The sequence below is a fragment of the Argopecten irradians genome, chromosome 2 (genome assembly GCF_041381155.1).
Source record: "Argopecten irradians isolate NY chromosome 2, Ai_NY, whole genome shotgun sequence".
In the NCBI taxonomy this organism is placed as follows: domain Eukaryota; kingdom Metazoa; phylum Mollusca; class Bivalvia; order Pectinida; family Pectinidae; genus Argopecten; species Argopecten irradians.
In genome coordinates, this window is record NC_091135.1 from 50871555 (window position 1) to 50943643 (window position 72089).

Consider the following 72089-nt stretch of genomic DNA (forward strand, 5'->3'; position numbering starts at 1 on the left):
GGGGCCAAATAGGGGAAATAGAGGTAAATCCTTTAAATCGCTACTTGTCCTAAAGTTCTGCATAGATTGAAACCAAAATTAGCCACAAACATCCTTGGGGGAAGGGGAACAAAACTTGTATAAATTTTGGCTCTGATCCCCCAGGGGCCGGAGGGGCGGGGCCCGATAGGGGAACTAGAGGTAAATCCTTAAAATCGCAACTAGTCATAGAGTTCTAAATGGAATGTAACCAAATTTGGCCACAAACATCCTAGGGGGGAAGGGGAACAGAACTTGTATAAATTTTGGCTCAGATCCCCAAGGGGCAGGAGGGGCGGGGCCCAATAAGGGAAATAGAGGTAAATCCTTTAAATCGCTTCTAGTCATAGAGTTCTGAATGGAATGTAACTAAATTTGGCCACAAACATCCTTGGGGGAAGGGGAACGGAACTTGTATAAATTTTGGCTCTGGTCCCCCGTGGGGAGTAGGGGCGGGGCCCAATAGGGGAAATAGAGGTAAATCCTTTAAATCGCTACTAGTCATAGAGTTCTACATGAATTGTAACCAAATTTGGCCACAAACATCCTTTTTGGAATCGGAACAGAACTTGTATAAATTTTGGCTCTGACCCCCGGGGGCAGGAGGGGTGGGGCCCAATAGGGGAAATAGAGGTAAATTCTTTAAATCGCTACTTGTCCAAGAGTTCTGCATGGATTGTAACCAAAATTAGCCACAAACATCCTTGGGGGAAGAGGAACATAACTTGTATAAATTTTGGCTCTGATCCCCCAGGCGCAGGAGGGGCGGGGCCCAATAGGGGAAATACAGGTAAATCCTTTAAATCGCTACTAGTCATAGAGTTCTGCACGTATTGTAACCAAATTTGGCCACAAACATCCTTGGGGAAGGGAAACAGAACTTGTATAAATTTTGGCTCTGACCCCCACGGGACAGGAGGGGCGAGGCCCAATAAAGGAAATAGAGGTAAATCCTTTAATTCGCTACTAGTCATAGATTTCTGCATGGAATGTAAACAAATTTGGCCACAAACATCCTTGGGGGAAGGAGAACAGAACTTGTATAAATTTTGGCTCTGGCCCCCCGGGGGCAGGACGGGTGGGGCCCAATAGGGGAAATAGAGGTAAATCCTATAAATCACTACTAGTCATAGAGTTTTGCTTGGATTGTAAACAAATTTGGCCATAAACATCCTTGGGGGAATGAGAACAGAACTTTGGCTCTGACCCCCTGGGGGCAGGAGGGGTGGGGCCCAATAGGGGACTTAGAGGTTGATATTAAAATTTCTTCAGAAAAGAAACAATGAACCTGTATTCAGAACATTACTTGGCATTACAAACCAGGTGAGCGATACAGGCTCTCTGGGCCTCTTGTTTGCAGTTTTCCAATAATTTTATGCTTATATATGCATTTGCATATTATTCTTGTCTAAAACAAACAAAACTACCATTCTTAATATCTACCGTACCGCTCACAAGACATCAAATTTTGAACATGCCGTTTAAATTCCCTTCAGAAAGACCTTTATATGTATTATGTAAAAAAGAATGCCTCGATAAAAACTTGATATTTTTTGGCGATTTTAACACCATATACTTTTGTACATCGCGAAGTTAATCATACCATGGAATCTTTGTTTGAACATATGTTCAGTTCAGATAAATTCTTCTCTGAGACTTGATGGTACTACCAAATAATTTCCTGATGTTTTGCTTGCTACTGGTTCTTTCCTTAAGAGTTTCCCATTTTCATCTAGAACATATAGCTCTCTGTTAGTCCAGTAACATTTAACGGTACGATTTGTGCTATATAGATCTCCTTTACCTACCCCCTTCCCCGTTTTCAAAAATTCAAGGAGAATAGAGAGGTTTTTTATCCTTTTTTGATTCTCCTTTATTTCTTGTGTACCGTAATAACTGCGTACCCAGGACACAAATGGTGGCATTTGCATGGTCTGCGGATGTCAAAATGTGTATTCCTGTAGAGACTTGTATGCTGAACCCCTCGTCTCTGTCATCTACCGTTGCCACTTTCTGTCACGTGGAAGATTGCTAAATGACACCGCTTCGTTCACATTATGTATGAACAGACGTCATTTTTCGTGTGCACATACGCAATATGTGCAACCACCACATGAAAATGTTGATGGACCCCGGCCATGCTTATACTGGTCACATTGGTGCTTCGAAAAAAAAACATTTGCATTTTGGTAATCCTTACCCCGTCGATGCGTTATGATAAGATCATTTTTACTTAGCTACCACAGTCTCCCAAAACACGCACCTCTCTCAACATACACGCAACACACCGCATAAATGGGAGACCGTCCTTACATGACCATAGCTGTTAATAGGACGTTAATTAATCAAACAAACAAACAAACAAACTCTTCAAGCCAACGAGCCAGTTGTCCCTGCGGATTTTTTTTTTAAATTTAGTAGCCAAACTAAACTGTTGTAGTCAGTCCTGACTGTAAATATCCGTCCTAGTAGATAACGACGAAAGTGCCGAACACATCGAACTACCGCTAAAAGTTCTTTGCGTGTGCTGAAATGACGCCGCTGTTCGGGGGTAAGAGCTTAGCTAGCATATGACACAGTTCTTTCATGGTCACCCTGAACATGACTAAGTTCACATCCATATGAATGAGTCATGACCAGTTGGTGTGGTAAACACAGGTGGCAAGGTAAACAATGGCTTTAGCTGAAAACATGCTCCCTGATGTTAGTCTTCCCACTAAAACCATTATTTCCAGTCAACTGATATAGTGGGAAAGCGTTAGAATTGTACCTGCTGCCCCTATTGCATGATCGTAAAAGGCGACTAAATTTAGGATCTTATCTTTTCTATTCTTCCTAACTGACTTTATTCTTCCTAATGCCTCCCTTGGCACCGCCTCACTTTTGGCCTTGAGTTGAGCGTTCGCCCCTGTGAGGAAGGCTCTGGGTTCTGTCCCCTGGCCGAGACACACCAAAGTCTATAAAAGTGGTAGTTTCTGCTCCTGCTTAGCGCTCAGCATACAGGGAGTGGGACGACTGGTTCGCCCGTTGTCAGTATAATGTGACCGGGTGGGGTGTGTTGCTTGGTGTCTTCGGCGGCATGCTTCAGTGATATAGCACTATAAAAAGGGCAAAAGTTCCACTATACAAGAAGACACAACATGAATATACCGCAGTCTCCCGAAACACGCACCTCGTACAACATACACGCAACACACCACATACATGGGAGGCCGTCCTTACATGACCATAGCTGTTAATAGGACGTTAATTAATCAAACAAACAAATGATATAGTGGGAAAGCTATGTTTGCATACTCTGGAATGAATGAACGATGGTATTCGTAGTTCTACCTCATTGATGTTGGCGTTTTACAATCTTGATCGTAAAAGGCGACTAAATTTGGGATCTTATAATATGACTTTATGTTTCCTAATGCCTCCCTTGGTACCGCATCACTTACGGCCTTGAGTTGAGCGTTCACCCCTGTGAGGAAGGCTCTGGGTTTATGTCCCCTGGCCGAGACAGAAAACGTGGAGTGGGACGACTTGTTCCCACGTTGTCAGTATAATGTGACCGGGTGGGGTATGTTGTTTGGTGTCTTCGGCGGCATGCTTTAAGTGATATAGCACTATAAAAATGGCAACAGTTCCACTATACAAGAAGACACTACACGAATATACCGCAGTCTCGCAATACATCGCATACATGGGAGGCCGTCCTTTAACGACCCTAGCTGTTTATAGGACATTAATTGAATAAAAAAAACCAACAATGAAATTAACAATAACACTTATTCCAAAATTAAATATAATTTGTTTTTACAATTAATTAATAGAGAAATAAAAGTGCAAACATTAAACAATTTAAGTAATAAACGACTACGAAATTAAACACTTGCAATACTAGACCGGATTAGCGTCCACAAACCACACATCACGCCGAACAGCACAACATTAATAATCGATAATGAAACATATATAACAGAATTTTCCGCGGGAAAATAAAGCTGACACCGCTAAATAAACAAATTGCAAATATAATACTATATAACAGTACAATAAACTACAACTTAATATTTGAAAACAGCAGTTTCCTAAACAAATTACTGACAATCAATGTATTAAGCTAACAGTTAACTTTCTACACAAGAAAACTATCACTTAAAACATCAGTTAGGCTAACAAGTCACGTAACAATAAACCATAAGTTCAAAGATGGCGTGACCCTCTCCACGATACTCAAAACACATATAACACGCCAAAACCCCTGAAATTTCTGCCCAATTTAAAAAAAATGACTCTCACGAACAAGTCGAATATGCTCGTGACGCCATTTTGTAGTATATTTTGGTGATGACCGGTAGAAAATTATTAAAAACGTTCCTTGTATGAAATTATGTCTGTTTTTATTCTGTGCCCATGTTACATCTCTTATAGTGCATGTTTAGACTCTAATTTCTGCACTTATTGGAGATATCTCCCTTTCCGCACACATTCACAATATATCAATACTACCTTTAATTCTTCTTCCTCACGTGACCCTGCAGGTAGGGCGTTAGAATTGTACCTGCTGCCCCTATTGCATGATCGTAAAAGGCGACTAAATTTAGGATCTTATCTTTTCTCTTCTTCCTAACTGACTTTATCTTTCCTAATGCCTCCCTTGGCACCGCCTCACTTTTGGCCTTGAGTTGAGCGTTCGCCCCTGTGAGGAAGGCTCTGGGTTCTGTCCCCTGGCCGAGACACACCAAAGTCTATAAAAGTGGTAGTTTCTGCTCCTGCTTAGCGTTTAGCATACAGGGAGTGGGACGACTGGTTCGCCCGTTGTCAGTATAATGTGACCGGGTGGGGTGTGTTGCTTGGTGTCTTCGGCGGCATGCTTCAGTGATATAGCACTATAAAAAGGGCAACAGTTCCACTATACAAGAAGACACAACACGAACATACCGCAGTCTCCCAGTACACTCACCTCGCACAACATACACACAACACACCGCATACATGGGAGGCCGTCCTTACATGACCATAGCTGTTAATAGGACGTTAATTAATAAAACAAACAAAAAGGAAGGCTCTAGGTTCTTGTCCCCTGGCCGAGACACCATACTTTTTAAAAGTGGTAGTTTCTACTCCTGCTTAGCGCTCAGCATAAAGGGAGCGGGATGAGTGATTCACCCGCTGTCAGTGTAATGTTTGTTGATTAGTGTCTTCAGCATTTTGCCTCAGTGATATAGCACTATAAAAAGGGCAGGAGTTCCCTTATCCAAGACGACACAATACGAATATACTGCAGTCTCCCAAAACACACACCCGCACTTCATATACACACTAAATTGGCACCGCATCACTTTCGGCCTTGAGATGAGATTTCGCCCCTGTGAGGAAGGCTTTGTGTTCTGTCCCCTGGCCGAGACACACCAAAAATTCTCACATATTAATACGACAGTCAAGTTCTGCTTACGTTTCCCAGTTCTGACCATTGAAATAAAGAAAAGTTAAAGCATTGAAAGCGAGGCTGCGTGGAAATGTAACCACGGACATAGTCAGTCGGGAGGACCTTTTAAGATTCCTATACTATAAATTAATTTCTACGTACGCAGACAGATTTTGACGAGAAAGTTTATTTTTCTATTCCATAAGAAATTATACAGGATACATTCACACCATTTTTACCGACTTTAGCCATCCTTGCCCGACTGTTCACTTTAATGAAACAAACAAGCAAATGTAACATTTGTTGTACCACCTTTAAAGGAAATTTAAATTAGTCTATCAGTGTTCCAGCTAGGATTTGAAAAGGGCAGGGCGCTGGGCAAAAAAGGGCATTTTTTTTCGCGACATAAAACTTTTAGGCATTTTATATACGACATACAACTAATATCAGAAACAACTGTATAATATGTATATTATTGCATCATAATCATCAATGATTCTAATATCATTACCTATATTATGGCATCAAGTAGACTTTGGGAGCGTTTTGTAAATTCTCTAAAATGTCTGAGACATAGAAAGAAAATGTTGACTGTTTTGATAATGATTTGTTTAATTTTTTATTTGGATTAACATGTACAGGATGCCACAATATCTGCTTTAATTATTTCAGTTCTGTATTTGTCTTTGTACTCTCTACTGATTCCTTAAGTCTTACTTCAAGAAACATCTTCCATATATTTGTCTTTGCAATGTGTGTTGTCATTTACAAAGTCCACTCAGTCTCGCATCAAGTAACATTTACCAAATAAGTATTATAAATTGCCACAATTTGTCTTTAAGTGATCATGTGTTTACCATTTTGTTTCAAAATTTAGTTCTATCCATGAGCTTGAATGGATTTACAGAATGAAAAGAGAAGAAACAAAATTCTTTCAATTAAATTAAATTTATTTAACAACAAGTAAATGTTGAAAACAATGTATCCACATATACAGCTCCCTGTAATCTCACCATGCACTCAGTAGACATACCTACACATCTCTCAGACATTACAAGTTATCAATTAAAACAAACACACTTTCATCCATGATATCAAGAAGTTAATAAATTAAAATTAAAAAATATATATATATAAACTGTAACAAAGTTTCATGTCCAAATTAAGTAGTTGACAACAATTGTAATTGACTTCAAAAAAGTTCGTTGATAAAATTATGTGTATATATAACCTAGGAAATGTGACACACAATAAAATAAGGCTGGTTGTGAGGTGTTCTTAAATCATAAGTGAAGCTAGCGCTGGACATCAGGAGTACTAGTCCTCAGCATCAGATTTGTCATCTATGGAGTAGAAGGAAGCTCTACAAATTAAAAAGAAAACAAAAATATTAAACAATTGGACCGTTATTCAAGTTTTATTCTCAATGTTAATTATTTGAAATCGCATGTCTCTGACGCGAATTAACGTTTAAGATGGGCCTACTGGTCATGAAATAAATATTTTATACGCAATGAACGAAAAATACAGCTTATAGTAATACTTTTTGATCAAATTCAGTTTGAATAAATGTATAGGATTAAATGAGGAACTCGATGACTGAGATAACTCCGTGTATTTTGATGATTTGTGCCTGGATTTAACGAAGCCATGCCTCACGGCTCGCACTGCCAAAAAATGTATAATTACACAATAAAGTACGCAAGATATCAATTCCAAAGTGTTATCGGTGGCATAGAATAATAATTGCCAATTCAAAATCGCGCTTCTTGATCGATAAAGCTTCTTATTTTGTGAATTTATTTACTTTTTGCACATCAAAGAAAATGCTACGCCGATTTTGAAGCAATCGAGGCAAAAATTTATCAAAATACATGACGAAAATCGCATATAACTACATACCTGAACATCCCCAAAAGATCGTGACATTTCTTTGCCGATTTGTTGAGTTCCTTGCGAGAAAAAAAAATGTAAATTTGTTTATTGTGAGTCGGAAGTTGAAGACATCAATGATGTGCGCGAGCAAACAGGAAGCAGGAAGTTGTGTTAGCTAGACTTGCTAAGTCCCGAATTTGAGCCGACGATATCGGGACAGTATGGCGAAATCGAAAAAGGGACAGGGCGATGGGAAAAGGGGCAGTGCGCTGGGAATTAAGGGCAGGGCGCCGCGCCCTGCTAACCCGACCTAGCTGGAACACTAACTATGATTCGGATACCAAGTATTGATAATTGATTATTATGTATTTGTGTATTATAGAAATAATATGCACGTATAACAATTTTATTTGTCACGTACTGAAAATTTACTTTTTAATTAATAACAGGAATTTCCATGTCTGGAATGAGATATGGACGAAACGACCAGACCTTCAATCATCAGAATTGGATGGTTGGCAAGTTATAGACGCAACACCACAGGAGCTGAGTGGCGGTGCGTTAAGAGCAGACCTTTACTTGAGCTTTGATTTTATAATTATCTGAGGTTACAGGAGTATGTACATAATGTGTTTGATGAGGCAAATATTATCAATCAACAAAGATTGTCTGGATGACCATGTGTTTGCGTGGTACATGTGTATTAGTTTACATTATATTATGATACCCCCGCAACGAAGTTTAGGCGGTATAATGGAATCGGGTTGTTAACTACATAGAGTTCTCTGATGTCTCCTTTTAATACACATGTAGTTATCAAAGGCCTAATCAGCCTGAGCGGTAGAAATATTTTTGTCAGGCAAGTTCCTCCTAAACTATAGGACAGATTTTGGTAAAATTTGATACATAGAACCCTTACATAAAGGGATGTTGCGTAAACTATAAAGGGTTCTGCAAATCCCCTATTAATGGTGTTATTAGTATCTGAAAGGCCTATTTAACCCTGGCAGGGGATTTATCTGCCACCAAAGTGGCAGTTCTAGATATTAAAACAATTTAAACAAAATATTCAAATAACGTTGGATAAAGACAAGGTTGTACACCTTTGCTTAGGAACACAATTATTATTCCTAGCCTTAGCCTAGGAATAATGGTAATATTTTATTGTAGTTTATCCGTTCTATTTTGTTTAGATGTATGACATTGCTGCTTTTTGACACCAGCAAGACAAATGTTTGTGATATTCCATACATGTTATAATATATAAACATTTGCCGCTCCTTGTAGGTGTATATCAGTGTGGACCATGTCCAGTCAAGGCTGTCAAACATGGTTTGATATATCTACCCCACGATACCGTATTTGTCTTCGGAGAGGTCAACTGTGATGTCATATATTTCGAGCAGAGAGGCCAGCACACATTTAAGCGGATGAGGACAGAGAGAGACAGGTATATGTAGGATTTATTTGTATTACAGTCAATCTGATTAAAATACAGATCCTTATTATCACTACGTTTGATAAGAGGATCTGAGAAAATTCCATTAGGGGTCATGTCCAGGTGACCTTTGGAAATGACCAATCAAATTGCTACTTGCAAAATTTTGACAGTGAATTTCTGAGGACGAAATAATTTGAAAAAGCTGTCAGACTTATTTTGGTTTACGTAGTCATCTCGCCTAAAGAGCACAACAAAGCTAATTGTATATGTATTCTGGGACGAAGTATCGTTTTCAATTGATGTGACAAGTGAAGAAAATGTATCTGATATGAAGACCACGTGGTATAAAGGTCATCTGGACGTGACCCCCTATGGGATATTGTCAGATTCTTTATTTAACGTAGTGATAATAAGGATCTGTATTTTAATCAGATTGTATTACAGTTTGATTAATTTTAATGTCCACAACATATTCAAACATTTTCTTATCACTAATGTAGAGGTCTAAAGACCTGATATTTGGCGGTCACATGCTTGGTTGACTGGCTACCAAGTTCGTTCAAATTAAATGCTACAGGCGTCAAATAATTTAAAGCCTTTAAACAATACCTTGTCAAGAACAATTCGATACTACAGGAACGTAACAGACATAAGACTTTATTTGTTAAAAATGCTTTTTGAACTATCAGAAAATGTAGTGAAATCTTAACCTTTAAAGTATTTAATTCTACTTCTAAAACATATTTTCTCTTGTTTAAATAGACAAAAGAGGTTTGAATCATTGAAGTCATATATTCTAGAACAATACACAACTGAAAACAAAAATAGTTCGTTAGATAAGACTTCACATTCTTTGTTTTTAGTGAATCCGCTTTGCGCATACTCCAATTGAGCACACAAAATTGGAAGTCACTGTCTTTAACATATTTAATATAATTAAAGTGGGGAGATCTTGAACTGAAATATGATGAAAACTGGATATGCTGAATATTTAGAATTCAATGAAAGATCGCCGAAACCCTGTGGAGGAAATTCTACTAACAAAATATCGTTTAATCCAAAACTTTTTGCAAATCCGGAGGATTTATGCAGGTGTCTAATTGAATCTTATAAACTTTACACAAAAAACAGACCAGTTGAAATGAACACTGCCTAATCCCCTTTCTATCTTGCTGTTAATCAAAACGAGAACGGAAAAAAGTGGTTAAAACAGACTTTTGGGTTATAGAGTTGAATCAACGAAGATCATGTAAACATTGTGAACAATTTTGCAGTTGCGTTTATGGATCAGGTGCGTGAAATGTGTTACTTTGACAAAATGTCCCAAAAACATCTTAACGGGAGTGGGACGACTGGTTCGTCCGTTGTCAGTATGATGTGACCGGGTGGGATGTGTTGCTTGGTGTCTTCGGCAGCATGCGTCAGTGATATAGCACTATAAAAAGGGCAACAGTTCCACTATACAAGAAGAGGGGAAACAGGCAGCGGACTTTACAAGATATTACTAATACGTTTAATGAATATAGATGCGATAGATTGTCAAGACGAAGTTTGCAGAGAAAACTTCACGCGGAAGGATTTCATAGAAGAATTAAGAAGAAAATTCGTATTAGGAAAGAAAATGTTAAAAAACGCGTATCGTGGTGCAATGAAAACAAAAACAAAACTATAGATGATTATTGGAGTAGAGTGATATTTTCTGACGAATGTAAGGTGGAAATTGGAAATAATCACCGTGTTTATATTTGGAGAAAAGCTGGAGAGGAATGGCGTCCGCCATGTTTGAACACGCCAGCTGTCACATCCCTAAGTTTAATGATACGGGGATGCATTACTTTTTATGGTTTTGGAACAATTTGTGTTATTAATGGTAATATGAACGTACATTTTCGTAAATGACATATGATAATCAAACATTGTAACATTGGCATTTTCCCAAGACACTTATATACATAGTAGATTTATGTGCTTTTAAAACGAGTTCGAGAAAATTATGAAATAATTCGCGAGATTTTCAGATGGATGCTATTACATACTTAGTGGGGTTTTTCTTACAAAAAACAGCAATAAGATGCTGGAATTAAAAGTCATGGATTAAAAATTAAAAATTACATATATATTACTTCCAAATAACATGTTATTTTTATTCACATTATAAAAAGTTATGTTGATTGTCATCTTCGATTCTGATCTGATATTTAAAGTTTAGAAAGCAAAAGAAAAGTTCCCTTTTTCAATTGTCAGACATAGATCAATCTTCAAGCGCAAAGATCCTTGTGGGATCTCTTGTTTATCTACTTCATTTACGTCCAAGTTTGGTTTGGTATTGGAATTACAGTACTTGTTTGTCCTGATGTGCAAATTGAAACATCATTGATAATGTTTAAAGTTTGACATTGATGACAAAACAATTCCGAATTGTCGACAAATGACTTATCTCCCATTAGGTTTGAGATTATCTGTAAACACCGGACCATAAATTATAGTAGTTTTATCATTCTGGTCTACAGAAAATATATTAAAGCCATCGTTTTCACAATAATGACATTTTATGAGGTTTATCATACATTGAAGACTTACAGATTTGTAATTACATGTATATAGACACTTGCTTCTATTTGATGTATGCTGTACTACAGGCTATATATCTGTTATGTCTCAGCAACTTCATTTCTACAGAACATAGTTTCTGCCTGGAATTCCTGGTTTTTGGGAAAATCTTTAAAACTTGTATTTGCATCAACTTTAGTAATGCATAACCCAGATTACACAAAAAATGGTAAATATGTCTTGCGCAACAGAAACAGGAAAAGGAATTGAAATTGGGTCAAACGCTTCAAATATCGATTTCTTTCAATTATGTTCGCTAAATTTCTACGTTACGATAGTAGTTTTAGTCATATTATGCATCTGTGAAATCCTCCCGATTATTTTTTTTTAATTTACTCTTCCATGCTTAATAGAATTTAATAAGAAATAAGACATAGTTCTGCAACGTCCTGTGAAAAATGGACCATACCTGTTGTCTGTATATTGTATGTGCTTATGAAACACAGACGCTTGGTGCTAACATGCAAAAAAGGTTTATTGTTTTATACACTGTTAGTTTGAACAGAGAACACATCTGATAGGCATGGATAGACAAATGCGTAATAACATTTATATTCACAACGACAAAGCTAGCAGCACCTTACAACGTAAATTTGCATTTCCAAATCAGAACTACTCTTCTGATCTAAACATATTATGTTCATAATATGTACTGGATACGCAATGTGACAACTGTATTGAAAAGGAGTGCCCTGCAGGTAGGGCGTTTAAATTGTACCTGCTGGCCCTATTGCATGATCGTAAAAAGCGACTAAATTAAGGATATTATCCTTTCTCTTCTTCCTAACGGACTTTATGTTTCCTATTGCATCCCTTGGCACCGCCTCACTTTTGGCCTTGAGTTGAGCGTTCGCCCCTGTTCAACCGGAAGGCACTGGGTTCTGTTCCCTGGTCGAGACACACTAAAGTCGATAAAAGTGGTAGTTTCCGCTCCTGCATAGCGCTTAGCAAACAGGAAGTGGGACGACTGGTTCGCCCGTTGTCAGTATAATGTGACCGGGTGGAGTGTGTTGCTTGGTGCCTTCGGCGGCATGCATCAGTGATATAGCACTATAAAAAGGGCAACAGTTCCACTTTTCAAGAAGACACAACACGAACATACCGCAGTCTCCCAAAACACGCTCATCGCTCTTCACATACGCTACACACTGCATACATGGAAGGTCGTCCTTACATGACCCTGGCTGTTAACAGGACGTAAAAATATTCAAACAAAAGTATTAAAAAGGAAAAATAGAATGTAAAGGCTGCTACAAAATAATATAACATTCTGCAATTTTTTTAATAGATAATTTACTATATAGAAACACATATTAGATTCGTTACTAATAATTAAGTATTACCCTTTCAGTGTGGGGAAGAACATCAGTACAAAAAAGCCAGATGGGCTAGGCCTGACCCAGGACAAAATACAGCAGTGGCTACAAAGACTCGACGTTACCCCTCTCTACAAAAGTAAAGAAAGTACGTATGTTATGTTATTTTCATGTTTGTTCCTGTAATGATGAAAAAGACTTCGTTAAAGTTGCATGCAGAAATTACAGTACAAGAAACGCTAACTGTGAATATTTTTCCGAATGCAGTTTATCGATATGTGTCAGTCAGAAGATAACATAATTGCAATATATATATTCGTTTTTGGCAAAACAAGGGAGAAACACATTAAACATTGTTTAAAAACCAACAGAAATCGTTCGCTTAAAATAGTTCCTTTTTTTAAAATCCACATGCAATACTGATGTTAATTTTCCAGTCATCGGTATCGTTTGATGCAAAATACTGTAAAAGAATCATAAGCTGATAACTTACCAGCAACTTACACTTCTTTTACCTAGAATCTGCAGACGAACGATTGGCTGTCGCGAGAGCTATGCGATATGCTGGTAATGAGATTGAGGAGGAAGCCCAGGTATCCATTAAGTTATTTTAATTTAATGATATGTTATCAACATGATTGCCGAAATATGCAACTCTATAATGTATAACATACCGCAATTTATCGTATCATTAGAGATCACAATTTGGAATTATGGTACTTGTCTTTTCTGTCATTAACAAAATGCATTTATATGCTTCGTGAGTGGTTCTTAAAGTGTGTCTAAGAATACTGCAGAAACACCCAGAATGAACAATTAAATTAATATATATATATATATCTTATCCCTTTTTTAGGAAATTGACATTACGATTCGTCCAAAGAAGGCAGAGACCGAAATGTATCTTGGTGCAGACATTCCATTTGTCGTTTATGTGAAAAATGTATGCGAGGACAAGACAAATAAACTGAGAATCTCAAGACTCACTGTCAATCTGAGCAGCATCAACTACACAGGTCACAAGCGAAATCGTGTAATGAAAAAGGAATTCTCAGAGTTTGCCCTAAACCCTGACGAAGGTAAAACTGATATATATGTATTAGTATTGTTACTATTATCCTGATGTTTTAAGCATTAAACTATCTTCCTATGGAATGTATGGGCTATATAGATGCCAGAGCTAGTGCATTATAATATGATTGTTTGCAAAGCTCTGAAATCTATGACGACCGTCGGTTACATAGGAAATAGTATAAATTAGACAAGGAAAACCGTTTATCAAAGACGATATACTCCAAAAGATGGAACAGCAATTTTGGCGGTGTTCAGTTGACGTGATCATATCAACAGTGATGTCATAATGGTCACGATTTTTGGGTGATTTATACCGTCACAATCTTCACTTTGGGTTTGTTAGTTTAAACAGTAGAAGTGACATGTCGGGCATTATTCTCAGAAATCACGGTGCCGGCTGCTGCTATGCTATACTTAAAATTAACTAGACTCGGGTTAAAAAATAACAATCTTTTTTATTTTGGAAAACGTTTCAGGCCATGACAGTAACGGTTTCCAGAGAAAGTTTGATCATGTGACATGTGCAGCTTTAGTTGGTAACCGATCACGTGATAGTATTTAAAATATTGGTGTTTGTTGCGACGGATACCAATGCCTATCTGCCTTCTTTGAAAAAAACAAGAGGCCCGTGGGCCTTAACGATGACACGAGTTCGTTTAGAATGAACCAACATATAAACACTAAAACACTGGCCCTTGAAGTCGGCCAGTGATTTTATAAATTTGACTTTTATAATCTATGAAAATTATTTGCTTCCATCAAACCTGTGAACCTGTTTTTGAGAATTTTAAGTCATTTTTACCCTGTTTGGCCCCGCCTCTCTGGTCCCCCAGGGGGTCAGCGAGGACTGATATGGATGTTAAAATACTACATCTAAAGCTAATAATTCTAATCAAGTTTGAGTCATTTCCTATGAAAATTGAAAAAATAATGTTCATAAATGTATTTTTCAAATATAAACTAAGTAAAATTGACCCCCTCCCTAGGGGGATACTTTTGTCCCCAGGTTCATATTATTCATAATTTTTGTAAAGGATCTTAAGACCTTTCCATTTATGAGGAGTATTTGATTCGACCATTTCCAGAATTTTAGAAGAAGATTTTGAAGTTTTAACCTATTTGACCCCGCCCCTAAGGCTCCTGGTCATGGAATATTTGTTAATCATTTCAATTGCCATCTTATACTGATAATTCTGACAATATTTGACTCACTTTCTATTACAAATGGCCACATAATGCTCAAAAATGTGTTTTCCCTATATAAACTATAGTAAACTTAACTCCCTCGAGAGACCCCAGGGTCATATAATTCGCATGTTTTGTTAAGGACCTTTAGACCTTTTTATCTATGAAGAGTGTTTGATTCCACCACAAAAAAAAATTTAGGGGGGATGCATGTCGGACCCTAGCCCATGGCCTGTACGTGTAAATTCTTTCTAACGAATATAACTTGGTATGATATATGAACGTAACAAGAGCCCAAATCGGTTTTATCGCTCAACAGTCTAATAACAAGCTAACAACTTGGACGCTCTTGATTTGAATTTACATTTCTACAGAAGGATTTTAAAGAATATACTACATTTCCCAAATTTGGCACCGTCCATAAGGCCTAAGGCCCATGGGATACCAGACTCACGTTTTCACAAAATTGTTTCCCCTCCACTCACGGAAGCTTTAGACCAAATTAGAACAAAATCATTTCATTCCTATAGATTAAACCTATAAGGATTTTAAAGTTTTTGCTATATTCCCCTTTTGGTCCGCACCGCAGGCCCAACATTTATACAATATTTGTTCCCCCTTAAACAAAGAATTTTCTGAAAAAATATGGTTGAAGTCAACCTTAAATGTTGAGATATGTATGTTTTTAATCTAGGCCACTCGTGTTACATTTCAATCTCATTAGAGTATTGTGCCAGATACACGGAACAACACATCTACACCAGTTTTTATACTTTATGATGAAGTAGCCGTCCGCCTATCTAATCAATTATAGTGAAGAACAAGTATTAGCGTATCTAAAAGCTAAGGAGTTTAACATTAAGCATTACTTAAGAGTTATACGTACTTTTAGGAAAGTTTTGTTCAGCCAATGTTTCGTTGTTGCCAATACTAATATTTCCGCATATTTCATATATGTCATCAAAACTTGTTAAAAAAAATATTTCGATCTCTTTGCGTCAGTTATGTCCCTCTTCCAAACGATGTGTAGTTTCGAGGTAATTTTATGTAATAGCCGACGATGATGTCAAAAATTCGGTGCTATTTTAGATGTTTCACTTGCAAAAAGTCGTCAAAAATCATCAAAAGGAACTTCATCATACAAAATAGCAAATAAGTGAATGAATTTAACATATTAAGATGAAGGAACAACTCATTTTTGTATAGCATAACCTCAGTATAATCCATATTCTTATACACAGAATCCCTTCAGAATTTCAATTTTTAACACATATCCTTGGTTGTAATAGTAAGTTCCCTGCTGTTGATGTTTCAGTTGGTGTCCATGTAATATGTCACTCACTGCTATCATTTGCCTCTCACATGTGCGTTTATATGACCTGACAGCATTAACACGATCTCCCGTTTTTTGTGTCGCCTGCAACGCAAAGACGACATTAAGGTATCATTAAAAAAAGACGTCGTAGGCGCCCAGTAAACGATTTTCGTGCGATTTTTATTATTCAATCATTTATAGTCCGATTTCAACCAAATTTAGTATATTACTTTATATCATATGATCTTGGAAGAGTTCGAAAATTGTCAAAATCCGTCAATATTTGCAAGAGTTACGGGACTTTAAAATTGTTTAAACAGATAAATCCATGGTTTGTGCTTGATAAATAGTTATTGTTCAATTTCAACCAAATTTTGTAAAATGCTTCATATCAATGAGATCTCGGATGAGTTCAATAATGGGCTAAAAACGTTAAAACATGGTTTCCGCTCGATAACTTTAGTAGTTATATATAGTCCAATTTCAACCAAATTTGGTGAGTTGCTTTATATCAATATCTTAGATGGGATCGATACTGGTGAATTTCATCAATATTTGCAAGAGTTATAGGACTTCACCTAATTATTAACACTATTTTCAACAGTTACTATAAATAACTATTTGTGTAATGCCGTAACCATGGAAACATTGCTGTAAATATTATATGTTTGTACCAGGTTCGTTTCCGGAGCATAACTCTAAAACCAGCAGAAATATTTCCACGAAACTTCATAGACACATTGGTCTTATGGTCTAGTAGTGCCTTTTGCTATTTTAAGGTTTTCACTTTTTGCACGTTTTCCGTAACCATGGAAACATTGCTGAAAATATCATATTTTTGTACCAGGTTCGTTTCTGCAGCATAACTGGAAAACCAGTTGAGATATATGCACGGAACTCCATAGGCACATTAGTCTTATGGTCTAGTAGTGCCTTTTGCTACTTTAAGATTTACACTTTTTGTACTTTTTTCTGTAACCATGGAAACATTGCTGAAAATGGCAGATTTTTGTGTAAGAATCGTTTCCGGAGCACAACTCTAAAACCAGCAGAAATATTTCCATGAAACTTCATAGACACATTGATCTTATGGTCTAGTAGTGCCTTTTGCTATTTTTAGGTTTTCACTTTTTGCACTTTTTCCGTAACCATGGAAACATTGCTGAAAATATCATACTTTTGTACCAGGTTCGTTTCCGCAGCATAACTGGTAAACCAGTTGAGATATATGCACGGAACTCCATAGGCACATTAGTCTTATGGTCTAGTAGTGCCTTTTGCTACTTTGAGATTTACACTTTTTGTACTTTTTTTCTGGAACCATGGAAACATTGCTGAAAATGGCAGATTTTTGTGTAAGAATCGTTTCCGGAGCACAACTCTAAAACCAGCAGAGATATTTCCATGAAACTTCATAGACTCATTGTTCTTATGGTCTAGTAGTGCCTTTTGCTATTTTTAGGTTTTCACTTTTTGTGTTTTTTTCTGTAACCATAGAAACATTGCTGAAAATATCATATTTTTGTAGCAGGTTCATTTCCGGAGCATAACTCTAAAACCAGCAGAGATATTTCCACGAAACTTCAAAGACACATTCTTTTTATGGTCTTATTTTTAGGTTTTCATTTTTTGCACTTTTTCCGTTACCATGGAAACATTGCTGAAAATATCATGGTAAATGGTAAATGTCGCTTTGCAAAACCCCACCCATCTTTGTGTATATATTCTAATATAAATGTCAAGGCTGTATACCTGATTCAACAATTGCAGCCCCGCTTTACTTGAATTATAAAAAAAACTGCAGGTAGGGCGTTAGAATTGTACTTGCTGCCCCTATTGCATGATCGTAAAAGGCGACTAAATTTAGGATCTTATCTTTTCTCTTCTTCCTAACTGACTTTATCTTTCCTAATGCCTACATTGGCACCGCCTCACTTTTGGCCTCGAGTTGAGCGTTCGCCCCTGTGAGGAAGGCTCTGGGTTCTGTCCCCTGGCCGAGACACACCAAAGTCTATAAAAGTGGTAGTTTCTGCTCCTGCTTAGCGTTCAGCATACAGGGAGTGGGACGACTGGTTCGCCCGTTGTCAGTATAATGTGACCGGGTGGGGTGTGTTGCTTGGTGTCTTCGGCGGCATGCTTCAGTGATATAGCACTATAAAATGGCAACAGTTCCACTATACAAGAAGACACAACACGAACATACCGCAGTCTCCCAGTCCACTCACCTCGCACAACATACACGCAACACACCGCATACATGGGAGGCCGTCCTTACAAGACCATAGCTGTTAATAGGACTTTAATAAATCAAACAAACAAACAAACAAAACATTACTTGAATTATACTCTATGTTTCTTTAGCTCAACTTCCTTTTTCCTGGTTTTTTTCATACACATAGGTCTCCACCATCAAACTTACTTCAGCTTTGATATCTCCATTGGCGGGGGATCTGAATGACTATGTCCTTGTTGTATATGTAACTAAGTGTTCGTCCAATCCAGCATTATACATGCGTGTAGCTGCAGTGGTCCGTAGGGAGTGATTCGTATAATGTCCCTGGAATCCAGCCTTTTCACATAATTTCGAAACTGTTTGAATTGCAATACCATACTTCTCGCGGCTCTTTCTTTGGTCGTAAGTTAAGTGCATCTATACTGTCACGAAGTCTAAAATCAAAACAATGTTCAATGTCGTGTTAGAAAGGAATTAAATGGGGTTTTTTCTTGAAATTATAATCCAGGTTCATTGCAGTTTATGTACTAGAAACTGAAATATTACATCAATTATAGTAAGATCTTAATCGTATTAAGCAAGGGAGATACATTTAATACATAAATACCTAAGACTTATGAATTTTCATAAATATGTACTGGACATTTTTCTGGATGGATGGTGTTCTCATAGGCTCTGGTAGTTTTAGCACTTGATTTCTTATGTTGTATCCCACCAGCATTGGTCTTGGAGATATCCTCAGTGTAAAATACTTTCAAAATACTTTTTCCCATTCGAATCTACTCTTACTGTAATCTGACCCTGCTGTCCAATGCGTAGATATTTGTGCTCTTGTCCAGCTCTGAGAGCAAAAGCAAAGTTGAGCCCAAGGACAAACACTAGATTATCTAAAAGTTTTTTCGGAGTGTCAGTCCTAGCACTCCTATTTCCAACATAATATTTTCTTGGTTTTCTGTTATGATTTCCGCTTTTCTTACGTTTAATCACAGACCTTGCCTTGCCAGTAATTTCATTTTTGCGTCTAAAATCTGTCTCATCCCTACAAATACTTTGCCATCAAGGAAATTTATTAGGCGTTTTTTTTGTTTTTTCCCCTTAGGTGTTGTTGCAAAGTAATAACTAGTTCATAAAGTGTATTAGGTCTATATTCAATACCAATTTTGATAGATAGATAGATATATAGAAGATTTCCAACTACAAATAGTTCCTCTTCACCGGACTCAAAGTATTAGTTATCAATTATATCTTATTCAAGTTAAATGGCCCTGCAGGTAGGGCGTTAGAATTGTACCTGCTGCCCCTATTGCATGATCGTAAAAGGCGACTAAATTTAGGATCTTATCTTTTCTCTTCTTCCTAACTGACTTTATCTTTCCTAATGCCTCCCTTGGCACCGCCTCACTTTTGGCCTTGAGTTGAGCGTTCGCCCCTGTGAGGAAGGCTCTGGGTTCTGTCCCCTGGCCGAGACACACCAAAGTCTATAAAAGTGGTAGTTTCTGCTCCTGCTTAGCGTTCAGCATACAGGGAGTGGGAAGGACGTTAATAAATCAAACAAACAAACAAATATTCAAGTTAAATATGATATCTTGATGATTCCACTTTTTTCAGTCTATTTTTAAAACAGTAAATGTTAGGAGTCGATACAACTTCCTCGGCAAGACTGTTCCATAGCTTAATTGTTTTCATAGTAAAAATGTTCTCGAATGTTCTTGAAATATCCTTGTGTTCCCTCTTTTACTATTTCCTGTCGCAACATTATCCACAATTTTAAAACTGAGCATGTCTCTTCATCATAAATTCCGTTTGTTATTTTATATAACTTAATCATATCCCCTAAAATTCTTCGGTACGATAGTGTTTGGAGGTTTACAATTTTGAGTCTTTCTGTGTATGGTAATTTTTTCAATCCTTGAAGGCTTGAAGTTGCTCTTCGCTGTACCGCTTCGAGTCTATGTCCTTGATCTTGTATGGAGCCTTGCATAGTCTAGTTGTGATCTCACCAGACTTTTGTACAGCGGGATGTATAATTTTGTATTCATCAAATTAAAAGTTCTCCGTAATATTCCGAAAATCTGAATGGCCTTCTTATTCTTTTCACTTATATAAGAATCAAAAGTTAGATCGGAGTAAATAAATACACCTATATGGTTTCTATGTCCGTACGTGCAAGGTCGTCACAAAGAAGTTCATAGAATCTTGATGTTACGGCTATGCGACGTTTTTTGCCTATGTGCATGAGCTTACATTTTTCAGGATGCAAACGAAGCAGCCATGTATCACTCAAAGTCCCCATTTTTATTAGGTCCTCCTGTAATGTATTTTCGTCGCTGTTTTTTTATGATTTTTAATATATTGGTATCATTTTACTATTTCTGGGAGGTCATTAACGAAAATTACAAAACGTAGTGAACCGAGGACTGAACCTTGTGGAATACCTGATGACACATCTGTCCATTTGGATTTCGTTTCAATTATAGAAAACAGTTGTTTTCTTCCTTTTAAGAAACTTGTTATCCACAATGTTATTTGGTTAAAAAATTGGTCTGCTCGAATTTTGTTGATAACACGCCTGTGTGGTACAGTGTCAAATGCCTTCTGGTAAACTATATATATACTATCCACTTCGAAAACCTTGATCTATATCCTTCGTCCATTTATCCAAAACTTCGAAGAGTTGTAATGGAGTAGATCTTCCCGATATAAAGCCGTATTGTTGTGGTGAGAATAGATTATTTGAACGCATGTATTTGTTGACATGTTCACGTATAATTGTTTCCATTACTTTGCATACGACTGATGTCAGACTGACAGGTCGATAGTTCCCCGCCGCGCTTTAATCTCCTTTTTTGTAGAAAGCACATACCCGAGCCTGTTTCCATTGGGTAGGGATACTGCCATTGTTCAGGGTTTGATTGAAAAATATTTTAAAGTGGTGTGTCTATAGAGGACGTTGTTTTCTTCATGAATTCTGGATGCATTTTGTCTAACCCCGGAGATTCATTTGTTTTCAGTTTTTTAAGAACTTTAATTACAGTTTCACTTGTTATCATGAGATTTGGCATATCGTTGATGACGTGTTTTTTTGCCAGTGTAGGCAGAAGTGTTTGTTTCTCACATCAGCTACGAAAAATTCCAAGGCCTTGGAGACTCATTGGACATATCCAGTATGTTTCCTTTGAAATTTGCACATCTTTGTTTACAGAAACTGCATTTTCTCTTTCTGTTTTTCAGATTGCGAATACGTTTAGGGCCCATCTTATAGTCCCTCTTTCATCAAGTTGTGCAAATATGAATCGTGCAAATATGAATCCTTTACGGGCTTTGAAGTCTTCATTTTCCTCCCCTTCTTACGTAGCTTTCAGCATTTACTCTTCTTTATCACTCGTATCAGAGAAAATATGATTATACATTGAAATGGAAATTAGGCGTTGTGTTTTCCTATAAAACACCACTCTTTTCCTGCTTGGTACTCAGCAAAGGTGTAGTGGGGCGTATTTTTATTTGACCAGATGGGGTGTTTTGTTTGGTGAAATGCTTCAGTCAGATAGCAGTATTAAAAGGATAAAAGACGAACATTCACATAAACAACATGTTTCATACAGGGGGCGACTCTTTTAATGTCCCTAGTTGTTTTAAACCAACATTCCTATCCGAAAAGCCATTTCTCATACATGAATAAGTAATTAAATAACATGCATCTTGCTAAATATTTTTATAGTTTCCAGAAAGATCTTCCCGATAATTGGCTATTATTGCATAAATATATTTACGATGATAATGCTATTTTCAGAGAGAAGCTTCGATGTGGTAGTTCCGTGGAGTGACTACAAAGATAAACGTAAGGATTCGAGTGATGTTAGCATCAGTGCGGTAGCTACCTGTCTTAAATCAGGAAACACCTTCATGGAAAATGCAGTCATCACTCTCCGTAACCCGGAAATTCTGGAGATTAAAGTGAAACAGGTACGCATGTTCTTGATAACATCGGTCCTCTGATAACATTTAAGTTCTTGTCCTATTTAATGGCTGACAAAAATGACACTTTTCGCATCTTAATGTTGTCGGTCGGAGAATTGTTTTCTGAGCCTTATACATGACACCGCCCTTCATGATATTGAAGAGCAGCCTCCCATTAGTGCAGTACCGCCATGAGTTAGGGTCACCTAAGCCAAACACTCAATTGACATATACTTGTTACCATATGTCGTACGTCGGTACACAATTAGGATTTCCACTTTTTTTTAAATTTAGGAATCGGCTTAAACGAATTCCTTTTTTGTCGGATCTCTTTCAGTTTTGGACAGTCCTTCACTTGGTGTGCTTGCGAACGACGTCCATGAGAGTATCCTCCCCTTGTTTTGAAACGCCTTTGCCCATGGTACTGCTGAGGAGGCTGATAATGGCCAGCATTATATCCAACAATAGGATATATGTTGTATTGGGGGTTGGTCCTGCAGGTACAGCGTTAAAATTGTACCTGCCGCCCCTATTGCATGATCGTAATGCGAGGTAAAAAGATGCTCTTGGTTATGTCCCCTGGCCGAGACACACCGGCGTCTATAAACGTGGTAGTTTCTGTTCCTGCTAAACGCAAAGAGGGGAGGTTACTGGTTTTTCCTCTGCAGAAACTTGTTTTTTTTTTTTTTTATTAATTAACGTCATATAAACAGCTATGGTCATGTAAGGACGGCCTCCCATGTATGCGGTGTATTGCATGTATGTTGTGCGAGGTGAGTGTATTGGGAGACTGCGGTTTGTTGGTGTTGTGTCTTCTTGTATCGTGGCACTGTTGCCCTTTTTATAGCGCCACATCACTGAAGCATGCTGCCGAAACCAAGCAACACTCTTAGTAAGTCCTTCGCTTTAGTGCATTTAGTAATCGCCTTCGAAACTTCCTCTGCCGTACTTCCACTCATGACTGAGAGACACAAATTTGTTATGTCCTAGTTCTCCCCTTGTTGATTTGATGTAGGAGCTCCTCGTAAAATCACTCTCATCAACAATGGGACCCAGTCACTCCATTGATATACTTTGAGGGCTGAGATATTTGATGTAGCATTATTAGTCGTATTCTGCTTCTTTCTGGGTCCTACTAGATCCCCGACATCTGACTCTGATTCAAAGGCATATTCAGTAAACGTGCGTAATATAGTTTTTTAATGTCATTTGACCCAAAGGGTCAGGATGACCTATTGTCATCATGCACCGTCAGTCGTCGTGCGCCGTCCGCCGTGCGAAAACTTTTCATTCAACAACTTCTTCTCGATTATTGAATAGCACAGGGTACTGATATTTGGCCTGTAGCATACTGGGATGAAGGGGTAGAAAGTTTGTTCAAATGAATGACCTTGACCTTCATTTAATGTCAAAGGGGTCAAAAAGACTAAAAAATTTAAACGACTTCTTCTCAAGAACCAGAAGGCCTAGGGTACCCATATTGGGCCTGCAGCATGCTGGGATAAAGAGCTACCAAGTTTTTTTTCAAATGAATGACCTTGATCTTCATTTAAGTTCACATGGTTCAAATAGGCTGAAATCCTTTAAACAACTTCTTGTGAATAACCAAGAGGCATACTGACCTGATTTTAGGTCCCTGACATGCTGGGATGAAGGGCTATCAAGTTTGTTCAAATGAATGACCTTGATCTTCATTCAAGGTCACAGGGGTCAAAAAGGCTAAAAAAATTAAACGACTTCTTATCAAGAACCAGAAGGCCCACGATACTGATATTAACCCTGTAGTATGCTTGGATGAAGGGCTATCAAGTTTGTTAAAATGAATGACCTTGATCTGTATTTTAGGTCACAGGGGTCAAATAGGCTAAAATCTTTAAACAACTTCTTCGAAAGAACCCAATCTGATTAAAATACAGATCCTTGTTATCACTACTTTTGATAAGAGGATCTGAGAAAATTCCATTAGGGGTCATGTCCAGGTGACCTTTGGAAGTGACCAATCAAATTGCTACTTGCAAAATTTTGACAGTGAATTTCTGGGGACGAAATAATTTGAAAAAGCTGTCAGACTTATTTTGGTTTGCGTAGTCATCTCGCCTGAAGAGCACAATAAAGCTAATTGTATATCTATTCTGTATGTGACAAGTGAAGAAAATGTATCTGATATGAAGACCACGTGGTATAAAGGTCATCTGGACGTGACCCCCTATGGGATATTGTCAGATCCTTTATTTAACGTAGTGATAATAAGGATATGTATTTTAATCAGATTGTAAAGAACCGAAAGACACAGTATATCCATATTGGGCCTGCAGCATGCTGGGATAAAGGGCTACCAAGTTTGTTCAAATGAATGACCTTGACCTTCATTCAAGGTCACATGGGTCAGAAAGGCTGCTACCAAGTTTATTCAAATGAATGACATTGACTTTCATTTAAAGTCACCGTGGTCAAATAGGCTGAAATCCTTTAAACAACTTCTTGTGAACAATTAAAAGTATACCATGACAACCCCTCCCATGAAGGTAGACAATTCGCGTCTATCTGTTATATAATGCGCACCATTTAACTTCAAGCCCCCGGCAGGCTCTACAGATAGGGCGTTAGAATTGTACCTGCTGCCCCTATTGCATGATCCTTAAATGCGTCTAAGTTTAGGATCTTATATTTTCTGTTCCTGTTAACTGACTTTATCTTCCCTAATGCCTCCCTTGGCACTGCCTCACTTTTAGCCTTGAGTGAGGAAAGCTCTGGGATCTGTCCCCTGGCCGAGACATACCAAAGTCTATAAAAGTGGTAGTTTCTCCTCCTGCTTAGCGCTCAGCATACAGGGAGTAGGACGACTGGTTCGCCAGTAGACAGTGTAATGTGACCAGGTGGGGTGTGTTGCTTGGTGTTTCCGGCGGCATGCTTCAGTGATATACCACTATGAAAAGGGCAACAGATCCACAATACAAGAAGACACAACATGCATATATTGCAGTCTCCAAAAACTACGTGCACGTACAAGTTTGGAGTCGTAACCTCTCTATTGTGAATTAATTGACGAGTAGAATTAATTAAACATAACAAAGCCATCTTTAATAAAACATAATGTAATAAGATTAAATTAAATTCAACACAAAACATCTGTCATCTCCCAAAAGATTGACTTTCACCACATGACACATTGCATATAAGAGAGACCGTCATTTGGTGACATTAGCTGTTTATTAATATGGACATTAAACTGAATCGCCAAACGACCAACCAAATTGTTTGTTACCAATACCATTATTTGTAATATGAATAATAAAATCCTGTAATGGAATTATCAAGATAAATGCTAGTAATTATTATCCCCCGCCCAACGAAGTTGGCGGGGGATATACAAATGGGTTCCGTCCGTCCGTCCGTACGAATGGTTTCCGGAGCATAACTCTAAAACCACGAAACTTCATACACACATTGGTCTTATGGTCTAGTAGTGCCTTTTGCTATTTTAAGGTTTTCACTTTTTGTACTTTTTTTCTGTAACCATGGAAACATTGCTGAAAATGGCAGATTTTTGTGTAAGAATCGTTTCCGGAGCACAACTCTAAAACCAGCAGAAATATTTCCATGAAACTTCATAGACACATTGTTCTTATGGTCTAGTAGTGCCTTTTGCTATTTTTAGGTTTTCATTTTTTGCACTTTTTCCGTAACCATGGAAACATTGCTGAAAATATCATATTGTTGTTCCAGCTTTGTTTCCGCAGCATAACTGGAAAACCGGTGGATATATATGCACGGAACTCCATAGGCACATTAGTCTTATGGTCTAGTAGTGCCTTTTGCTATTTTTAGGTTTTCATTTTTTGTATTTTTTCCGTAACCATGGAAACATTGCTGAAAATATCATATTTTTGTACCAGGCTCGTTTCCGGAGCATAACTCTAAAACCAGAAGAGATATTTCCACGAAACTTCATAGATACATTGGTCTTATGGTCTAGTAGTGCTTTTTGCTACTTTAAGGTTTTCACTTTTTGCACTTTTTCCGTTACCATGGAAACATTGCTGAAAATATCATATTTTTGTACCAGGTTCGTTTCCGCAGCATAACTGGAAAACCAGTTGAGATATATGAACGGAACTCCATAGGCACATTAGTCTTATGGTCTAGTAGTGCCTTTTGCTACTTTAAGATTTTCACTTTTTGTACTTTTTTCTGGAACCATGGAAACATTGCTGAAAATGGCAGATTTTTGTGTAAGAATCGTTTCCGGAGCACAACTCTAAAACCAGCAGAGATATTTCCATGAAACTTCATAGACTCATTTTTCTTATGGTCTAGTAGTGCCTTTTGCTATTTTTAGGTTTTCACTTTTTGTATTTTTTCCGTAACCATGGAAACATTGCTGAAAATATCATATTTTTGTACCAGGTTCGTTTCCGGAGCATTACTCTAAAACCAGAAGAGATATTTCCACATAACTTCATAGATACATTGGTCTTATGGTCTAGTAGTGCCTTTTGCTACTTTTAAGGTTTTCACCTTTTGTACTTTTTTCTGTAACCATGGAAACATTGCTGAAAATATCATATTTTTGTACCAGGTTCATTTCCGTAGCATAACTCTAAAACCAGCAGAGATATTTCCACGAAACTTCATAGACACATTCTTTTTATGGTCTAGTAGTACCTTTTGCTATTTTTAGGTTTTCATTTTTTGCACTTTTTCCGTTACCATGGAAACATTGCTGAAAATATCATGGTAAATGGTAAAATTACTTTGCAAAACTCCACCCATCTTTGTGTATATAGTCTTATATAAATGTCAAGGCTGTATACCTGATTCAACAATTGCAGCCCCGCTCTACTTGAATTACACTTCATCATTCTTTAGCTCAACTTCCTTTTTCCTTGGGTTTTTTTCATACACATAAGTCTCCACAATCAAACTTACTTCAGCTTTGATATCTCCATTGGCGGGGGATCTGAATGACTATGTCCTTTTTAATAGATGTGATTGCTTATGTGTCGCCAATTAAATATGTGCATTTATTCCGATATTACAGGGCATCACAAAATGCAAGGTTGATGAAGACGTTGAACTGTCAATATCTATGAAAAATGTCATGCCAATGCAAATAGGTGGTATCGTTGTCAAGTTTGACACTGAATGTTTCGAGGACCCGGACGATATCAAAATCGGGTTAGTATCGATAAAAATGCATCTTCACGATATAAATAACGTAACGATCATCACATGATCATTTAAATTCCTATTTTAAAGATGAACACCTGATAAATGCGGTGTTTTTTTCCAAATCAAAATCAGAAACAGGCGAATTAGTAATTTGTGTCTGGTACAAAGTACTTACTTTAAATCATTACTATCAATAAAAACTTTGAGCTTCTTGTTTTACTTAAAGATACAAATATCAAAAATTATTAATTGCATCCCGAAAACATCGCATGGTACTATGACCTATATGGAATGGTTTATTTTATATGTATTTATGTGTTAATTAGACACATATATGCGCAATTGAACATCCCGTTGCGTCCCGACACAACATCCATGGCACTAAGCCCTATATGGAATGCAGTACTGATTGCGCATACACCAAAAAAAGCATAAATGAATTATTTCAAGTGTACTTTTGTATTAATTAGACACATAAATACACGATAAAACAAGTTATTATTCAAAGGATGAATATTTCATGGAACCATATTTTTGACTTTTGTCCTTGTTTATGCTCTGTCGGCGATGGGTCATCTTTAAAGAGACAATAATATGAGGTTTATTCTGTTAAAACACCACGAAGCAAAATGTGGCATCAGTGTATTGTTCTATATTTCTTATGAACCATATAAACATAATATTGAAAAACATCTACGACAATGTAAAGGATTTTAATTGAAAAAGATTCAATTCCAAACCTTATATCAATATTAATATTATTCAGCAAGTACAATATGCACGATGTACACATACTCGAATGAAATACATTACCACCGATGACTTAGGAAATTTTTTTAGATAAGAGCATGCATACTTATAGGTCATAATGCCACATATCACAGTACATTCCATCTAACCTCACTTTCATTACAACTGGTTTGTTTCCGATATATGCACAAATTTTGATATACTCTCTGACTGAATTATCCCTTTAACAATTATAAAACATTCGTTAGATCTTCTCGTTAGATATCAAATACAAAATAAGTTGCGTTTTGTGTTATTTCAGGACAATTGGAATAGACGAGTCGTTCGAGAGAACACTGAAACTGAAGGCCCTGAGAAAAGGAAACGGACAGATCATTGTTTGCGTAGATTCAAACAATATGCCGGATATGACAGATGTCGTCGATATCGAAGTTGACGACAAGTAGACATGCTCCAAGTGATGCATTGTTATCCAGTGGTTGTAAAAATCACATGACTTATTTTATCACGCACCATTCCGACACTAGTTTTACCGTTTTGCTTTGATATGATCAACAATAAACTGTGCCACATTATGTAAGGAAATCTTTATATTGTATTCAAAATATGTTATAGGACTGTATTCATTTAAATTATAAAGCGATGTGTAATTTAGATGGTGCAATGTAAAGTATTGAAGATGAAAAGACACTAACTGAAGATGAAAAGACACTAACTGAACGAGAAAAATTGTGAATATATAAATATATAGCGTACATTGCATTATGACTGCATGTGGCGAATATCAACCCGAGGTATGGCATACTTAAACATTAAAGTATGACGTTTAGAAAGCTTACCAGAAATGATATGGTTTTCCGTTTTATATGTTAATGTTAGATTCCGTCGTGCTGTAGCATGGTTAAGGGATTATCTAAGCTTCTCAGTTTCACCGTGTCGCGCAGTGTACTTTTTAATATAAAGATAAATGTATATCTAGAATTGTGTCCAATGTTTATTGCTGCTGTCCAAAGATTGACGTACAATAGACTTGACCCTATGATATCAAGATTTTTTGAGCTTCGCTTGACCAGTAAAAACTGGATTTATAATTTATTATTATTTTATTTTGCCAAAGACAAATGAAACCTAAGGAATGAATTATTTGTCTTATATTATCAAAGTTACAAAAAACATTGTTGTCTTTGATATCATATATGAACATTCGAAATTAAATCTTTTTACTCTGAAGTGCGATAACGGCTTAAAACAGGTAAGTTATGTGCACATGTGTTATTTCGTAATTGGAAGCATAATGTTTAACGTCTTTTGAAGAAGAAAATATTATTAAGCCGATTATAAGTTGTATGCAGCTCTCGCTACATTACAATCATTATAACAGCTATAGTATATCTGCTTTATGTAAAACAAGTATTTTATTAATACAAAACTGATTACATATTATCAATAAAAATAAAAATCCATTTATTACACATTTACTCATAATAAAATAACAGTTTTCATTACATTGTGACAGCAATCAACAATGAATATTTAGATATCTAGATCAAATACAGCAACGGTTCACAAAAATAGATAAAATAACTACAGACACAGACCGAAACCATAAGTCACTTAAAACCGAAAAGTGCAACGAAAGACAGAGAGAAATCCTCAAAAGCCAACAGTAACAGGACGCCATTTAAATGCCTTTCATAAACTATGTCCCTGCGTTTGAATTTCATTTCGTCTTAGACAAATATGTTTGAACCTGTTTTTCATCTCACACATACGGTATCTCGTATTTGTATAAAAAAAAGCCATGGAAAGCGTTGCCAGCTACACCTATTACACTTTTCATTGATATATATCGTCCACACAGAACTAATGGTGTGTTATACTTTGAAGATATAGCTGAGGAGCGACAGAATTAGCGTGGTTTCTGCTACACTATAGACAATAGACAATTTTTATTAAACCAATCAAGTCCCCGCACACAAGAGCATTGAAATATACATTTATATTCGATGTGTTTACATTTGTTATAATTTGCGGGTTTTTTTGCACAAGCATACTAAGTTTTTTATTTTAGCAGTATACTATCTCTTCATTCAATTATTTAGTGTTTTAATACTCAGAATATTTCAAGCATACTAAGTTTTTTATTTGAGCAGTATACTAACCATGTAGTATTTTATAACTAATAAACCGGGATGTAGACCCTTGTACTATTTTTGTCTTCAATAAAATTTAGCTTAAATGGAAACTGTGTTTAATTATCAATCTGTATGGTGTTATGTATGACACTAAATACATGTAGTTATGAGATAAGGGAGATAACTCCTATAGCTTTTTTTTATCAATACATCCTATAAAGGTCATATCATTAATCTAGGTTATAGAACTTTCTAGAATATAATCATGTATAAACAAATATGTTTGTAAACATGTTGATTTTAAGTAGAGATCTAGAATGATCTATTTCCAGAAAGTTATGTGTGTTTATTTGTTTACTGTTTTTAGTTAGATATTTCTAGAAGTAGAAGGTTCTCCAATATTCTTGAATTAGGGTTAAGCTATATATACTCCAACTGTCCAAAGCTAATCAGAATTGTAATGAGACCTGTAATAAGACATATCAAGAATTGTACAGCGCCATATAAGATTCTATTGGGAGAGCTATTGTGACTTTATCTGTGGATTATTACAACACTTTGTGTGGATTTATTCATATTGCCTGGAACTTTACAAATCATCGGTGGACATTCAATTTCCTTGTGGATTTGTGATTATTGTTAATTTGAAACCTGGAAGGATCAAGGATTATACCAGGACATTCGCATACAGATAAGTAACACTTTAAATCATCGTATTACTCTTGTACCACCACCAATTACATATTGTAAACCATCTCTGTATAATATTGTATATATAATTAAATTGTGTTTTGAATTTAGCTGCTGGTTTCTCCTTTCTGTTATTCGTTATTGTAACAATGGATATGTATTGGAGTTAAACATCTGTGTAAAATTTGAAATGAAAAGTACATGATCAGTGTCTTAGATATCAGCTGCACAGGTGTTTTCCCTAAGCGTAGTGAACCGTAGAAGAATAAAACAAAGCCTTCTCGTTACAAGACAAGATATTATAAAATCATAGAAACAGTGCATTATGAATTCGTTATATCCTGTAATAGTAGTTCAACAGCCAACTCTAAAATAAAAACATTTTTATTTTTGTCAAGTAAGTTAATGTCTCAAATAAAGATTTGATTGAAACATTCATCCATGTCAATTACAAGACTTTACGTCTTTGTATACGTTTGTTAGTAACAGCATTGCTAGTTGACCACGTATTTGGCCCTTATTGGAACATGGAATACAAAAAACCCAAAGACCAAATCAAATGTCACGGATATTTGTATGATTTAAGTATCATGACTTGTTCATTTTGTTTTAGAAAATAACAGAACATTGGGAACAAATATATACACAATATTATTCACTGTATTTACTACATTAAAAAGAAACAAGAAATCGTTTAAATAGCTATAGCCAATTATCATTTCCATACCATACACTGTTTTAAACAGCTAAGATAGCGTTAGCGGTATTCAGAAGGATTAATCTTTCAATATTTACCGACTTTTGTAAAGCTCCTTTTCGTAAAGTTATTCAATAATTAAATTTAAATATTAATTTTTGTCATGTACACGTGTAAGATAGCTATGAAGTGTGAGCTATGTGAGCGACCAAAACTAGTTCATCGTCTGAAGCCACGTTTAGACCGTGAAACACTGTAATAATACAGAAAAATGCATCATGAAAATCCCTGCAAATATATCAAGTAATGATTATAATAAAAAGAACAGGTTATTGCCCTGATTATCGCTTGTTTATCTGTCGAACTGTCAATAGCGTTAGTCAGCAGATGCACACGCATCAACCGGAGAATGGTCCAACAAGCAGCTACCTTAATAAAACCGCTTTGCTCATCCATTAGCGTCCTTTTAAGATAATGCGGTGGTGGGTTTTGTTTCGAATTCTTATGAATCAAAGATAACCATTTGACGCAAATTGTTATTTAACATGAATTTCAGTGTTATGACCGTACACACGACAAACTACAGAAATATTTTCCAAATTGATAATATGACAGGTATGGATATTCATGTAAAGTGAAATAATTGCCTTTAAAACAAGCTAGCTTTGTCTTATTAGAGCAAGGGACAAATGGAAATAACTTGATTACCCTTATAGCATAAAAGGACAAATAGCCAAGAAGGATAGCGTCTAGGTGACGCAAATATTTTATGCCGGCATAAGGTTAGAAATATTTCCTATAGACATAATCATCACAATCGGCATGGAAAGATAGAAGAATCCTCTAAGAACCAGCGCGGGGGATCAAGGAAAGTGTCCTAGATTGCCAGCTACTTTTAACGACGACGAGCGAGTAACACAAAAAGAGAGAAACAGTTACCATCATAGACCCTCACAATGACCTAGACCAAGCTGGTGGGACCTTGTTATGAAACATGGGCAATGGATCTATGTTAAACTCATCACAAACATACACGAATGGACGAGCCCGTTCATGGTTTGCCTCGGGAACGATAACTTCTCAAATGCATACCGAATATAAGACTAGCTATGACGTCTAAAAAGATATCCTAGTTCTTTGTGGGGGATCATTGACAGTGAACAATAGCTACTGTCCAGCTACTGTCCAACATCGGTGGAAAGGGAGGAGGCAACTCTCGCTCAAACTCCCACCGAAACAGCTTTGTCAAGGAAGGACGGTGAGGGGAAATCAAACAATTTTCGTAGCTCTCGAACAAAAGAGTGTTGTTGGGTGTTTAACAAAGGGAGCCCAATGGAGATTTCCTCACGCGAGAGCAGTCTGTGGGTGACAGCACCCAATAATTCTTTATATTCTTTAGGCTTGTAAATCAAAATGAAACACGTATCTAATTTCCTTTTACACAAAAATCATTAGCGGAAGAATTACTCAATGTCTGCTTTCAATTCCATGTTTTATAAAATACACTATGTTACATGAACGAATAACAGAAATGAGAAACCAGCAGCTAAATTCAAAACACAATTTAATTATATATACAATATTATACAGAGATGGTTTACAATGTCTAAAGTAATTGGTGGTGGTACAAGAGTAGTACGATGATTTAAAGTGTTACTTATCTGTATGCGAATGTCCTGGTATAATCCTTGATCCTTCCAGGTTTCAAATTAACAATAATCACAAATCCACAAGGAAATTGAATGTCCACCGATGATTTGTAAAGTTCCAGGCAATATGAATAAATCCACACAAAGTGTTGTAATAATCCACAGATAAAGTCACAATAGCTCTCCCAATAGAATCTTATATGGCGCTGTACAATTCTTGATATGTCTCATTACAGGTCTCATTACATTTCTCATTACAGTTCTGATTAGCCTTGGACAGCTGGAGTATATATAGCTAAACCTTAATTCAAGAATATTGGAGAACCTTCTACTTCTAGAAATATCTGGAAATATTCTGGAAATAGATCATTCTAGATCTCTACTTAAAATCAACATGTTTACAAACATATTTGTTTATACATGATTATATTCTAGAAAGTTCTATAACCTAAATCAATTATATGACCTTTATAGGATGTATTGATAAAAAAGCTATAGGAGTTATCTCCCTTATCTCATAGCTACATGTATTTAGTGTCATACATAACACACCCCTCCTTAAAGAAAAGAAAGTTTTCTTGAAAAGGAAACTTTCTTGACATATTAAGTCATTTAAATCCTTGATAAAGCATCAGCTAGAATATTGTCTTTCCCTTTGATATGTTTGATGTCAAGATTGTACTCTTGCAAAGTCAAACTCCACCTGAGAATTCTTTGGTTTTTGTTTTTCATTTTTCCAATGAATGTTAAAGGGTTGTGGTCGGTGAAGACCAACACAGGCGCAATTGTAGTGCAGAGATACACATCAAATTGGTTCAAGGCCAAAATCAATGCTAAACATTCTTTCTCAATGGTGGAATAATTTCTCTGGTGTTTGTCAAATTTTTTCGAGAAGTAACAAATTGGATGGTCAATTTGTTCAGTACCTTCTTGCATCAAAACAGCACCAACACCTACATCACTGGCGCCAACAAACAGTTTAAACTGTTTATTAAAATCTGGAGCAGTCAGAACTGGTGAGTTTGATAGTATGGCTTTCAATTTCTCAAATGCAGACTTACATTCGTCTGACCAAACAAATTTGACATTTTTCTTTAACAAAGCAGTAAGTGGAGCTGCTATAACAGAGAAATTTTGACAAAATTTTCTGTAGTATCCAGCCATACCAAGAAATCTCATCAGCTCTCTCTTGCCTCCAGGAGCTGGAAAATCTATAATTGATTCTACTTTGGCCTGAACAGGTTTAACCTGCCCCTGTCCTACAACATGGCCTAAAAAATTCAACAGTTGCATGACAAAATTCACATTTCAATAAGTTTACAGTCAATTTCATGGTAGTGAGTCTCTCGAAGAATTCGCGAATCCCGCGTAGATGGTCTTCCCACGTGTCGTGATAGTTGATGACGTCATCAATGTATCCATCGCAGCCTTCCAGGTCTGATATCACGCTGTTAAGAAGACGTTGAAATGTTGCCGCGGCATTCTTCATACCAAATGGCATTACTTTGTACTGGTACAAACCTTGCGAGGTTACAAATGCCGACACTACTTTAGCTCTCTCTGTTAATGGCACCTGCCAATATCCTTTTAACAGGTCAAACTTGCTTACGTACTTGGCTTTGCCAACTTTGTCAATACACGAGTCAATCCTTGGAATTGGATAATTGGATAAGAGTCTGTTTTACTGACAGAGTTAACTTTTCTGAAGTCAGTACAGAACCGGTATGTCTTATCTGGCTTTGGCATCAGAACACATGGAGAGCTCCATTCACTTTTGCTTGGTTCAATAATATCATTGTCCAACATGTGTTCTTCTTTCAAAGGATTGACACGGTAAGGATGTTGCTTGACAGGTGGCGCATCGCCTACATCCACGTCATGATAGATAGCATCTGTTTTGCCTGGTGTATCCGGAAACAAACGTTTAAACTCAAGTATCAAATCTTTCAGTTCATTGCGTTCCTTTTCTGATAGATGACACAGTTTTTTGTCCAAGTTCGCAAGCACATCTGAATTCCGTAACTTAACACCACAGTCTAAACCTACATCTTGTACACCACCATCTAAGTCTAATTTACAAATATCAGCTGTACTTTCACTTTGTGATGGTACAGAGGCCAAAGTAGCAATAGGTTGAGAGGTCTTGCTCTCTTCTCTATACATATTTCTTAAGCATATTAACATGACATAATTGAGTTTTCTTGCGCCTCCCTGGAGTTTGTACAATGTAGTTAACATCATCGACCTTTTTCTCAACAACATAAGGTCCAAAATATCTAGCTTGCAAAGGCTGACTCGGTATTGGTAATAAAGCCAAAATTTTGTCACCTGGATCAAAATTTCTTGCACGGGCATCTTTATCATACCATGTTTTCATTTTGGTTTGAGTAAGGACCAAATTTTCTTTTGCCAATTCACATGCCCTTGTCAACCTTTGCTTAAAGTTAGACACATACTCTAAGAGATTCACTTTATAATCTTCGTCCAAAATTTTGTCTTTCAAAATTTTCAAAGGACCACGTACAGTGTGTCCAAACACAAGTTCAAAGGGACTGAAACCAAGAGATTCTTGTACAGATTCTCTAACGCCAAACAACAACATCTGTATACCTTCGTCCCAATCTCTTTTGTTTTCAAAACAATAAGATCTCATCATATTCTTCAATGTCTGATAAAAACGTTCTAAAGCACCCTGAGACTCTGGATGATAAGCACTAGACTTATACTGCTTGATCTGGAGCTGGTACATGACTTGTTGAAAAATACCAGACATGAAATTCGAACCTTGGTCCGATTGGACAGCTTTTGGAAGACCAACCAATGTAAAGAATTTAACCAAAGCCTTGACTATGTTAGGGGCCTTAATATTCCTGAGTGGAATGGCTTCAGGGAAGCGTGTGGAAGAACACATAATAGTTAAAAGATACTCATTCCCAGACTTAGTTTTGGGTAGAGGACCTACACAGTCTATAATGACTCTACTAAATGGTTCCTCAAATGCTGGAATGGGGTGCAGAGGTGCCACAGGGATTTTCTGATTAGGTTTCCCTACCACCTGACAAGTATGACAAGACCTGCAAAAATCAGCCACATCCCGTTTCAACTTGGGCCAAAAGAAGTGATCTAAGATCCTGTTATAAGTCTTGGTCACACCTAGATGCCCTGCCATAGGTACGTCATGAGACAAACTTAGAATATCTTGCCTATACCTCGGTGGGACAACTATTTGATTGACAACCTTCCAGTCTTCCTCGGGAGACACATCAGGGGGGGCGCCACTTGCGCATCAACACACCTGACTGACGGAAGTAACAAACCGGGACTTTCTCAGCCTCTTCCTCACTCAAAGCCCGATTACACAATAAGGAGATTTCAGGATCTTTCTCCTGTTCTACTATAAGCTCCTCTCTAGACAAAGACGATTTACTCATCATGTCAGACAAAGAAGTACCCTTGTTAGGAACAACTCTATCACTATCAAAGTCTACAGAATTGCTCAAAAGATCACACTTGCTCCCGACATCCTCTATATCATGAGCCAAGAAAGTGTCACCTAACCCTGGACTATAATGATCCTCAACTACTACAACATCAGAAACCTTCTTACTCATTGAACGAGTTACAGCACAAGAAGGGAAAATACCAGGAAATTCCTGTTGAATAGTCTCAGCATCATCTGTTTTATCAGGGATACCGGACACTAAGGGATCTACCCTAACTTTCTCTCCAGCCAAGTCATTGCCTAAAATGAGCGACACGTCCTCTATGGGAAGTTCCGGTCTAACACCAATGGTGACAGGCCCAGTAACCAAGTCTGACTTTAAATAAACAGAATGGAGAGGCACATTAACAAAACCTAACTCTACACCTTGAAGCAAAACACTACTACCAGATGAGGTCTCCTCAGACAAAGGCACTACACCATCTAATATTAAAGAATGAGAAGCCCCAGTATCTCGCAAAATCTTCACAGGTTTCAAGTTGGTAATATCACTAGTAAGTGAAACAAAACCTTCAGAAATGAAGGGAGAGTACTTCTCCAAGACACTATCAGACTCTGAGCTCTTAATTTCAACAGACACTTTAGAATCTTCCACAATATCACTAAGTTTCTGACTAGGCTTTGACATAGCTAACACAGAAGGAACTGACTGTTTACGCCTTTGCTCCTTACGCTGGAGAGAATAACATTCAGACATAACATGCCCTACTTTCTTGCAGTAATTACAAACAGGACCAGAAGGAGACCCTACACCTGCCCTATCATCTGTTTTAGAAGCAGACTTAGTTTTATCACCTAATTTAGGTTTGTCGTTGGAAGGGCCACTAAAGGTTGGGTTCCTAGGCTGACCAAATTTACTAGTACCTGTGGTACTGTTTTTGTCTTGAGAACTGTTTTTAACAAATGAGCCTTTGTGGGTGAGAGCGTAATCATCAGCCATTGTAGCTGCTTCACTAAGGGTTTCAACTTTTTTCTCTCATCTAAATGAGTTTTTATGTTTGTGTGGACACAACGTTTAAACTCCTCTATCAACAATAATTGCCTCAATTTACCGAAATCCTCATCAATTTCTTTAGAATCACACCACCTATTAAATAATTGTTCTTTTTCTCTGGCAAATTCTACATGAGTTTGTTCATCTCTCTCTCTCGAGTTTCGAAATTTCTGGCGGTAAGCCTCAGGAACTAACTCATAAGCTTTCAAAATAGCTTTCTTGACTACTTGGTAATTTGAAATCTCATCTACAGATAAAGAAGAATAAATGTCTCTAGCTTTACCAAGCAAGACACTCTGAAGAAGCATTGTAAGCTTATCTTCAGGCCATTTCATACTATCAGCTATTTTCTCAAAATGCAGAAAATACGTGTCAACTTCTTTCTCTTGAAAAGGAGGAACTAACCTAATGTTTCTACTGACATCAAAACCTCTGTTTCCTTGTAAACCCCTAAAAGTTAGATTACTTGAACTGTCTTGAGAAGCTAGCTCTAATTCTTTCATTCTAAGTTCTGTTTCAGCATGAATTTTCTGCTTCTCTAGTTCTAACATATGATCTCTCTCGATCTCTTTTTCTTTTAATTCTCTTTCTTTGTCTTTTTCTTTTTCTCTTAACTCCATCTCTTTCATTTCCTTCTCTATTTCCATTTGTCTTAGTTTCATTTCATGTTCAAGTTCCATTTGTCTAATTTGGATTTCTGAAGTGACTGTTTCCTCTATACTATCTAATGCACTAGAGTCAAATTTGCCATTGTCAACAAAATGTCTTATAATTACATTCCTTATTTCAGCTTTCCTCAAATTAGTTTTGATAGTAAGGCCTAAATGTTTACCCAATAACAGTAAATCCTTCTTACTAACTTGCAAAAGAACTTCCAGGGATGGCGCTTTAACAAACTGTTCTACCTGCATAGTAGTCATGTTTATCTAGCTGTTGGTTTCAAATGTAAACTCAAAGTTTGTACACAAATTTTGAAAAAAAAAAAAAAAATTCAAAGTTAGATTTCACAAATTAAATATCGATCCCGGACAAGAGCCCCCAATTTCTGTTACATGAACGAATAACAAATGAGAAACCAGCAGCTAAATTCAAAACACAATTTAATTATATATACAATATTATACAGAGATGGTTTATAATGTCTAAAGTAATTGGTGGTGGTACAAGAGTAGTACGATGATTTAAAGTGTTACTTATCTGTATGCGAATGTCCAGGTATAATCCTTGATCCTTCCAGGTTTCAAATTAACAATAATCACAAATCCACAAGGAAATTGAATGTCAACCGATGATTTGTAAAGTTCCAGGCAATATGAATAAATCCACACAAAGTGTTGTAATAATCCACAGATAAAGTCACAATAGCTCTCCCAATAGAGTCTTATATGGCGCTGTACAATTCTTGATATGTCTCATTACAGGTCTCATTACAGTTCTCATTACAGTTCTGATTAGCCTTGGACAGCTGGAGTATGTATAGCTAAACCCTAATTCAAGAATATTGAAGAACCTTCTACTTCTAGAAATATCTAACTAAAAGCAGTAAACAAATAAACACACATAACTTTCTGGAAATAGATCATTCTAGATCTCTACTTAAAATCAACATGTTTACAAACATATTTGTTTATACATGATTATATTCTAGAAAGTTCTATAACCTAAATCAATTATATGACCTTTATAGGATGTATTGATAAAAAAGCTATAGGAGTTATCTCCCTTATCTCATAGCTACATGTATTTAGTGTCATACATAACAACTACCACAAATGATGCTATCGAGATGATGCAAACACTAGGCCCAGGGGCTCTGCTGGGTAAATCTGACATAAAATCAACATTTCATTTGTTACCTATATCACTGATTTATTTTGACCTGCTTGGTTTTCAGATTGAATATTTATTATTTTTCGAGTGCTTTCCAATGGAAGCTGTGATTAGTTTGAAAAAGTGGTGTTCAAGCTAATGTTAAAAATATCATAGAAACTGTCCACAGTCCAATTCTCTTTAAACTTTGGATATTATTTTCTTTTTGTGATTTTTCAATAAGGCCGAAGGGACAGAAATCTTCTTGTTCACTTTCATTAGAACAAACTGTACAAACATACCAAAATAGGTCATCCTTTCTTACATATTCTACATTTTCTATTGATATATCATTTAAGTAGGTCTGAGCCATTTCTTTGATATTTTTAATGGCAGTTTTAATGTCTTTTTCAAGAAAATAACACCTTTAGGAAAAAAAGAAAACAAAACATTGCTCTTAGTCATCTCATTTGTATGCGGTGTGTTGAGTGCATGTTGTGCGAGGTGCATGTTTTGGGAGACTGGGGTATATTCATGTTACCGTTTTTATAGTGCTATATCACTGAAGAATGCTGCCGAAGACACCAAGCAACAGACTCCACCCGGTCACATTATACTGACAACGGGCGAACAAGTCGTCCAACTCCCTGTATGCTGAGCGCTAAGAAGAAGCAGAAACTACTGCTTTTATAGACTTTGGTGTGTCTTGGCCAGGGGACAGAACCAAGAGCCTTCCTCATAAGGGCGAACGCTCAAATCAATGCCAAAAGTGAGTTATAGACATGTCTACAATTTTACCCGGTATCACAAACCCTCTCAGGACATTTTATGTCTTTGTGTAAGTTAGTTTCGAAAGTAAAACCCGGGAAAACAGTTTTTGGCGAAAATGAATATAGCGGAACACTTCTTTGTTAATATACCTAGCTTTATATATTTCCAGCTTAAAATCCCTGATTTAAGCAAATATGTATGTACAGCAATCACATAACATGCTAAATATAATGGTAGCACTTTTGAAAATATTTGTTGCCATGGTAACAAAACGGATGTCTCTGATTGGCTGAAATTTAAATCATGTGAAAATTGGTATATAGGGGTTTCGAGGTATACTGAATGACATGGTATCACTTTCAAAAAGATTGTGGTTGCCATGGAAACAAAATGGAGCCCCCTGATTGGTTGAAATTTAGATATTGTCAGATTTAAAGATGCTCCACCGCCGACAGACAATAAATGATACTCATCATTTGAAAAACAATTGGTGTTTAATCGTATATATATAATGTCTAATTAACACAAAATATAATATAAAATAAGTTATCTTGATTTTGGTGCAAGTGTAGTCAGAACTTCACTCTTTATAGAACATAGTGCCATGGAATTTTTTTCGGGATGCAATTAACTATTTCTAATATTTTTATCTTGAAGTAAAATAAGAAGCTCAAACTTTCCAATGGTAGTAATGGTGTAAGCAACTTTTGTAACTGAAGAAAAATGCCAAATCGTCACAGTCCTGTTTTTGATAGTGAAAAAATACCATTTGTCAGCGGTGGATCATTTTTAAGTGAAAAACGGTATATATGGGTTATGAAGTATGCAGAATAACATGGAGACACTTCCAAAATGCTTGGTTTCCATGGTAACCAATTGGGCGACTCTGATTGGTGGGTAGTTATAATTTTTTTTTAGATATAAGTGAAAATTGGTACATGTGGGTTATGAGATATGCTGGATAAGATAGCAATATTATTGAAATACTTTGTTGCCATGGTAATGAAATCAAGACCCTAATGAGGTCTTAATTGTAGTCTTACGGTTGTTGTAATTCTTAAACAAATTTAATTAAAAAATCAATGTAATACTATCTCGCTCTTTATTTTTTTTTATATTCCATTAAAACAATATGTATCAGTTGCTAATGAAAATACCTTTTTTCCAATTATTATTTGATTTCTGATATTAGAAAATAAACTGTTTGTAGTTAGGTGTTTCTACATGCTTCCTTGAATACATGGCAGCGGTGGTTGATACACCGGGAAGAAAGCTCCTGAATAAGATGCTTACAATGGAGATCAGTGGGAATCCGTTTATGTTTAGATATGTGTTTGGCTTGACCAAAATTGCAAGAGGCGAATTTCACATTTTGTATACGCATCCAGAGGCATTGTTGAAAAGAGATTGTGGACATTACTCCGTTCAAGTGTGTTTGCTAAGCGTGTGTGCGGCATTGTGATTGGCGAGGCTCATATAATATCAGGATAGAAAATATAGCAATATCGATGTATACACTTGTTGGCAACAGGTATTGCCAGTATACAATACTACATTGAAACACCAGAATCTTTTGGATAAAGATGAAATGAGTGTGCGTCAAGGCTATAATTTTGATATATATATTGTATGTCAGAACCAGTTAGAAGGACATTTAAATTTCATTTCATTCACATTTTCAGCAAATGTTACTATACATGAAAATATGTACAAATGACTTTGATAACAGATTTATGAAAATATCCCTCAATAAAAGCAACTTTGACACAAGCGTCCATAAGAGGTATTGAGAGAGTATTGCAATATAAAGACACTGCCTTAGTCAAACTTAATCCTGATCGCCCAAACATATGTATTAATGTAAAAAACAGATTTCCTTCCTAACATTCGCAAATCGGTAAAATATGATCAGCTCATAATTTCTATTGCAGAAGAGCTGAAAATGAGCCTGATGCAGTTCCCACTGACTATTGTGTAGGTACCGAGTCTGGACGCCCCGAGTTATTTCTACCAAGTGTTAAACCACCACATCAAAGAACTTCAATGTCACCATCCTTGTGTTAACAAACAAGAAACATGTTGTTTGCTCAGTACCATACGGTGTATACACCTGATCTGAAAACCTATATCGTACCGAGCTAAATAAAAGGAGGACCCAAACTTGTCTTTAGTACGAGCAACAGTAGCCTTGGCATGGGTTTGAATGCTCCTCACATCCGGCGTATGATCTACAGCAGATCACGAACTACTAAAGAAAAGTATGCTCAGAAAATTGGTAGAGCCGGAAGGGATGGTGCTAAAGCCCAAGCGGTTTTACATTACGATAACAGTTTGTTTGTTTGATTAATTAACGTCCTATTAACAGCTATGGTCGTGTTAGGACGGCCCCCATGTATGCGGTGTGTAGAGTGTATGTTGTGCGAGGTGCGTGTTTTGGGAGACTGCGGTATATCAATGTTGTGTCTTCTTGTATAGTGGAACTGATGCCCTTTTTATAGTGCTATATCACTGAAGCATGCCGTCGAAGACACCAAGCAACACACCCCACCCGGTCACATTATACTGACAACGGGCGAACAAGTCGTCCACTCCCTATATGCTGAGCGCTAAGCAGAAGCAGAAACTACCACTTTTATAGACTTTGGTGTGTCTCGGCCAGGGGACAGAACCCAGAGCCTTCCTCACAGGGGCGAACGCTCAACTCAAGGCCAAAAGTGAGGCGGTGCCAAGGGAGGCATTAGGAAAGATAAAGTCTGTTAGGAAGAAGAGAAAAGATAAGATCTTAAATTTAGTCGCCTTTTACGATCATGCAATAGGGGCAGCAGGTACAATTCTAACGCCCTACATGCAGGGCACAGCAAAGAATAGAAAGTGTCAGAAATCATCAGCATTGGCAGAATTTGGTAAGAACACTTCATGTATGGTCTGCTTTGATCTTGTTAAGTATTTTAGATTTGGCAATGTAATATTTGATGATCCAGGAGCAGAATGTTGTTTCAGCAGTGCAGGCAATGTGAAGTAAAACATAATTTTGATAGAATAACTAGGTAAATCAATATTTGAATCATGGATCACAATTCAGAGAGTTTTAGTCTTCATAGCCAGATACTGGTTGACCTCGATTACGCAGAAATGATTTTAGTTGCAAGACGGTGAAGTTATCCAGATCATCATTATTGCAGGCGTCGTAGTTTTTGTGTAGTTCCGCCATGACACTCTGACAACTAATAGCCCCCGGAAGTAGTTTTTGGTTGAAGAGTTCCAAAAATGAAAGGGAGATAACAACCTTAGAAATCATCAGCATTGGCAGAATTTGGTAAGAACACTTCATGTATGGTCTGCTTTGATCTTGTTAAGTATTTTAGATTTGGCAATGTAATATTTGATGATCCAGGAGCAGAATGTTGTTTCAGCAGTGCAGGCAATGTGAAGTAAAACATAATTTTGATAGAATAACTAGGTAAATCAATATTTGAATCATGGATCACAATTCAGAGAGTTTTAGTCTTCATAGTTTGTTTGTATGATTAATTTAACGCCCTATTAACAGATATGGTCATGTAAGGACGGCCTCCCACGTATGCGGTGTGTTGCGTGTATGTTGTGCGAGGTGCGTGTTTTGGGAGACTGCGGTATTTTCATGTTGTGTTTTGTTTGTTTGATTTATTAACGTCCTACCAACAGCTATGATCATGTAAGAACGGCCTCCCATGTATGCGGTGTGTTGCGTGTATGTTGTGAGAGGTGAATGTACTGGGAGACTGCGGTATGTTCGTGTTGTGTCTTCTTATATAGTGGAACTGTTGCCCTTTTTATAGTGCTATATCTCTGAAGCATGCCGCCGAAGACACCAAGCATTACACCCCACCCGGTCACATTATACTGACAACGGGCGAACCAGTCGCCCTACTCCCGGTATGCTGAGCGCTAAGCAGGAGCAGAAACTACCACATTTATAGACTTTGGTGTGTCTCGGCCAGAGGATAGAATCCAGAGCCTTCCTCACAGGGGCGAACGCTCAACTCAAGGCCAAAAGTGAGGCGGTGCCAAGGGAGGCATTAGGAAGGATAACGTCTGTTAGGAAGAAAAGACAAGATAAGATCCTAAATTTAGTGGCCTTTTACGATCATGTAATAGCGGCAGCAGGTACAATTCGAACGCCCTACCTGCATAGCCATTATAGAAATAGCTCAAGCAAAAGCCTATCTCTAAACCATTAGAGGTGTAGTATACAAACTGTGATATGTAAACTAACACAATGACAATTGAAGAAAGAAAATACACATTATAAAGTAATATGTAGCGTAGTTTTCATAGTCACGAATCAAGAAGAGCTTTTAATATGTTATTCCACTCCAAAACTTACCAACATTTTGAGAATAACAATACTTTCAATGTATAGGTTTTACTTTTACAAGTTAAAAAGAGAGCTGAAAATGATTTTTGGCAGTACTGCCAAAAAATCATTATATTCTTCAGTGTAGTGAAATGAGTTCATACGGTCAGACCATGAAGCTTCATTGTTGTCCACAATTTCATTGACATTTTTTACAGTATTATTAGTAATTGTAAAGTGATTTCTGAAGGTATGTTTCCATCTAAACGTGTATAAGGCATAAAAAGAATCACAGTGCATAACCTATGTGTTCCAACTAACGTTTATAAGGCATTATACAGGTTTGTTTGTCCGTTTGAATGATTTTCACAGCTTTATTCATTAAAACTTATGGTTTTAAATAGATAATTGAGGAAAAAATAACATGTATAAACATATAACTTTAACATATGCATTGACAGCTTTCACATAGCTTCTTTATTTCAAATTGAAGTTTTATCAGATAAATGTATGTTTTTATGTTTGATACTTATAATCATGAAATAAATCTCACTGTTACAGTGAAGATTTTGTCATAAAGTTAATCACAATGATTGAAATTTTAAAAATATCAGAATATTACCGTAACACATGGATCAATAAATCAATTGGCTCTCCCACAACATTCTGATAAATGATTCTTTGATCCTTTATACTGAATCAAAGTGAATCGTCTTCTTTAATCCTAGCACTCTGTTAAAGATGCTCCACCGCTGACAAAAGGAATTTTTTCACTATCAAAAACAGGAGCAGACGATTTAGTACTTTTCTTCAGTTACAAAAGTTACTTTCTTTACACCATTATCACCATTGAAAAGTTTGAGCTTCTGATTTTACTTCAAGTTAAAAACATGAAAAATAATTAATTGCATCCCGAAAAAAATCTGTGTCACTATATCCTATATGGAATGACGTACTGATTGCGCATGCACCAAAGGAGATAGTATTTTTTGTGGTAATTAGACATATATATATACACGATTAAACACCAATTATTGTTCAAATGATGAATTTCATTTATGCTCTGTCGACGGTGGAGCATCTTTAACAGTTACTACAATTAAGTACTATTGTCACAAACTAAAACATATTACACATACTTTTTCTCAGTCCTCTTTTCATACACTTTAGTATTTCAACACATTGTATGCGGTTTGCATGATATCTGATAATATGTACAAAAGTTCCTGAACTGTCCTTGACTAATTGATTTCACATTGTTCACACAAATTAGGATCTTATTTTTCTCTTCTTCCTAACTGATTATCTTTCCTAATGCCTCCCTTGGCACCGCCACACTTTTGGCCATGAGTTGAAAGTTCGCTCCTGTGAGGAAGGCTTTGGGTTCTTTCCTCTGACCGCGACACACCATAGTCTATAAAAGTGGTAGTCTCCTGCTTAGCGCTCAGCATACATTGGGTGTCTTTGGCGGCATGCTTCAGTGATATAGAAACGGCAACAGTTCCACTATACAAGAAGACACAACACGAATATACCACAGTCTCCTAAAACACGCACCTCGCACTTCACACACGCTACACACTGCATACATGGGAGGCGGTCCTGATATGACCCTGGCTATTAATAGGACGTTAAAATAATCAAACAAACAAAAGTTTATACAGCTGTATCTCACTGAAGCATACTGACACAAAACAAGGACAATGGTGACATGTATGATTATACTTGCAAACCAGTTGTGCCATTCCCTTTAAACATGATTGAATCCCTGATCCCGTATACATCAATACAGCTTATTATTGACATGACATTCTATTGAAATACTTGTGTATATAAATACCTTGAACCTGGCCTTCACTTGACCATTTACATTCACTCTCTGTATGGCTGGCTTCAGATTGACCAGTGTACAAGTGTCCCTTCTATACCCAAGCTTCAGAAACAGTTTGCATGCTTCTTCAAGAAGAAAGATAAGAAAGATGAAGAAACAGTAAATTACTGACTGATTCATATTAAACAGATGTCCAAAAGACATTGCAGTTATTATAAACCTGCATGCAATTTAAACAATATACTAGCGTTATTTACTGCACTACTAGTATTTAATATTTTAATATAATTCATTTTTGCTTGTTACGAGGATTTTCATTGGCTTAAAAATTTACTTTATCAGCCCATAAAGGAAAAAATGGCATCGCCGTTTGTAACGTCGCTTCTGATTGGCTGAGATGACGGCGTAATAATTTCATAGACAAAAGAGTCAAGCCAAACACATATCTAAGAATTTTAAATGTGCAAAGAGATTATCTTTAGTAAATTGAATTATAAGGATTAATTTGAATAGATTTTTTATGTTATGGAGACATAACACAAAAATCTGAGTGTACTCTAAATAAACCGCTCAGAGTACACTCAGATTTTTGTGTTATATCTCCATAACATAAAAAATCTATTCAAGTTAATCCTTAAATATAGTACTTGTATGTATTGTTACAGTTGCGCTGAAAGTTGTTCATTTGTCAAACCGTTATTTTACGTAAGCTCCTTTATGTAATTTTCGCGCTTTAGAGAACCTTCAACACTGTAAGGTAGAAAGAGTGGCAGCTATGAATCGTGAAGAATGGAGAGAGAATTGTAGACATGATCTGAGACGTTTTATATGTATTACATGAATCATAATGTTGAAATATGTTTTGATAAATAAGATTACAGTATTGCTGCCAGAAATTAGTTGTTAGAAGCTCTGGCATTTGTCGCGAAAAACAATGCCATGCAGCCTACGTTTTTTCTGTAAGTCATTTCGCCCATAATTGTCACCTTTACACTAGTGTAGATTTTGGGTCGAGTTGACCAAACGTATGTTCGGTGATAGTGTTTATTAAAGCTGACAATGCAATACAGTTTTTTAACTAGCATTGTCAGCTTTAAGTAATAAGTAAATTAATGGACGCAAGCAAGCATATGTCTCTATATCCATATCTAAATCACTCTTTTGATCTAATAATTTTGAAGGCTTTTTTTAATTATCCTATTCTGATATTGTGTCCGAAAGCAACATATGAAAAGGTCCTTGTCCTTCAATTATTTATTATTCTAGGCTTTTGGCCTTGAGTTGAGCGTTCGCCCCTGTGAGGACACACCAAAGTCTATAAAAGTCGTAGTTTCTGCTCCTGCTTAGCGCTCAGCATACAGGGAGGGGGACGACTGGTTCGCCCATTGTCAGTATAATGTGACCGAGTGGGGTGTGCTGCTTGGTGTCTTCGGCGGCATGCTTCAGTGATATAGCACTATAAAAAGGGCAACAGTTCCACTATACAAGAAGACACAACACGAATATACCGCAGCGTCCTAAAACACGCATCTCGCACAACATAGCTGTTAATAGGACGTCAATTAATCAAACAAACATATTATTCTAGGAAAGCGTTTAATTTTCCTATTCCATGGTGGTCCCCGAACACGATGGATGTAGTCTTATGTTTCCAATGAGTTTGCTTCTTTACTCAGCTCTCTTTCCCTATCTCTTTCGCATTTAGTTAGATTATTTCGTATCTGTACAGCGGAAATATTATGATGGTCCTTCAGTTTATTAATGTTTCTGAAAACTGTTTTCTTCGTATCTGGGCAGTCTAGACACACGAGAACCGGCCGGCTAGTGCCGTTAGCTTCTGATGTCTTACCGAGTCTAATAACTTTCCTAATCTTTTTCATTTGTTGACTTTGTTGTATATCAAATACATTCAACAAGTCTTCTTCCATCGCTGTATCGGGCTCTATTCTTTTTCTTCCGTCGTGTTCAGATTTCTCGGGGACTCTGTATTTGGCTGTGATGCCTTTGTTTTCATCTGTATTTTAACTTCATCCTGTATTCAGGCTTTGATATCTGTTATATCAGTTTTATATTTCACACTTATCAATCTTTCCAGCTCTGATATCCTTTGTTCACATTCTTCCATTATTTCTCGACATCTTTCTTCGGTTTTCCTATCCGTCAATAAACTTGTTTTTCACTGTTACCCTACAAGGTGAACAAAAACCACATGGAGTCCGATGTTTATAGGATTTCATATTTGCGTTTGTCAAAGTCTAGGCATCCAATGCAGAAATTGCTTTGACATCTATCGCATTTCATCATTTTCGTTTTGCTTTCTACGTATTGTTTTGCGCATAACTTAGAGTCATTCTCCGTATCTGCACCCGAATCCTGAGAGGATTCATCAGGTTGGGAAACAAGTATGTTTCATATCCGATAACAGAAAACACACAAATCAGATAAATATGTAGACTAGATCACATTCATACCTAAGTTGTTAACATTTACCACATTATACAGTAAATATCGACAAAAAACTTCTATTTTTATTATATTGAACGCAGAATAGAGCTAGAAATAACGAATTTCCTGTAAGGATTGTATAGTAGTATTTGTAGCTAGGAATTATATTAATTGAAGCGAGTTGTATTTGTATCACATTTTGTCAGTTTATAAGAATAAGCAGTATAGCAATGTGTATATTGTTATCATGATTAATGCACGTTTCTAGTCAGTCTTATAAAGGTTTAAGTACTTTTCAAGTACATTTCAAGTATGTTGTATTGTGATATTTTAAGTCTAGTCGCTTTGTAAATTAAGTCCAAATACTCAAGACAAGGTTGTTTATGTTGCTACAATCTTTTACTACGTTGGAATAAAGCTGCCACGCACTTTTAGGGAAGATTTTTCGGGTCGTGTAGTTTGTCACCAAAATTAATAACCCCGTGCAGGTACAATTGTCAATATTGATTAACTATTACTGATCATAATAATATCTTGCAGATTTGTATTTGTTCATTTTCAGTACACTTGAACTAAATAAAGAAACAAATAAATGTAAGCTTCATATGAAATGAAGAGACGTAAGGTACGATAACAACTGTTATCGTTCCTTCGGAACGAAATGTTAACACGACAACTTTTAGATATCAACCCGCTTATAACCGCGATTTGAGTAATAAGGAAATCCAACGATATTTTGCTGAAAATTTGAATGTAAGCTAATCACGGCGTGATCTATCGATTGAAATAATCACCTTAGCTGTGGAAATTTAAAACGACGAGATATTTTGGTGTAAAACCCCCAAAATCGGCATTTTGACCACTGATTTCTGTTTAATCTATCCTAGTAAATAAATTAATAAAGCTGAGAAGCTAGAACTCTACATATAAAAAGTCCTTGTAATTCTGAACAAAACGGTATTTCTTACTTTTGGAAATGTTATGTACAACGGCCAAAATACAGCCATGAATAATGGTGGTATTTCGCAGGTTCTAGGTAAATTTCCACAACAGACGTGATATTTCGGGGTCCCAGGCGCCTTCATTCGGAGCTATTCTGAACGATTGGATCGGCAAATGTACCATTTAAAAATAAGTGATATTTTTAAATTTTCTGTAGAAGTGACTAAACATTATAAAATGAGTAAATAATATATGCACTAATCATCAAATTTATGTTACAAAATGCGCCCAACAAGTGCAACAGTGAAATGAATCTGTTTGTACTGTCTCGAACGCACAAAATCATGGCGCAGACTATCGTGCCCCCTATAAGGAATGTGTATTGTTTGTATCCGGTTGAGTAAAAACGTTGAAGCCGGCTTGATGTTCAAGTCAAATCCGGCATTATCAGGTAAGTAATTGTTCATTTTACTTGTTATAGACATCAATATCATTATCGGTGGATATTAGTATTATCAGATATATTTGATTGTTTTTGTAGGCCTGCAAATATAACGTTAGGTACTGTTTACAGTCTGTTTATGATCACCATCGCGAGTGACTGTCTGACAACAGAACCATGCATGTGTTCTAAATCGTTGCTTAACAGCACGTAAACTGACAACTGTACCGACTTTGAGGCAGATGCCGTTTGAATATATGTATCTCCTAATATATTGTTTAAGCATATTGTTACGATCCGTAACGGCGAATATTATACACAGGAATGTAAATTTATGACATCGTCATATTTCCTATCAGAACAACGGAGGCCTAGCCCCGATCTGAGAATGGTTATAAACTCAGCGACACTCAATGTGATATGCGTGATTAAAAGACAGAGAATCGTAATTATATTCATTATTGATATTGACATAATTAACAGAATGTATATTTTATTACTATAATTACTGGCGTGATGAATAACTGTCGAACTAACTGACGATTTGAATCTGTAGCGTTAACGTTAGAGTCAAGTATTGAGATTCGACAGATAACGAAAATGACACAAAGTACATATATTTTTATCAGGAAACATGTATAAATATGTTGTATTATGTTCATGGAAGTCACCTGAACCATGCTGCGAGATTGGTGTGTCATAAAACGTCCTATTCTAGCCAAATCACGTCTCTGTAAGCGACAGCCTGCTTTCCGTGTATTTCGCCATTTGTTATGGTTGGATTTCGCGGATTCCGCACGCGCTATGTAACAAGCGTTTTGATTGGCTCGGACTCGTCGGATGATCACCAGCGCAGGCTATAAAAGGGGGTGAAATCGGACGAAAGTCAGAACTCATTTGAGCTCCCAAACGAGTGGTCGCCTCTTCTGGCCCTAAACTTTGGAAAGCCTTGAGTCTCCTCAAACCAATGACCTAATAGTGGTTCAAGATGTTTGAGCTTCTCCGTAAAGGGAACTTAACGTTCCAAGGGGAATAACTCTTATAGAGTTAAGTTACAAAGCTCTCAGAATATGAGTGTTGTCCGTTGGCGAAAACGGGGAAACGTCTCCGTATTCGGAAACACTATTTGTAGACGGAAGCACCTCTGTCTATAGACTCATTACATATTCTTATCTAATAATTAATGTTTATTATAATAGCTTTTATATAGTAGGTATTTATTTCTCCATATTCGGAGCATTATACCAGTATAGATGGAAGCACCTCCATCTATGGAAATGTTCCATATTCCAATAATGTATTCAAGGATATAGATCAGTGTTTAGTGTAGAATATTTGTATAACCTTTGTAAATCTCGATGTATCCAGTACCTGTACTTTGATGATTTATGATTATAATAAATCATAAGTTGATTTTTATTCCTGACTTTGTTCTTTTATGGAGTAGTGCTAGGCTGGAACCGAATCCCTTATAAATTACTTTTACTTGGCGATTGCTGAAATACGCAACCCGCGCAGAAAAGTTACATTGGTGTCAGAAGTGGGATAAACTGAGTTCCAGTGTCTTGTGAATCCATAAAAAGAACATTAAATTGGTATATAAAAAAATCACAAAATTAAATCTGAAATATTGAGTTAATCTTTACTGAAATCATAAAAATCTGTAGAGATGTCCGATTCAGATTCTGAAGCAACATTCCGGATTAGGAATGATGGTCTGGATACAGAGAATGAAGAGGTTGATAATAGAGCTTCTCCAGAAATGGTTCAAAGTTCTGAAAATACACAAAATAGCAAAGATTTAGCTAATATTCTGATGGAGAATATAAACAAACAGTTTGATAGTTTTAGAGAAGACAATAGAAGGAATTTATGGGAACTCAATAGAGAGCTTAAACAAGAAATTAATAGTATACATGAACATGTAGAATCTTTAGAGTATAGAATTAATCATAGTCATAGGGAAAGGAATCCTTCTCATGAACACCAGAGTGCTAATGTTTGTAGTTCACCAGTGGCTGACATAAATGACAACAGTCGTGGATCACCTCATTTGAACACACGAAACACTGCACACAATACAAGACAGAGTTTAAAACCTCAACAATATTCTGGTGGAGAAAATCTAGAAGAATATCTGTCCCAATTTGAAATAGTAGCACAAATAAATGGGTGGGACTATCAGACAAAATCTCTCTATCTAGCTGGAAGCCTAAGTGGAAGTGCGAGAGCCATCCTCACAGAGCTCAATGCTCAAGGAGACCCGAGATTTTGATACCCTAGTTAGGTTACTTAATGTAAGGTTTGGGTCATTGGAACGCTCTGAAATTTACAGAGCTAGACTCTTCAAACAAGAGTTAAAGGGAAGGATGAGACACTCTCTGAGATGGCTCAGTCTATCCGAAAAATGACTCGCCAAGCATATCCTATGGCTGATGCATCAATGATAAATATCCTAGCATTGGATTACTTTATCGAGGCTATACCAGACTCTGATACCCGGTTACGGATCAGGGAACTGAGACCAAAGATCCTTAATGAAGCCGAAACGCATGCCATCAGGCTCGAGGCTCATAGGTTAGCTGATAAGCAAAGGAGTAAGGCAATACACATGATCTCTGAGGAAGATCGCACTGTGTGCCACACCCAAATGCTATATCCTGCTAAAATGGCAGATCAAGAGGGCATTGATATTGCGACATTAAATAAGTCCATACAAGCCCTACACAAAACTACCAAAAATTTGGTAGATCAAAGAAACTCAGGTTTCACTTCAAATGGACAAAATCCTAAACCTAGGAATAGGTGGAATGGGAATGGAAATGGTAACAACCAAGTGTTTAATCCATATTATGGAAAACAAACACAAAATGGTCAATTTACCCAAAACACAAATCAAAATAGAGTTCCAAATGTTGGTAACCAAAGATTTGATTCCCAAAATAGGAAAAGTTCCAGATTTGACACACATGACTATGGCACAAGTACTGGTTCAAATTGGAACCAAACACAGAGGTCAAGGTCAAATGTCACACAAAGGTCAAACTTTCACAACCCCTCCCACACTTCCCAGTCAAATGGTGGTAACTTTCAGTCACCTCCGATTCAGGGAAACTACTAGATACTGACTTCGAGGGTCGGAATTCAGTAGAAGAGGTGGAGAGACCTACAGATATTGTTGTGAGCAGCATAAATAATGATGATCACACCGGTTTGTTTGATTGTGCACAAATTAAAGACTTTGCACTTCCGCTACTAGTGGATACAGGTGCAACTGTAACCATTCTAAGCAATAACTGCTTCCAAAAATTGGGTATAAAGAACTCCAATGTAGAACCGGTCAAATTAAATTTGATAACCGCTACTGGGGATAAAACACCATTTATTGGAAAATGTAAGCTTGTTATTGGCTTAGGGAAACAGAAGTTGTTACAAGAAGTCTTGATAGCAGACATTAAACAACAGGGGATCATAGGTTTAGATTTTCTGACCACGCATTCTATTGATATCTTATTAAACAAGAATTGCTTGAAAATAGATGGAGACGAAATTCAATGTTTCCGATATCAAGCTGAAGCAGCAAAGCCAGCTTGTTGTAGAGTCTCATTATCAGAGGATATTATAATACCTCCAAATTGTGAGATGATTGTTACTGGAAAATTTAATGATCCAATTTGTAGACAAAATACAGCTGTTATTGAGCCTTCACCAGGATTCATGTCAAAACATGAGGTGTTAGTGGCCAAAGCTGTTGTAAACCCTAGTATGGGTTATGTCCCTTTGAGAATTCTGAACTTTAGCGATAATGAACGCAAAGTATACAAGAATTCTGTGGTGGCGACTATAGATACTATTGATGAAATTGTGGATCAAAAGCACGAAAATGTGCAAGTTAATGAAGTCACTGTGGAAAAACCACAAACTCATGTTATTCCGGAACATTTGAAGTCCCTCTATGAGCAATCTTGTGAATATCTGAATGAGAATCAAAGTGGTCAATTAAAAGAATTACTTATAAAGTACAAAGATAGTTTCTCAAAATCATCCCATGATTTGGGTATGACAGATCTTGCTGAACACAAAATAAATACTGGCTCAACTCCACCTATCCGACAACCGCCTAGGCGGGTTCCTCTATCATTGGTTAAGGAGGTTGAGAAAGAGATAGAAGAAATGGCACAAAAAGGGGTAATCGAACCTTCCGATAGTCCATGGAGAACTCCAGTGGTCTTAATACGGAAAAAGGATTCTAGCCTAAGTTTTTGCCTAGACTACAGGAAATTGAATGACGCAACTATCAAAGATAGTCATCCAATTCCTAGGATTGATAGTACTCTTGACTTACTATCAGGTCACAACTGGTTTTCAACCATTGACCTCAAAAGTGGCTACTGGCAAGTTAAGGTAGCATCTGAAGACAGACCCAAAACAGCATTTTCCATACCAGGGGGAGGACTTTGGCAATTTGTATCAATGCCATTTGGTCTTTGTAATGCCCCGGCAACCTTTGAAAGGTTAATGGAAAAAGTACTTATTCACCTTTCCCATGATATTTGCATGGTGTATTTGGATGATATAATAGTACTAGCCAAGACATTTGATGAACACATCAATAACCTTGATAAAGTGTTTGGAAGGCTTCAGGAAGCTAATCTTAAGATGCATGCTAAGAAATGTTTCCTATGTAAGAAACAGGTTTCATTTTTGGGCCACATTGTTAGTGAAGAGGGTATCTCTACCGATCCAGAAAAGATAGAGTCAGTCAAAAATTGGCCTGTTCCTAATTCTGTTAAAGAGGTGAGACAATTCTTAGGGCTATGCTCCTACTATAGGAAGTTTGTCCAAGGATTTGCTACCATAGCTAAACCACTACATAGTTGACGGATCAGTACCAAAGGTTTACCTGGTCCTTGGATTGTCAAAGTGCCTTTGACACATTGAAACGGGCATTGACAAGCTCGCCGATACTGGCATATCCAAGGTCTGAAGGTGAATTCATACTGGATACAGATGCTTCTGACTCAGGTTTAGGTGCAGTCCTCTCTCAGCTACAAGATGGGAAAGAGAAGGTCATATGTTACTATAGTAAAATGTTCAGCAGATCGGAGAGAAAATATTGTGTGACACGTAGAGAATTACTGGCAATAGTAAACTCTATTAAACAATTTCACCACTATCTTTATGGGCAATATTTCTTGGTCAGAAGTGATCATGGCGCCCTTACTTGGTTGATCAATTTTAAAAACCCTGAAGGACAAATGGCTAGATGGTTTGAATTATTATCTGCTTATCAATTTAAAATTGAATATAGAGCAGGTAAAGCTCATGGCAATGCTGATGCCTTATCTAGGAGACCTTGTTTAGAGAGAAATTGTAGCCATTGTGACAAAGCAGAACAAAGGTATGATAATAAAACCTGTTCTGATGAGGCTACAGATACTATTTGTAGAGTTACAACAAGATCTCATAAAACAAACCATGCCAATGACTCTAGGGGAGACAACTCTCCAATGTCAAGATCCAGGGGTTCTGATCCAAACCAAGATATGTCTGATATACCCAAGGCAGCAGCTAAGGGTTCCACACCGGGACATCCGGATGTATCTGAAACAGGAGAAAAGACTATTAATCTCCTACAAATTAAAGATAGTCAGAAAAATGATCCAGTCCTTAAAATTGTATGGAACTGGGTTAAACGTGGGAAAGACCTAAATGGCCTGATATATCTCATTTAGATGAGAGCACCAAGTTTTATTGGATGCGATTTGATTCCCTCGCTATAAGAGATGACACATTATGTCACAAATGGAAAACCATCCAAGGGAGACAACCCTTGTATCAAATGGTTATACCCAAATCCCTAACAGACTATGTGATGAAGCAGATACACAATAGTGTGACTGGAGGTCATTTAGGGAGTAAGAAAACACTCTCAAAAGTGAGAGAGCGATATTTCTGGGACAGAATGTCGAGAGATATCAAACAGTGGATTAAAAGCTGTGACAAATGTGCAGCTAGAAAAACACCACCAAAATGGCCGAAGGGTCCATTACATACATACAATGTGGGTCTCCCTATGGAGAGATGGGCCATTGATGTATTGGGACCATTGCCTTTAAGCAATAAGGGGAATTCCTATCTCCTAGTAGTAGCAGATTACTTTACTAAATGGGTTGAGGCAATACCCATGCGTAATCAGAAAGCTACAACAGTTGCACAAAAATTCATAGATAGAATTGTTACCATTTTTGGTGTGCCTATGCAACTTCACTCTGATCAAGGGACAAACTTTGAATCAGATGTATTCCAAGAAATGTGTAGAATCTTGGGAATTGAGAAGACTCGAACCACACCATATAGACCGCAGTCTGATGGAATGGTTGAACGAGCCAACAGAACAATTGGAAATATGATCTCCTCATTTGTGGCAGAGAATTTAAGGGACTGGGATGAACACATTAACTTACTCATGATGGCTTACAGGTCATCTTCTCATGAAAGCACCGGGGTCTCGCCTTGTGAGATGGTGTTTGGTCGTAGCATAAATCTTCCTGTTGATCTTGTTCTGGGACAGGTTGTACCTGAAATGAACACGTGTACTAATTACAAAACAACACTAAGGAAGCAAATGGATAAAATTCATGAGTTTGCTAGAGATAAAATTACACTCTCAACAAACAAAATGAAACTTGAACATGACCGAAAGCACTCAACTCAATCAATTCAAAAGAGGTGATCCAGTTTGGCGTTACAATCCTAAAAAAAGTGGTATTGGCTCCAAATTACGGTGCTCATGGGAAGGTCCATATGTCGTTATTGAGAAAATAAATGATGTGGTGTATAAAATCCAAAAATCTCCAAAGTCAAGACCTAAGGTAGTTCATCACAATTACTTGAAATTATATGAGGGTGATGAAAAACCAAAATGGCTCAAGAATTAGGGGAATAGTCCTTTAAATAAATGTAGACTGTTGTCTAAATTACTATTCCAATTATTGTTCTGTCTCAGCGATATCTGAACAATATAATTGCACTTTCTCTGCAATATGGATTTTGGAAAGAAGTCGTAAAACAGTATACCAGTGTACCACCTGTAATGCTACCTTCGGAAGACGGGATGACGGGATACAAGCACCAGTCTACACCAGGGGATATGAAACTCAATGGACGTGTCCGGACGCCAGGAAATTCCAGTGAAGGAAGTGAACTGTGGAAAACATGAACAATTATTCAATAATTATTGAATTATATCAAGATATTAATGTAAAGTTTTGTAAATATTAATTTAGTAATAATCAAATTATAGAGTATTATATTAATATATATTTTCTCATAATTATTGAGAAATTATAAATAATTATAACTATGTTATTGATAAATATAGATACTATGGAAGTGATATTCCTCATTGAATTATACAAGTAAGTATATGTATATAAGATGTTGATGTAGGAATTATTTTGTGTATTATATTGAACATATTTTTTTAAATGTATTACAAAATTCACAGCGTGTACTATATCACATTGGAATAATATGTGAGCAAATTATGGCTGCAAAGACTTACCACAGTACTCACCATACATGCATAATAGCTGCTAATTGGTTGTTTCTGAAGTCAAGCACCTGTGTTGTACATTGTGTACAAGCTCCAATATCTTTGGTCGAGTAAACATGACATGCACGCCATGAATTAATTCCTAAAATGAAAATATTCGCAAGTGAACTACTGAAATCTCCTATGATATTACATTCGGGACGAATGTTTTTAAGAAGAAGGGGGGTAGTGTTACGATCCGTAACGGCGAATATTATACACAGGAATGTAAATTCATGACATCGTCATATTTCCTATCAGAACAACGGAGGCCTAGCCCCGATCTGAGAATGGTTATAAACTCAGCTACACTCAATGTGATATGCGTGATTAAAAGACAGAGAATCGTAATTATATTCATTATTGATATTGACATAATTAATAGAATGTATATTTTATTACTATAATTACTGGCGTGATGAATAACTGTCGAACTAACTGACGATTTGAATCTGTAGCGTTAACGTTAGAGTCAAGTATTGAGATTCGACAGATAACGAAAATGACACAAAGTACATATATTTTTATCAGGAAACATGTATAAATATGTTGTATTATGTTCATGGAAGTCACCTGAACCATGCTGCGAGATTGGTGTGTCATAAAACGTCCTATTCTAGCCAAATCACGTCTCTGTAAGCGACAGCCTGCTTTCCGTGTATTTCGCCATTTGTTATGGTTGGATTTCGCGGATTCCGCACGCGCTATGTAACAAGCGTTTTGATTGGCTCGGACTCGTCGGATGATCACCAGCGCAGGCTATAAAAGGGGGTGAAATCGGACGAAAGTCAGAACTCATTTGAGCTCCCAAACGAGTGGTCGCCTCTTCTGGCCCTAAACTTTGGAAAGCCTTGAGTCTCCTCAAACCAATGACCTAATAGTGGTTCAAGATGTTTGAGCTTCTCCGTAAAGGGAACTTAACGTTCCAAGGGGAACAACTCTTATAGAGTTAAGTTACAAAGCTCTCAGAATATGAGTGTTGTCCGTTGGCGAAAACGGGGAAACGTCTCCGTATTCGGAAACACTATTTGTAGACGGAAGCACCTCTGTCTATAGACTCATTACATATTCTTATCTAATAATTAATGTTTATTATAATAGCTTTTATATAGTAGGTATTTATTTCTCCATATTCGGAGCATTATACCAGTATAGATGGAAGCACCTCCATCTATGGAAATGTTCCATATTACAATAATGTATTCAAGGATATAGATCAGTGTTTAGTGTAGAATATTTGTATAACCTTTGTAAATCTCGATGTATCCAGTACCTGTACTTTGATGATTTATGATTATAATAAATCATAAGTTGATTTTTATTCCTGACTTTGTTCTTTTATGGAGTAGTGCTAGGCTGGAACCGAATCCCTTATATATTACTTTTACTTGGCGATTGCTGAAATACGCAACCCGCGCAGAAAAGTTACACAGGTCTGCTAATTAGATAAACGTAGTTTAGTGTCCACTTTAAAAATAATTTACCAAGTACATCTACTTGTGTTTTTATGTGATTACCCAGCACAACTATTCACTGTGCTCGACCTCGGCTGTGACGCTGTAAACTTGATCGACATTGCAGTACAAAGTCGCGTATTCCCACTATGAAGATGGCTGTCTGGTGAGTTGTTCATAAACAGACAATAATATAATGTTACTGTATTATTGTTACTTCATATTCAAGAATTGTATGCTGTGATGTCATTTTTTTAATTGATTCTATTGAATTTTGTGTATTAAATTTTTGAAAACCTGATGAAGATCATCCGTCATTCGCTACATTTTCTAACATTCAAAACGATAAGTTATGTATCATTGAATACTTTACTTAGTTTATGTGTGTTAACAGGTGTCTTGATGTCCATAAAGTATCTGAGAGATACTGGAGACGGACAAGATTAAACTGGACATGTTATTCGTATCTTACCACTCCATACAGTCATATTTATATGCCAAGGTAGGCTTGTGTAATACACCAATTACAATTGTAAAGGTGTTAAACCGTGAAATTGAATTCTATCCACATATAAAGATATAATTTATATGTTAACGTGTATACTGTCAATGGAAAGTTTTAATAATACAATAACTAATGCCATAGATGAATCGTATTGATATATCTGTTTGTGTCACCATCGACAGGTTCAGGGTAAGGTCTTTATATATTATACTCCATCGTCACATATAAAAACCTTCATTTATTATATCCCATTATTCAAGGTTTAGCGCCATAACGTCCAGCGTTCGAAATTTAACGCCTGTTTCGTATTGCCCGTGGCCGGCAACAATTATAGTAGGGCAGACAATTTTTAAAATATAGCTGGTCCTTTGACCAACATACGTCTTGGTCCAGAAGAGTAGTAATATAAGATATATAAAAACCAACCACCAGCAATAGCCATTGTATAAAGGTAGAAGGGAGATTAAAAGTACACAAAAAAATTTTCGTATTTAAATCAATATTCTGGTTTTATGACGATATAACATCAATGAAAACAAAACTAATTTTCAAAATGAGATTCATACACTACATATGCAACATAACCTATACACACAGTACACAACTTCAAAGTTTCAAAATCATTTACTTTCTTTATGATTATATTTTTCTTCCATGTTATTAGGGTGTGTATATTTACCTTGCTGTTTGGTCACCGACCGAGATTTAGATCTCTGTTGGTTAGTAGGTTTTCAAGAAAATTTAAAAAGATCGAAACACAAAAACTATTATATGTTATAGATCAGGGTTATGGTTAGGGTATTTTGTTTCTATTTCATTGACTAGGGTAAACTAATCCTGATAAAAGATAGGTCAAAGTACAAATAAAGTCATACATAGACTTTTTTCTTATCTCCGTACTCCAATTAGCCAATTTCAATTCCAGATTATTACCGTCAGATTCTTCAAAAATTGGACTATGTAATATCTATCCTACGTCTATATTTTAATGTAAGTACAATAGCAAAGAATGTGTATTATGATGTAAAAGTATATAATATAACCCCACCATTTACTTCATTAAGTAGCGGAGTGCTGAGATGTAACAACCGATCTAGTATTGGCATCGATTCCATACCGTGAGTATTCAATTATAATTAATATCAGCTAGCAAAGATTACAACGTTATATATACGATAATTCAACACAGCTTACATGATAAATAATCCTACCTCTGAAATTGACACATTTACATCGATTTACTGTTTATATTGTTGATTTTAGTCCTGTTTCACCGGTCGTTCATTTATGATACAAAATATTGTTAAGAATTCCTTATAATCAAGCTTTTATCACTCATTTTGCAACAATTAATAATTCTTTCTGGCCGAAATCACATTCCACATGTTCCAAATTTATATAGGATTTGTGGAGTCAGTAATAGGGATACGATGCCACTGTTATTACAGCCTTGGGTAACGATAGCTACATTACCTTTAGTAAAACCTTCACTTTTATCGTAAGGATTCTACATAGCCATAACACGGTTACCAAGGTTAACTGAAGGCACGAACAGTTTCTTGATTCTTCGACATCAACCGACAGGTAGTAGTTTAACATTTTACTTTTGGTTGAAATTAAATAAAACAAATAATTGTTTAAATTCAACCTTAAACATTTAATGGTCTAGTTCAGCGTTTTGTGAAATAACACACAAACTCATCCTAGTGCCGGCATGTATCTCACTGTCATTGGTTTTTTTGTCCCACTGGAACTCTTCTATAGCAACCATTTATAGTTTTTTATGGTTTTGTTCATTGAGGAAGAACTGCTTACTTCGCACCTAGGATATAATTATCCATTGGAATTCTGTTTATAGGGAAGTATGTCTCCATACAGATAATATAACTGTTATAAATTTTTTGGTCAATGTGGCTTTAAAGTTAAGAAAAACATGATTTGGGCTTTAAATAAAAAATGCTATATTCACTTACAAGACGTACATCTCTAACCCGAAACTTTGTCCCGGCCATCCAAGCTCACTCGCACTAATCAACTCCCCTGTCCAATACATTGGATTGGCATGTTTGTAATACATGGTAGTCCCTGGTAATTAGCCCACCAATGGGCTTATACTTCTATTAGTAAATGTCTCGGTGTTCCCCAAACTGATCATTGTGGGTTTTGTTTACATGTTACTTTAATGGACAACGCGAAATTAAGCATTACAACGAATTTGAATTTTAGGTTAAAATTACATTGAAATATAACAAAACTCTAAAAATAATTAAATTATGTGCGTATTTATGTTCGATTAGTTCCCTGTTTTTCAAAATTATTATTGAAACAATTAATGCGAATAAAATGATATATAATGCAGAAACGCTAAAGTCTAACGTTTCTAACATGATCATTTCCATTACTGATACCTTTTCTCGTGATGTGTTTGTAAATTAGAAATGCTATATACGTATACTGCGTGTAGTAATCAATGTTTTTTTATCATTTTCACCAATGTGTTTATGTATGGATTGAAATTGATTATTGAAATTCATCACGTACCCATAAGCTGTGTTGTGCTTTTTTGAAGGTTGCGCGCGTGTTAAGCCCTAAATGATAATAGTGTCTAGGAATAACAAAGAAATAATTGAAAATAGTATTGATCGAAGTCTAACTCCTGTGACCACCCTCAGGGTTACACTTATATAGTTTGATTTTACGTCATAGAGCGTAAGTCCATGTTTATGATGGCTATGCCTAAAATCCATGGGCCATGCGTTTTCGTGTTAACTCAAGCGGCTACCATTCAAAACACATATTCATAAAACTCAAAGTTTATGGAAGCGAGTCACCAAATTCCCAATTTCAGTTAAAGGTAAAGCCAAATAACAAATCTCTACATAAAGAATTAAACATGAATCCATGTTTATTAAATTGACAACTGTTATTTGTGATGTTTATTGTATTTCTAAATTATTTTCAACGTACTATACTTCACTATCACATTCAAGGCAATCACTCTCAACCGCCAAACAAATATCCTTCGGACCACTATACCGAGATAACGCCCAAATACCCCCATCCAAGCGCTGGTCGCTTACCTTTCCGAAACATACCTTTTTTCGACTAGAATATTTTTCAGTAATGTCTATGATGCACCAGAGGTCCTAGATTTAAAAACATAAATAAATTGCGATGTTATGGCCTTCTTCTCTCCCGTTACCACACTCGTGATAGTTACCTTGGATAAGCATTCATCTCAATTTACATTTTCTCGTAAAGGTAATATTATTTTACAAAGACACGAAATTGTACCTTATAGATATTGCTTTTAAGAAGAAAACACTCTTTACATCTTGGTACATATTTTATTCAAAATATCACCGTTGTTCAAGTTTTTAGTCCCATATTTTCGCTATTACCCTGACTGTTTTCCCATTTTTAAATGTATTCATTGTGTGTGGAATGACCAAGTGGGCTAATAAGATACAATTTGGGACTATTTTTTTTGTTCTGCATCCTATGGGTAGAAAAAAGAGAACCATTCTTTTGAATACTGGATTTTAACTACCAAAGTAACTATTTGAAATCTAGTAATTAATATCTTCTAATATTACATAGATTTGTTGGTATCTATCAAATGTCCGCCGTCGGCGTCGTCGAGCACCGTACGCCCGTCCGGAACAACGATTTGCCGTTGCGAATAACATAATTAATTTTTTAGTCCCAATTTTAAACCAAATATCAAAAACAGCTTTATATACAATGATTACTCTGGCATGAGTCTGAGTAAAGGTCAAAATCGCGTCAATGTATGCAAGAGTTTATGGGGACTAAAAAATCAGACAAAACGTGGTTTCAGCACAGATAACTTTAGTATATATCGTCCGGATTTGTCAAACCAAATATATTGGTGTATTAGCTTTATATCAACGAGATCTAAAAATGGGTGTTCGAGATATTGGTAAAAAAAAATTCCGTAACTATAAAACTTCCACAATTCACCAATTTCCTAACTAAATAAATATAAGATGTTTATAACTGTTATATATTATAAACAAAACATTATTCTCTTAATGACTTTGCTAGTTTACTAGCTGTTCCATAGCGACGTGAAACCCATAAATGCTATAGTCTGGTTTATTCGATCATTTTTCATATATTTTTGAAAAAAAATATGTTGTTGAAATTGAAAAAAACACAATATGGAATGTCTATATAAAAGTAACGAAAGGCATGGGGTCTACTGAAGTGGGCTTACATCCAGTGGAAACTACCCAGGCGGAAAAATTTGTCAGGTAATACTCCGTCTTAATAGTTAATTATTTTTCTTTGTACTAGACAAAAAAATTGTTTATATTTGGTTGCCGGAGTCTCAAAATATTCTCAAGTGCTATATTTATCTGGTATTATCGTTTCTACACCCTTTACTTTTGAGTCGAACGTAAACAAATACTTAGTGTAATTATCCGGAAACCGTGGTTTATCGGAATTTTGTGTTTATTATGACACTTTTAATCAGTTAGATGTATTGACGCCATGATATTCCGTTTTATAACAGAGTTATCTCCCTTTTCCAAATAGGTATCGCATTGTGAAGTAATTCTCATTGTGAGCAAAAGTTACTGTCGTTTTATCTGAACAAATATACGACGTTTATACTCATAAAAATATGACGAAACAAGAAGTCTACCCCACCCACAAAAAAGAGATAAATATTGTAATATGCAAATACAGAATACATACACTAGATATTTTTTATATCTCATTTTGGAGCGTTTCTACCTATGACTGCATTCATTCATTAAAATTGAATTGGCCTATTTATCACAGCAAAGAAAAGCTAATTGTGTACATGACTTTTACCCGCTTTTTAAACCTCTTATCTCAGGATGCATTAATAAAGTAATCGTCACTAACTACCTGTTCATACATTGTAGGAAATAAATCTGCTGTATCTTTACTGGGTCACTCCTCATACTGACCACAATAGGAGAAAGACCACCGCCTCAAACTAATCTGGTAAGTCCATATCGACCACAATAGGAGAAAGAACCCACCGCCTCAACTAATCTGGTAAGTCCATATTCGACCACAATAGGAGAAAAGGACCACCGCCTCAAACTAATAAGGTTAAGTCCAATATCGACCACAATAGGAGAAAGACCACGGGCCTCAAACTAAATATGTCAAAGTCCATTATCGACACAATAGGGAGAAAGTACACCGCCCTCAAACTAATCTGGTAAGTCCATAATCGACCACAATAGGAGAGAAGACCACCGCCTCAAAGCTAATCTGGTATGGCATATCGACCACCAATAGGAGAAAGACCACCGCCTCAACTTAATCTGGTAGTCCATATCGACCACAATAGGAGAAAGACCGCCGCCTCAAACTAATCTGGTAAGTCCATATCGACCACAATAGGAGAAAGACCGCCCGCCTCAAACTAATCTGGTAAGTCCATACACTGCCAACAATACACCACAACATGCATTACACTGCCAACAATACACCACAAAATGTACTATACTGCCAACAACACACCACAACATGTATTATACTGCCAACAACACACCACAACATGTATTATACTGCCAACAACACACCACAACATGTATTATACTGCCAACAATACACCACAACATGTATTATACTGCCAACAACACACCACAACATGTATTATACTGACAACAACGCACCACAACATGTATTATACTGCAAACAATACACCACAACATGTATTATACTGCCATAACAACACCACAACATGTATTATACTGTACAACAACACACACACAAGTATTAATACTGCCAACAACACACCACAACATGTATTATACTGTCAACAATACACACACAACATGTTTATATACCACCACATCAATACACCACACAACATGTATTATACACATACTACACCAACATGTACTATACTGCCCAACAACCACACCACAACCAGTATTATACTGACAAACAATACACCACAACCAACAACAATACACCACAAACATGTATTATACCACCAACAATACACCACAACATGTATTATACTGCCAACAATACACCACAACATGTCCATGTACATTATACATGCCAACAACCTAAACCAGTACACAACAAGATAGTATTATACTGACAACAACAAACCACAAACATGTATGTATACCACCAACAACACACCCCACTAACATGTATTAATACTGCCAACAACACACCACAACATGTATTATACCTGCCAACAACACACCACAACATGTATTATACTACACCAACAACTTACACCACACAACCCAGTATTATACCACCAACAACACACCACAACATTGTATTACACTGCCAACAACACACCACAACATGTATTATACTGCCAACAACACACCACAACAATGTATTACACTTGCCAACATACACACCACAACATGTATTATACTGCCAACATACACACCACAACATGTATTATATACTACCAACAACACACCACAACATGTATTATACTGCCACACAATACACCACAACAGTATTATAATGCCAACAATACACCCACAACATGTATTAATACTGCCCAACAACCACCCACCACAACAATACACCACAACATGTATCATACTACTGCCTAACATGTACACACAACATACACCACAACATGTATTATACTGCCTAACAACACACCACAACATGTATTATACTGCCAACAACACACCACAACATGTATTATACTGCCAACAATACACCACAACATGTATTATACTGCCAACAACACACCACAACATGTATTATACTGCCAACAACGCACCACAACATGTATTATAATACTCAAACAACACCCACAACACTACACCGCACCACAACATGTGTATTATACCACCAACAATACAACTGTATTAACAACAACACACACAAACATGTATTTTATACTGCCAACAACACCAACAAACACCCAACTTGTATTATACTGCCAACAACACACCACAACACATGACAACAATATTATACTGCCATCAATACACCACAACATGTATTATACTGCACACACAACACACCACAACATGTATTAGAACTGCCAACAATACTCCACCACAACATGTATTATACTGCCAACAACACACCACAACATGTATTATACTGCCAACAACACACCACAACATGTATTATACTGCCAACAACACACCACAACATGTATTATACTGCCAACAACTCACACCACAACATGTATTATACTGTCAACAATACACCCACAAACATGAACTATACTGTCAACAACACACCACAACATGTATTTACTGTACCAACAACGCCAACAACACATACACAACCAGTATTATACTGCCATCAACAACACACCACAACATGTATTATACTGCCAACAATACACCACAACATGTATTATACTGCCAACAACACACCACAACATGTATTATACTGCCAACAACACACCACAACATGTATTATACTGCCAACAACACACCACAACATGTATTATACTGCCAACAACACACCACAACATGTATTATACTGCCAACAATACACCACAACAATGTTATTTATACTGCCAACAACACACCACAACATGTATTATACTGCCAACAACACACATCACACACAACATGTATTATACACCACACCACCATGGCCTACAACACACACACAACATGTAATACATACTGCCAGTAACAACAACACCACAACATGTATTATACTGCCAACAATACACCACAACATGTATTATACTGCCAACAACACACCACAACATGTATTATACTGCCAACAACACACCACAACATGTATTATACAACACATCACCACAACAACACAATACACACACAACATGTATTATACTGCCAACAACACACCACAACATGTATTATACCACCAACAATACACCACAACATGTATTATACTGCCAACAACACACCACAACATGTATTATACTGCCAACAACACACCACAACATGTATTATACTGCCAACAACACACCACAACATGTATTATACTGCCAACAACACACCACAACATGTATTATACTGCCAACAACACACCACAACATGTATTATACTGCCAACAACACACCACAACATGTATTATACTGCCAACAACACACCACAACATGTATTATACTGCCATCAATACACCACAACATGTATTATACTGCCAACAACACACCACAACATGTATTATACTGCCAACAACACACCACAACATGTATTATACTGACAACAACACACCCAACAACAACACCACACAACATGTATTATACTGCCAACAACACACCACAACATGTATTATACTGGCCAACAACAACACACACAACATGTATTATACTGCCAACAACACACCACAACATGTATTATACTGCCAACAACACACCACAACATGTTTTATACCTGTGCAACAACCCACCACAACATGTATTATACTAACAGTATTATTACCACCAACAAATACACCACCAACAATACACCACAACATGTATTATACTGCCAACAACACACCACAACATGTATTATAACCACGCACCACAACAATACCACCACCACAACATGTATTATACTGACAACATGTACGCAACAACACAACCAGTATTAATACCAACCACACCACCAACATGTATTATACCACCAACAATACACCACAACATGTATTATACTGACAACAACGCACCACAACCAGTATTATACCACCAACAATACACCACAACATGTATTATACTGCCAACAACACACCACAACATGTATTATACTGCCAACAACACACCACAACATGTATTACACTGCCAACAATACACCACAACATGTACTATACTGCCAACAACACACCACAATATGTATTATACCACCAACAATACACCACAACATGTATTATACTGCACACCCACACAACAACACACCACAACATGTAGTATTGCCAACAACACACCACAACATGTATGTATACTGCCAAACAATACACCACAACATGTATTTACTGCCAACAACACACCACAACAATACACCACAACATGTATTTTATACTGCCAACAACCACCAACAACACACCACAACATGTATTATTACTGCCAACAATACACCACAACATGTATTATACTGCCAACAACACACCACAACATGTATTATACTGCCAACAACACACCACAACATGTATTATACTGCCAACAATACACCACAACATGTATTATACTGCCAACAACACACCACAACATGTATTATACTGACAACAACGCACCACAACCAGTATTATACCACCAACAATACACCACAACATGTATTATACTGCCAACAACACACCACAACATGTATTATACTGCCAACAACACACCACAACCAGTATTTATTATACTGCCAACAACACACCACAACATGTATTATACTGCCAACAACACACCACAACATGTATTATACCACCAACAATACACCACAACATGTATTATACTGCCAACAACACACCACAACCAGTATTATACCACCAACAATACACCACAACATGTATTATACTGACAACAACGCACCACAACCAGTATTATACCACCAACAACACACCACAACATGTATTACACTGCCAACAACACACCACAACATGTATTACACTGTATTAACAACACACCACCAACATGTATTATACTGCCAAACAACAAACACTGGCCAACACACACCAGTATTATTACTGCCAACAACACACCACAACATGTATTATACTGCCAACAACACACCACAACATGTATTATACTGCCAACAACACACCACAACATGTATTATACTGCCAACAACACACCACAACATGTATTATACTGCCAACAACACACCACAACATGTATTATACTGCCAACAACACACCACAACATGTATTATACTGCCAACAACACACCACAACATGTATTATACTGCCAACAATACACCACAACATGTATTATACTGCCAACAACACACCACAACATGTATTATACTGCCAACAACACACCACAACATGTATTATACCACCAACAATACACCACAACATGTATTATACTGCCAACAACACACCACAACATGTATTATACTGCCAACAACACACCACAACATGTATTATACCACCACAACAACACCACACAACATGTATTATACTGCCAACAACACACCACAACATTACTGCAAGCATGTATTATCTGCCAACATATACACCACAACAGTACTATATTATTATACTGCCAACAACACACCACAACAACATGTATTATACTGCCAACAACACACCACAACATGTATTATACTGCCAACAACACACCACAACATGTATTATACTGCCAACAACACACCACAACATGTATTATACCACCAACAATACACCACAACATGTATTATACTGCCAACAACACACCACAACATGTATTATACTGCCAACAACACACCACAACATGTATTATACTGACAACAACACACCACAACCCAGTATTATACTGCCAACAACAACACCACAACCATGTATGTATTATACTGCCATACCAGTCAACACCACACAACATGTATTATACTGACCAACAATCACACCACAACATGTATTATACTAGCCACTACAACACACCACAACATGTATTATACCACCAACAATACACCACAACATGTATTATACTGCCAACAACACACCACAACATGTATTATACTGCCAACAACACACCACAACATGTATTATACTGCCAACCAACAACACACCACAACATGTATTATACTGACCAACAACTACACCACAACCATGTATTATACTGCCACACAACAATACACCACAACATGTATTATACTGCACCAACCAACACACCACAACATGTATTATTATTACTGGCAACAACACACACCACAACATGTATTATACATGACCAACAACACACCACAACATGTAATTATATGCCAACACCACACACCACAACATGTATTATACTGCACAACAACACACCACAACATGTATTATACTGCCACAACCAATACTGCACCACAACACAACATGTATTATACCACCAACACTCACACCACAACATGTATTATACTGCCAACAACACACCACAACATGTATTATACTGCCAACCAATACACCACAACATGTACTTATACTGCCAACTATACACCACAACATGTACTATACTGCCAACAACACACCACAACATGTATTATACTGCCAACAACCCACCAACATGTATTATATACACCACAACATGTATTATACTGCCAACAACACACCACAACATGTATTATACTGTATCAACACACATCACACAGGTATTATACTCCATACACGTCACACAACAACTGCCAACAAACACACCACAACATGTATTATACTGCCAACAACACACCACAACATGTATTACACTGCCAACAACACACCACAACATGTATTATACTGCCAACAACACACCACAACATGTATTATACTGCCAACGAACACCACAACATGTATTTATATGCAACCACAAACACACCACAACATGTATTATACTGCAAACAACACACCACAACATGTATTATACTGCCCACACCACTACATGTATTATACTGCCAACAACACACCACAACATGTATTATACTGCCAACAAATAACACCACAACATGTATTATACTGCAACAACACACCACAAAACATGATATCTATACTGCCACACCACACCACAACATGTATTATACTGCCAACAACATACACCACAACATGTATTATACTGCCAACAACACACCACAACATCATACTGTATTATACTGTCAACAACACACCACAACATGTATTATACAGACAACAACTGCACCCAAAACACCCTCAACACCACAACATGTATTATACTGCCAACAACACACCACAACATGTATTATACTGACAACAACGCACCACAACCAGTATTATACCACCAACAATACACCACAACATGTATTATACTGCCAACAACAAACCACAACATGTATTATACTGCCAACAACACACCACAACATGTAT

The 72089-nt window shown here is 36.7% G+C and overlaps 1 protein-coding gene and 1 long non-coding RNA gene across 5 annotated transcripts; one reads left to right on the top strand and one right to left on the bottom strand.

The window, feature by feature from the left end:
* Window positions 1-7657: 7657 nt before the first annotated feature.
* Window positions 7658-29063, top strand: LOC138315837 (protein-glutamine gamma-glutamyltransferase K-like). Its single transcript, XM_069257133.1, has 8 exons — window positions 7658-7865; window positions 8597-8759; window positions 12712-12824; window positions 13196-13269; window positions 13533-13755; window positions 22274-22446; window positions 27482-27618; window positions 28664-29063. The coding sequence occupies exons 1-8, from the start codon at window positions 7673-7675 to the stop codon at window positions 28806-28808; spliced, it is 1221 nt and encodes a 406-aa protein (XP_069113234.1). The 5' UTR covers window positions 7658-7672; the 3' UTR covers window positions 28809-29063.
* A 23180-nt stretch (window positions 29064-52243) lies between these two features.
* LOC138315838 (uncharacterized) lies at window positions 52244-59611 on the bottom strand. 4 transcript variants are annotated; one of them, XR_011207532.1, is made up of 7 exons: window positions 58776-59611; window positions 58173-58305; window positions 57697-57812; window positions 57073-57186; window positions 56083-56209; window positions 55509-55653; window positions 52244-52380 (listed from the first exon to the last, which is right to left on the bottom strand). It is a non-coding gene; the product is annotated as an uncharacterized lncRNA (long non-coding RNA). The 4 variants fall into 4 exon arrangements; XR_011207533.1 differs by having other exon boundaries at window positions 57709-57812; window positions 58185-59611; XR_011207531.1 differs by having other exon boundaries at window positions 58185-59611.
* Window positions 59612-72089: the final 12478 nt, after the last annotated feature.

Coding starts and splice junctions, on each gene's coding strand:
- LOC138315837 (XM_069257133.1), top strand. CDS start 7,673: ATGTATTTGTGTATTATAGAAATAATATGCACGTATAACAATTTTATT. Junction 22,447..27,481: donor TGGAGATTAAAGTGAAACAG/GTACGCATGTTC, acceptor CCGATATTACAG/GGCATCACAAAATGCAAGGT. Junction 27,619..28,663: donor CCGGACGATATCAAAATCGG/GTTAGTATCGAT, acceptor GTGTTATTTCAG/GACAATTGGAATAGACGAGT.